The sequence below is a fragment of the Myzus persicae genome, unplaced genomic scaffold (assembly GCF_001856785.1).
Source record: "Myzus persicae strain clone G006 unplaced genomic scaffold, MPER_G0061.0, whole genome shotgun sequence".
NCBI classification, from domain to species: Eukaryota; Metazoa; Arthropoda; class Insecta; order Hemiptera; family Aphididae; genus Myzus; species Myzus persicae.
In genome coordinates this window covers 92,887-163,615 of record NW_019100947.1, presented here as the reverse complement: position 1 = coordinate 163,615, position 70,729 = coordinate 92,887, and the positions used below count along the sequence as shown (strand labels likewise).

General features: G+C 28.4%; 7 protein-coding genes across 7 annotated transcripts; 2 read left to right on the top strand and 5 right to left on the bottom strand.

The window, feature by feature from the left end:
* The first annotated feature begins 13,270 nt into the window (after positions 1 to 13,270).
* LOC111026978 (circadian clock-controlled protein-like) lies at positions 13,271 to 17,482 on the top strand. The gene is made up of 7 exons (XM_022305172.1): positions 13,271 to 13,464; positions 14,198 to 14,282; positions 14,499 to 14,591; positions 14,681 to 14,828; positions 16,385 to 16,518; positions 16,817 to 16,975; positions 17,142 to 17,482. Exons 2-7 carry the CDS (start codon positions 14,204 to 14,206, stop codon positions 17,300 to 17,302), a joined length of 774 nt encoding a protein of 257 aa, XP_022160864.1. The 5' UTR covers positions 13,271 to 13,464; positions 14,198 to 14,203; the 3' UTR covers positions 17,303 to 17,482.
* A 3,166-nt stretch (positions 17,483 to 20,648) lies between these two features.
* LOC111026975 (glucose dehydrogenase [FAD, quinone]-like) lies at positions 20,649 to 25,638 on the bottom strand. The gene is made up of 2 exons (XM_022305170.1): positions 25,324 to 25,638; positions 20,649 to 22,888 (listed from the first exon to the last, which is right to left on the bottom strand). Exons 1-2 carry the CDS (start codon positions 25,360 to 25,362, stop codon positions 21,104 to 21,106), a joined length of 1,824 nt encoding a protein of 607 aa, XP_022160862.1. The 5' UTR covers positions 25,363 to 25,638; the 3' UTR covers positions 20,649 to 21,103.
* A 582-nt stretch (positions 25,639 to 26,220) lies between these two features.
* LOC111026977 (glucose dehydrogenase [FAD, quinone]-like) lies at positions 26,221 to 30,272 on the bottom strand. The gene is made up of 2 exons (XM_022305171.1): positions 30,025 to 30,272; positions 26,221 to 28,025 (listed from the first exon to the last, which is right to left on the bottom strand). The coding sequence occupies exons 1-2, from the start codon at positions 30,061 to 30,063 to the stop codon at positions 26,241 to 26,243; spliced, it is 1,824 nt and encodes a 607-aa protein (XP_022160863.1). The 5' UTR covers positions 30,064 to 30,272; the 3' UTR covers positions 26,221 to 26,240.
* A 5,620-nt stretch (positions 30,273 to 35,892) lies between these two features.
* Positions 35,893 to 40,701, top strand: LOC111026985 (DNA replication licensing factor Mcm7). The gene is made up of 12 exons (XM_022305180.1): positions 35,893 to 36,208; positions 36,306 to 36,409; positions 36,476 to 36,616; positions 36,691 to 36,821; positions 36,886 to 37,066; positions 37,129 to 37,266; positions 37,344 to 37,526; positions 38,168 to 38,381; positions 38,916 to 39,211; positions 39,278 to 39,459; positions 39,530 to 39,892; positions 39,952 to 40,701. The coding sequence occupies exons 1-12, from the start codon at positions 36,169 to 36,171 to the stop codon at positions 40,151 to 40,153; spliced, it is 2,175 nt and encodes a 724-aa protein (XP_022160872.1). The 5' UTR covers positions 35,893 to 36,168; the 3' UTR covers positions 40,154 to 40,701.
* A 2,342-nt stretch (positions 40,702 to 43,043) lies between these two features.
* On the bottom strand, positions 43,044 to 44,530 carry LOC111026986 (alkylated DNA repair protein alkB homolog 8-like). Its single transcript, XM_022305181.1, has 3 exons — positions 44,255 to 44,530; positions 43,699 to 43,854; positions 43,044 to 43,631 (listed from the first exon to the last, which is right to left on the bottom strand). Exons 1-3 carry the CDS (start codon positions 44,306 to 44,308, stop codon positions 43,053 to 43,055), a joined length of 789 nt encoding a protein of 262 aa, XP_022160873.1. The 5' UTR covers positions 44,309 to 44,530; the 3' UTR covers positions 43,044 to 43,052.
* Positions 44,531 to 48,819: 4,289 nt separating this feature from the next.
* Positions 48,820 to 49,811, bottom strand: LOC111027005. The gene is made up of 3 exons (XM_022305205.1): positions 49,795 to 49,811; positions 49,272 to 49,709; positions 48,820 to 49,209 (listed from the first exon to the last, which is right to left on the bottom strand). The coding sequence occupies exons 2-3, from the start codon at positions 49,695 to 49,697 to the stop codon at positions 49,048 to 49,050; spliced, it is 588 nt and encodes a 195-aa protein (XP_022160897.1). The 5' UTR covers positions 49,698 to 49,709; positions 49,795 to 49,811; the 3' UTR covers positions 48,820 to 49,047.
* An 8,743-nt stretch (positions 49,812 to 58,554) lies between these two features.
* LOC111026999 (SET and MYND domain-containing protein 4-like) lies at positions 58,555 to 62,620 on the bottom strand. The gene is made up of 5 exons (XM_022305198.1): positions 61,753 to 62,620; positions 61,271 to 61,395; positions 60,241 to 60,879; positions 58,956 to 59,107; positions 58,555 to 58,875 (listed from the first exon to the last, which is right to left on the bottom strand). The coding sequence occupies exons 1-5, from the start codon at positions 62,504 to 62,506 to the stop codon at positions 58,653 to 58,655; spliced, it is 1,893 nt and encodes a 630-aa protein (XP_022160890.1). The 5' UTR covers positions 62,507 to 62,620; the 3' UTR covers positions 58,555 to 58,652.
* Positions 62,621 to 70,729: the final 8,109 nt, after the last annotated feature.

Here is a 70,729-nt window from a genome sequence, read left to right as displayed (position 1 = left end):
GAATGGAAAAATCGTAATACAAGTATGCAATCTATTCCGAAGTCATCTTTTCCAGCATTGGTAAGTAGTTGTCTTCAACGAATCAATGATGTTGGAAGCATATCGAACAATTTAAAATCTGCATTTCGTGCCACTGGAATTTTTCCATTAGATCGGAATGCTATCTTACAAAAATTACCAAAAGAAGATGACCCTAATATTAATGATATTGTTGTTAATTATTTAAAAGATAAACGATATGAAAAAACAGATAAAAACAGAAAAAGAAAAAAAATTAATATTGCTCCAGGGCAGAGTGTGACCTCTGCTATTTTAAATAATGCAGATAGTGATGATGATTCACCAAATGCAGTTATCCCATATATAGACACAGATTCTGAACATGAGCTAGAAAATGAAGATGAGGTTCCAGAATATCAAACACCAACGAAAGAGACTCTAAACATTGGTAATTTTGTGTTAGTAAACGTTCAGTTAGGAAAACGAAAAAAGACAATTTATGTATATGCAGCTGTTATCAAAAATATTGTGAATAATGTATATACACTCAATGGTCTTAAATCATTAGATGGCTTAAAAAAAATTTTTCAAATTCAAGATGGTGATGTATTTGATGTTGATATTAAACATATAATTGCAATTTTAAAAACACCACAACTGACAAAAGAAGCTAATTATATTTTTTCACAGCCACTCTCTGATGTCAGAGAGGCATTGTAATTGAAAAGTTTTATGACTGTACTGTTAAACTGTACGTTCAGTCTGTTACCTACCAATATATTATAAACTTAAGACTGCCTAGTAAGTTCCTAGCTAAGTCAATTTAAACATATTTAAATGGATGTACCATTTATATTTTATTTTGTTTTGTTTTGTTTTTTAACTTAAAAATTATTATGTTTAAACTGTTATGGTACTTGTTAAGACTAGTATTTATATATATTTAGTTTTGTTTTGTATTTTTATTTAAAAATTGTTATATTATCCTGTGTGTTCAGATAGTTTACAAATTATTGTACCTAACCTCAAGAGTCCTAGTAACTAGTTAAGCCAATATAAATATATTTGAATGAATTTATTTATATTTTTATATTTTAATATTTTGTTTTATTTTGTTTTTAATTTTGAAACTATTATTATATTTTTACTGTTTCACAAGATTGAATTGGTCAACTTAATAAATTATTATCCACTTAAATGCTATTTTATGTATTTTTTTATTTATACAAATTTAATATTCATGTCAATTTCACCCCATATCACATTTTATGTTATAACTCAAAAACTATTTGACCAAATTTAAAATAGTTTGAGATTTTTAACTTTCATACCATTACCAATAGTTTAACAATAAAAAAAATAGGGGTATCAAAGTCACCCCGAATTCCGTTTGACTTTGATAGCAACTTTTAAAAAAATATTTAAAAAAAACTATTCATTAGAAAAAAAAAAAAAAAAATTTAGGAATGTTGGTAAAATAGTACTTGATACGACGAAATTATTTTGAGATCTGTAGCATGAGTATTAAAAAAACTATACGAAAAAGAACAAAAAAAATCAACAAACTTTATCAATGTCGCCCCAATTTACGGTACTATAATAGTAGCTATAGTAGCCGTAGTAGGTATAATATGGATAACATGACTGATATGCATATGTACGCATGTATGTGTCATCGAACATTTTGGATTTCGAACAGTTTCTGTTAGTTGTTTGTTTTCTAGCATCCAACAGTTATTATTTAGGCCATTGCCCATTGGTAAAATAAGCATTTGGTTTATTAAAAATATTATGCATGGATATGCAACTAAAAACCCGAAAAAAATATGAGACTTCAGTACCATGACTGCGTGGTCACAAATATTAAAATAATTATGCTTTTCCGACGGTTTTACAAACTGTAGAAGTGAATTCTCGAGAACTTTTACACTGAAATACCTTTTTTGCAAAAAATTGCATTCAAAAATGTCGTAATGTGTATAAAATATAAAAATAAACCTATGATTTAAAAGTTTCAAGTACCCAAGAATTAAATTACAACAAAATAACTGTTTATATATTTTTTTATATTTATTGGATTTAGAATGTTCTAGGTACTCATACGGGACCTTGTTTTAAATGTTCAATCTTTAGTCATACAAATTGAACATTTTATAAATTTTTAACTACAAAATGCTCTTTAAAAATGTCATCTGAAGTCTAATAACAATCTTCAACAATAACAATTCTTAAATTGAACAATTTACATCAATTGTTTTTTTCTAGATTTTTTACTTTTTCCAGTCTTTCATTTGTACCATTTGGATCGTCTATTATACTTTTTAAATCACTTATGGTGAAAACTGACATTTTCTATAAATAAAAATAAGTAACTATATATTATAATGATTTCTTCTTTTCAGTTGTAAAACATTTGCTACCTTCTAAGTTCTAATATGCTACGGTTCCCCATTTTAGGCGGTTTGATAATTTATGTTTTTCTTTAACTATAAATTCTTTCAATTACCATCAATTGTATTGTTTCGCATCTGCCCAGTGATTACTTTTTTATTTCTATGAATTTCCTTATATTTGAAGAGTATTAACAATTTTGCTAACTTTTAATTCTATTAATTATTTTAAATTTTCGATGTTTCCAAGTAGTTTTTGTTAATAATATGTTCACTAACTTGTACAGTATACAAGTTAGGTTAGGTAAGGGTATTTTATTTGTCTACTACCTACGTCTTATGTAGATTTTATTTTATGTATTCGCGTAATTATTTCTAGGTTCAATGCCTATCAACAAAGAATTAAAACCATTGAAAAACAAACTTAAACTCATGCTATTTACAACAAATACATTTAAACTACAGTAGTTCAAATCATGTAAATTCTGTGTAGTGTTGAAATTCCTATAATGTAGTACTTATTGATAATGACCAATGATACATCTGAAGAAACTTAATTTATACATTAAAATAATAATTATTCATCCTACAAAGTTGCAGTCAGTTGTGGATTTCTTAGCTCAGATTTTGTAATTTTTAAGTGTTCAATTTTATAGTATCGATAAATGGGTGATAGAATACTATAATTAATAATATTAAAAAATGTATTGCTGGATTGCATGGACAATTTATTCATTTAATGGTCAATAAAATTTAATGGGCTGATCACCAACCACTAAATCATGTTTTACTGACCATCAGCTCACTATTTATTCGTTTAATAAAATTCCTAGTAACATATAGTTGTTTATTTGAGGTAATCTAGAAGAGTTCATATTGTACTACATCACTATAGCGAATCACTTTACTATCATAAAAGTTATTTTATCAATACTACCTACATTATTTTTGTCTGTCTATTATGGACATTAGGCGCCGGGAATTAATGCAAATACATAATTATTATTTGATAATGCTATTAATTGTATTCATAATTATTTAAGTTGTAATTTAACCCTAAATATTTTTTTTTACATTGTTACTTAGTAAAACTGTATAACTAAATAATACATTATATTTTACAATACTCTACTCTTTATTCTAGAGGACAGACATTTTTCACAAATTTTTACAAAATTGTTTAGGTTTGCTTAATTTAGGTTACGTAAGGTTCATATTGGTTTTACAACGTTGGGTGTTTTTTCTATCAATCATCCATTATTGGAGTATTTAGTAAAATTTTATTTTTATTTTATACTTCATCATCTTTTTGAATAGGAAAAAATATCAAGTTGGTGATTAGAATAGAGCTCAAAATTGAAAACTACTAGTACGCTTGTGTAAACCGTAGCGGAAAAAATTGTTTTGAAAAATTCGACTTCATTTTCTTGGTACACATAACTCAAAAACCAAAAGCCGGGGTATAGGTACTTTAAATTTTCACCAAATATAAATATAACCATGTTCCAAATAAAAAGAAATTTTCAAAATAAATTAATTGTCATTAGTTCTATAGCCGCTATTATTATTTATATTTAAATTAATTCGATAATGGCAGCGCTTTCTACTGTTGTCAAATCATATTATTATTATACGCATGCGCAAATAACTTCTGGCCCTTAGAGCTTCTAAATTCCTAGTTAGATAGCGCTGTCATATAGGTACGATTTACAATTATGAGGTCAATTTGGAAAAAGCTCAATCGAGCTACTTTTAATTATAATAATAATAATATGCAATAATAATTTAAAAAATGTATTAAGGAGCTTCAGCCCAGCCTCTTACCCATATTTTTTGAGGAGTTGCGCTACTAAATATGACGACGAATGGTCGGAACTAGGAACAATTTTTTGAATAACCAATAAAGTTTAATAATATATAATATTTTTAATACATTTGTATTATTATAAAATACTATTAGTTAATAATACATTATCATTTATAGGTATAATTGATTTTATAATATACTATATATTATAAAATCAATGATAGTTGATAGGTATAGAACATTCAAACAGAGCGGTTGCAGAGTTTCTTCGACATTTTTAAATGTTTAAATGATCAAATCAACAATATTGAATATATTAACAAACAATTTAACTATTTATCTTATGTTTCAGAGAAACGTTTTAAAAAATAAACATTTTCGAAGGTTGTTAAAAACATCGATACACGTAATATAAATTGCCTATGCTAATCTCCTTCTAAAGTTCTTAATCACAAATAATAATGAAACCTTTTTTTTGATTTTAATATTTTTAATACCTATTAATTTATGCACAATAGATTCATAAACAAGTTTTACTATAAAAACAAATTTAAATGTAAAAATTCATTATATCTACAGAATACTAACAATTTAATTATAATTTATTGTTTAACAATTTTCTTATGCTAATAGCTTTGTTTATAATTAATTTGTTGAGTCTATAATATGTTTAGTAATATATTGTAATATATTATAGCTACTAAATAATATGACATTGTTGAAAACCAATATACTTATATGCGATATGTAGAACAGCGTACACATAATAACTTTAATATTACATTCGAAATTTTACGACAATAAGAAAAAATGTAAAAGCATAATTTTTTAAGGTTGCATAATATTTCAATGAATTGTTTTGTTGATTTAATATGTTTTAGTTAAATTAGCACTATAGTACTACTAATCGACTGTTATTATGCTAGTATAATATTAAATCATATTGTGATATTGTGCTATTGTGCTTCTTCTTGAAAAAGTTCCTGGCGTGTTGAATGTAGCTGGTCAAACGGCCTGAATCTCGACTTGAATGCAACAAGGCGTCCATTAAAAAATAATATACAGACATACAGTGTAGAGGTAAATCAAAAAAACTGAAATAAAAAATTATTATTTGTCATCTATACATTATAGTTTTTACGATTGTCAGAGCTATTATTTTTGTTTTAAACGAATTTCTAAACTATATACTTGGGTAGTGCAGTATAGTGCAAATGAAAATGTATTATTATGAACACGGGTTGTGCATATTTCGTGATATTTCAATATAATAATATGTTAACCGTTCAAATGTACATGATGAAACCTTAAATCGATAAACAAACAACTAAAACGGGGTTTGGTCTATTACGGTATCAGACAACGAGTTAATAACAATGGGGTAATCAGCTATAGCAGTTTTATGAACATAACTCCGGATGGCGTAATACCGTATAGGCTAGGTACCCATTTGTCACGGGAAATGAAAGACAAATTTCTTTTTACCAAGAGAAACTATTTAATATGGACATCATAATAACACTTCGCTGTGTCGATATGTGTGTTGTACGATATCATATATTTTTTAGCTCATGAGTATGAACTATGAGGAGGAAAATGTTAGCGATTCCAGTATTGTTCCACTGTGATTACATATAATGACGTATGCATGAGATGTATTTGTCCACTGTCGTTTTACGGACGATAATAAATAATATTCCTTTAAAAAACTTCCATTACAATGCTCGTTTTGTCCTATATTAAATTTTCAAGTATTTTAACCCAGCAGAAAAATTGTTATAGTCAAGTATAGATGGAAAACTAAAAAAAAATTTTAATACCTCAAAAATTCTGAGCCTACAGTTATTAGTTTTTGAATAACAAAATAGGAAAATCATTAAAAATTTTGTAATTTACAGTTGAATATCCAATGTCTAACTTCAAACGTGCAGTGTATCAATTTATTTAGCTTTTCATCAAACATTTTTTTTTGTTAAATGTACGAAAACTTATGGGAAATCTTGAATTAGATTTTCACATCTTAGATATATATACAAAACTGTTTAATTTCTAACTCAAAATAATTATCAAATTTTGTCAAAATACTAACTTCTAGACCTTATAAAAAATGATTGTAGATAACTACCCAATATAAATTGACATTTTTAATGTTATTACGGAACATAACATAATATTATAAGCTACAAAGTTCAGCACATAGGAAATTAATTGATTTTATTAAATTGTTTAGCTATACTAATCTGGTAAGTGGTAACTCATTGCCTATTTTGTCCTAGAATTTAGAAATTCCTATTTATCTACAGTTACATGAAGTATAATATAATGGATATATTTTTAAGTTCAAAGAACAATTTTTTTACTTTTGAGCTTCTAATTTCACTATAATGTGTACGTATTTGTTAAAAAAAATATATTTTGAGGCTGTGAAAAAGCCCATTTTTACAAATAGTAAACAATTTTTTTAGTGACCTGATTACTGTTCAAAACTATTTTTGAATATTATTTATTGACTATTGTGAATGCGATGATTCATTGTTGCTTTCAAATTAAATATATTAGTACAATACTAACTTGTGCCGAGGTGAGCAAAGACAAAATCAACACCTAAAAACCCAATACCCAGTTACCGATCCTGTCCATACACTATATTTACTATATATATATTATTTATTTTTAATTATCTACACTTTTCAAACCAGTTAGTCGACATACGAATAATTTAATTCAAATGGTAAAAGTCTTTTTCAAGGTATATCATGTTAATGTTGTGTTTGCTAATAAAATGTAATATTTATCAAACATTTATTTGTTTATATTATTTTGTATTATAAACATAAACATAATATTAATATAAATAAATTGTAATATTGAAATAATTGTATGTTGTTTATTTATTTTTTCTTTATATACAATATTAACTATACCATGTTATAGATCTTAATAATTACTGACTACTGTTTAATTTGATACAACTCAATTCAATCACATTGACTGTTTCACAATATTTGTTTATAAATACAATGTTTCTATTGTCTATACGTTAAATACCTAGGTAGTAGGTATTAATAGGTACATTGCATTGTGATCGTTCATTAATTGTTTGGATTTTAATTTGTTATCATTTGACTTTTACTATTTAGTGAAATGATCATAGGTGTAATAAGTGTGGTTATAGAGACTACTGAAGTTCTGAGAATTTTAAATTAGAAATTGATGACCTCTCTTGATGTTTTATAGTTTTAGTAGCTGAGTATGAAAATGACAGTAGTTGCTGCAACGTGCAGTTACCACAACAGTACTCACTGTGACGTACTTGTTTTGAAAATCATCAAATCAGAACCTAGATAATAATATAATATGAAGTTATGGTTATTTTCATATTTAGAGAGTAGAGACTATACTTTTTTATATTAATTTAAAGAAATAAAGATAAATGAAAAAGCATTACCTACATGACTATACAATTTCTGTTATGAGGTCGTAAATGTATTATTACATAAATAGTAATTCAAAATACAAATAAATCGAAAGCATATATTGTGTTATTAGTATTCATCAATAATAATATATTCAATATTTTAAGTGAATACAAATGTATACGTATTAATTTGAGTAGGATTTAAAGAACCTTTTATTTGTGTCACATTAAAAATACCAATTAGAAAATATTTTATCTATTCATCTAAATATGTAATAAGAAACTCGGAAGTGTAACATTTTTATTCCCAATTGGTGTTTGTCGCAGGTAGGTGTCTTTATTGTCATTATAAACGAAAACCAATTCAGTAGGATTAGATATGAACGGTATTACCTCTGTACGGAAAAAAACACATAAATGTGTTAGAAATATTTTCATAGTAATTAAACATTGATGTATCTTATAAATACTAAGACAATAAACACTATTGTGTTCCACCTTGAGCTATTTCGTGCCAATAAAGTGAAGGCAATTTGTATTTATAATAAAATAAAAGCAAATTGAATACGCTGATGCACATTTTAAGACTAAGTACAATAATTAGTTTAAGCAATACAATTATTATTACACAACATGAACTTCCAAAAATGAATAAATATAATGAAACGATCTATCTAAGTACTTATTTTCTAAAACAACTAGGCTAAGGCTGATATAACGCGATTTTTCCGTATGGGAAAAACATTAATTTTTAAAAATAAAACAATTAAATTATCCAACTACTTATTTTATATGAATGGGTTAACAAAACAATGTACATACAAATAAATAACATGTGTTGTGTAGGTACAATGTTTTTTTAATATCTTATAAATACTATCATGTAGTTCCCTATACCTTATTTGAAGTGGATATAAATATTCATTATACTTGGGTATAAGCATTTATTTTAATTTATTTTAAAGTATATATGCGAACTAAAAAATCAATAGTATTGTCTTGTAGTCATTAGGTACCTATAATCACACACGTTTACAATGTACAATAACTATTGTATCACAATCAATATGCACTAAAATACAATTTATAGATTGTTAAATTAATATAAATCTTAAGATGTTATTATTAAAGAATAAACATCACAAAATACTTTAGTGTGACTATCGATTTATTATAAAATATATGAAATTCGGAAACTAATATGGGCTGAGGTAATAAAACAAAATTCAATTTTTTTACAATAATTTATAATGTCATATTATATTGGAAATGAAGCTTAAATGCTTATTTATACTCGAGGTTATCATAACAAGTTATTGACCCACTTGAAAAATGGGTTTGTTGTTATCATTATAATTATTTTTATTATTATTACACAATAATAGCGTATAACAGGATTTTGTTGAATATTTAATAAAAACACTCACTAACATAAAATTAAAATTATCATTTTTTTAAATCATTTTTTAAAAGAAGACAAGCAAAATTATAAGGTTAAATCGCCCTAAGACCAATACTCTGCTAACATAGTAACTCATATTATTATCCATTATAAAAACGAATTTAAATGATAGATTCGTCATTAGTCGTTCTTTCTCAAGTAACATAAATCCACAGTGATTATTCGGCAGTCGCAATATCACACTAATGTGATGCATCATGCGACGAAGTAAGCTATTATATCACGACAGACTCATGTTCATAATATTCGAAAATGCCATATGGCCGTTCGAGAATGGAATCAACAACCCATCAAACCCTCAAAAAGATTTCCCAAATTTCGTCCCTTGCCGTGTAACCCGTGAGCACCCTACATCTGACTACTGGTGTGTCGTGTGTAGGTACTATACACCATATACCAAGGTAAACGTTATATGTCCTGTAGACGTTCCGTGTTTTCTGCAGGAGTTGTGTTATTAATAATACACATTTTAACGATTTAATAGGTCGTGTCTGGCACCTGCAGCTGTATAGTTATTCAATCGGTCGTAGTAAACGATCGCGTGATCTCGTCCATATTTGTCGATGAGCGCGAGAACCTCAATCTGTAACCATTTTTAAACAATATTGTTTTGGACTGCACTTCTTGCCAACACCTTAAAAATAAAAATAGTTTTTTTGTGAAAAATAATTGTTGGTGCAAATTTAATTAATTTAATTATATCATATTATGTCAGATTTATGTTGTATTGACACCAATTTAATAATTATTACCTTCCTCACTTCCTCACTGTATAATACAAAGTCTTTCACATTTACTGAAATAATATCCATTGCTGTAGTTACCTAACTTATTATAGAGATAACTTTTTTAGTTACATGCACAACAATAAATATCTACGAGTTATAAACGCTTTACGATCTAAATATTTATTTTATCGAAAAACACTGTTTTAAAATTTTAAACAATAATCCTCATTGGATATCTACAGCAATTACTTACTTTCAGGTTTCAAGATTGTCGATACATCCGTCAACTAAGTAATACAATTAATAAAATATAAATAAAATATATAAGATAGCATTGCTCATCATAATTTGTCAAAGCTTTTTTTTTATAAATATATTTATTCAAAAATGTATGTTCAATGTTTCTACGAATTATTATTTAAACAAAAACACTTCGTCAAACTCCGCGTAAAAAAATTCTAAGCCAAAAAAAATAGTCATTTATAAAACTCCAGCATTATAAAAATGTGATATCATTAATAAATGCTAAGTAATTTAAATTTAAAATACATTTATTCTATCTCAATAATTTATTTACTTTGCGAAAATGTATTTTATTTACAAATTATAAATTAAGGCCTTTTACAAAACAAATCTAGTAACATTTGTAATGGATAATTGTTAAATAGTCCTGTTATGAGCGGACATATTTATTTGTCAAAATAAATTGTAGCAAAGTAAATAAATTATTGAGATAGAATAAATGTATTTTTAATTTAATTTACTTAGCATTTATTAATGATATCACATCTTTATAATGCTGAAGTTTTATAAATTACTATATTTTTTTGACTTATTAATTTTTTACATGGAGTTGGACGAAGTGTTTTTGTTGGAGATCAGTAGCTTTTTGAAACATATTTTTATGTATCGGCATTTGGCATGTAAAATGATTTGCAGGTTTTTCATGTTTTTATTTATTTATTATATTATTATGTTTGTTCATTCAATATAAATTCGATTTTTTTTTTTAATTATTATAATATACACACCTTTACCCTCTCAAGGTCATCGTTCAAAATGTATTGAAGTGTCATTACATCGTAGCCATTCATTTCTATGTAAAATAATACAAGTATAATGGGCTTATTCATTCATAAATGGACCACGGTAATTTCTGTTGATAGTTTAATACACTTTTGAAACCATTTTAAAAAAATGGAAACAAACTGTAAAATATCTGTTTAATATTCGTAGTTACAATTACAACAAATAACAAGTGGCTTATATATATATTACGGCTCGGGAGCAAAAACACGTGTCAACACTGAATGTCGCCAGAACGAATACGATATAAGTATTAGTATTTACTATTTAGTATATTACGATAAGCGAAGGCACAGGCAACTGCGGGAACCGTATGGATTGTCTTGGATGTTTAATTACTTGAATTAATTTCCGTCTTCGGATTTGGACAGAAGCCGGTTAAAGTGCTTGTTTGAGAAGATTGTGTTGCAAGTTTAGCTAGAAAGCAGATTTTGCTATCCCGTTTCGCCGACGTTTCATTTTTTCACTGTACCATTTCGCCGTTAAATTAAACCCATTTTGCTGTCAACCCATTTCGCAGCATAATTCTCCAATTATTTATGGTTTAAAACATGGTCGTGAATTTGTGATTTTGTAAAGCGATAAATAGACACAGTGAAATATTTATCATTTTAAACGATGTTAGTACTAAGCTATCTGAATTCTGAAGTTAATAATTGATGAATCCCTGATAATTATATAAAACGAAAAGAACACGCCAAAATTAAAGGTGACATGGAAAACAAGTTAAAAGAATTTATAGAAAATATGTTAAGCTTGTATAAAGAATTAATTTATAAGTTATAGTAAGTTACTCGAAAAATAAATTCGTTGAAGTATAACGGCGATAAAATAAATTCGTTGAAATGATATGGCGGTAAAATGAGAGCTGATTTCATGAGCATGAGGCTTTTGTGTGACAAATTCACAGTTGGTGAACCAACTCAGCCCAAGACCATAATATGTCTATTTTAGTATTTCTGTTCTTAACAGCTAATTATATGTTCCTTGAAGAAGTGATTTCTAGTATTTGGATGTAACCTGATCAAACTGAATACCAATTTTCGTTTTAGAGGCTTTATTGCGTAGATCTGGATACCAGTATTAAAACTAGGTATATGTTAATTCATTAAATAACTTTTTACTAATACAATTTTGTTCTTCCTTATTCGAGTGTTTTGTTAGTTAAGACGGTACTAGTGTTCAGCCCCTTTCGCAACCAGAAAATCCATGATTGCCAGGTAGCACGTTGTGCGACGCGATTAGATTTGATGAGTGTTGTAACTTTATAGGATTATATCTTATGCGCTTGTAGTTTAGGTATAAGCCTCAATACTCAAGCAATATTGTTTAGCGCAATTAATGTTGTTAACTTGAATATTAATCAACTAGCCGATTCGGTGATCGTAAAATTTTACCTTCAAAATATTTTCACTGATGTTGAGCTTTTTAAAGTCATATGAAATATTAGATTTTTTAAATTAATTTCAATTCAAAGATGTTTTTTTTATTTTCACAGTTATTACAACTGTAATATATAATGGTGTTGGAGCCAAAATGATTCCTTGAGTACGACTACTATTATAGCACTAGTAAGTAGGTACTGCCAGTAGGTATCGTCCATAACGACGCAAAGGGATATGTATTAAAAACAAAAAGCACATTTTTAACTACGTTTGTTAATAAGCTATAACAACAACCCTGTAAACGTGAGAAGAAAAATATGCTTTTGGGGAAACGCCATAACAATATTCAAATCGGGACTCCGGTTTTACCTTAAACCTTTTCAAACCGGCGGGACTCAGCTTGCCACAAAGAAAAGGGTATTCGACTCAATTCACCAAGCCCCGTGCAACGTCACCTAGATCATAATGTCCTCAGTTTCTGAACGGCATAACACGAGAAAATATTTACACCCCCCTCATCACCCACACCCATATACCGGACCGCCGGATGCGTAGTAGTTTAAATAATAGTGACTATACATATGACGGGCGCTCAGCAGCCTTGAATCGTAAAAAACGAATTTGCCCCAGTCGGACGTGTACACATTATTGTTGTGTCCCATATACATATATTATATCATATTTATATTGCGGACGACGGCTGTTTCGCAACTAGTGTTCGCTCCACGGAGTGCTCTCGGTCGTCGACGTGTGCGAAGGAAATGCAAGAGACCACGGACGATCTACAAGTGGATTCAAGGAGAAAGAAACGAACATAACAATATACACATATGTACACGCGGGTACGTTTACCTACGTGTTATGCGAACTGCGAAGAGAGGGCAGCAAGAAGTCACACACATTATTATTGTATATAGGCGTTATAATAATGTATTATTATGGTGTTGCTCAACAAGCTGCCTCCTCCGAGGTCCTCGATAATTTATATAACGCTGGCAAGTGAGACCGGCCGGTCACTGCACATATTATATTATACTTCGACCGTGCAGCAACGACGAAAGGATAATACCTATTTCTATTATCCACTTTGCGCAGGCGACATCGCAGGACAGCGCCGGACACGCAAAGCAGCTGCTGCACACATGACCATCGGTGTTATCGATTTCATCGTAAGACGTTTTAGAAAAAGTAAGTGCGACGCCGTTGTACCTACCGATATTTCAGCGTTGGACCTAAGCCTATAATTTTATTTTTCATAATTTGACAAACGTATACGCTTTGGCCGACTACCGTCATAATATAATATACCTATAGCCGACTACCGTCATAATATAATATATCTATAGCCTATAGGTAATTACAGGTGCTTTATAATGTTTGAAATGAATTGATTTTCAATTTTCCCTAATATCCTGCACCTATACCATATTATGTACACTACTGTCTATGTTATATTTTGATTGCTTTGCTTGTTTACAATCTCTAACTTTCTGTGAAGTTTTGTTCTGTCCTTACTCTTTTGGCTTTTGTCAACCACATATTTTGTTTTATTTCGTAACACTCGTCTCCTGTTACATCTACTTATTACCTACATTGTTTTTTTTATTTTCTTTAGTCATCCGCAGACTTCAAAATTTAAGAGTATCTTATAAAAGTAATACTATCTATATAATAATATAGTAAATAATAATTAACTCGATTTTAGAAATACAATCAAACGTTAAAGAAAATATATTTTTTCATAATTATTTCCTTTTTAATTTCAAAATAAATAGGATACATTTTGAATTGATAATGTTTAATTCCAGAAAGTCTTCAACAGAATTTCTTTTGAAATACCAATTAAGAATCTTGTGATTTAGTACCTATCGCTTACTTCATACACAAAAAAAATAACATTTCGAATGATTAATAATTTCAGTTAATAATGGGAGGGCAAATGTTCCTGTTAATAGCCATTGCGCTAATCGCTCAACAAACTCAACACACAACGGCAAAAAAGTTACGTGAGTAAATTTAATTTATATTCTATAAATAAACATTCAATAACAACAGAGAATAATCAACATACGAGACCTTATGATGTCAATTTTAAATTAATAAAAACGTATTAATAAATTAATACTAATTGCATGAACTCATATAGATATTATAATTTATAATTAAGTATGTTTTGAATATAATCATACATTTTAACTGATAATAGTACTTAAATTTTTCAGCCAACTTCGTGCACGTGTGTAAAAGAAGCGATCCTCAGATAGAAAAATGTTTGCTGCAAACTATCGAATCCCTAAGACCCGAGTTACCTAATGGTAATTTATATGTATTTATGAGATAAGATTTCTATATATTTATTTAAAATTTCAATAATTAGTTTTAAATTAAATTCATCTTTACATAGGGATACCCAAAATGCAAATCCCGGCTCTGGAACCAATGGTCATACCCATGTTGGTAGTAAATAGAAATGAGGATGCTCTTAAAGTTAAAGCTACTATTAAAGATGTACAGGCATGGGGTGGATCTAAATTTGTGATCAACAATCTCAAGTAAGTATTTAAATTATAATTGTATTTAACAGAACCTATATTGATAAGTAGGTATCTATTTATTTTTAACTACTTATATGTAGGTACGGTGAAAAAGGTCCAAAGCGCTAACAAACGAGTATTCATTATTTATACCACATTATAATATAATTTAATCACATCAATAGTTTTTAATAAGAAATACCTATCCCACAGGTAGTACATTTTTACAATGGTGTTAAAAAATAATACTTATGCACCTATACAATGAACAATATAAAAAGATTTGTTCATCAAAAAAATGTGTTTTCCTATTTAACAAGAGTGTTATGTTTACTGGAAATTAATTTAATTGTTAGTATTGATAGTTGATTTAAAAGTGATAGGTATGCTGAATATTTCAATTATTTCTTATTATTTATTTAATATGCAAATATGTGTACATTATTTCATATATATGACATATTCACAGTATGACATAATATTTGCAATACAGAGTCATTACAGTTTAATATTTATGTCATCTCTTTTAATATTGTCAAATTAAAAAAAAATTCTAATACAACTTTAATACTTAATCCGTATCCGTCTAAACACAATATTATTACTCATTATTTTATAACATGTTGGTTGACCTGTAGAAATATATGTAGTTAAATTATTTTATTTCTACAGTTCTAAGATATAATGTGTTATTCTCAGCACAGTTATTTTCTCAATTTAAAAGTCTATTAAAGTATTGAATTGTCAGTGGTTTTGAAAACGATTATAGTTATAAGTTAACAGAAAATAATAAGATGAAAATAATAAGAATAATATATGAATATCTATGAATGGAAATTAAAATTTTTAGTAAACTGAATCTAACTTAGGTTAGATTGAAATTAAATCAAACTAATTGAAATTAATTGCAATTTAAAATGTATAGGTAATCTAAAGGTTTAGTGTGTATGATTCATAATTATTATAATAAATGGCTTTAAATGCTTAATAATATTATGTAATTCAAATTTATATTTATTTTTATTCTTCATTTCAAAGTACACCCATAATTGAATAGAACATTATAATTTTATTTTTAATATAATATACGTACAGTAAAAATATATTATATATATAGTTACACAATGTAGGTATATTATACACACGTGTTACAAATAATCGCTGAAAAAAGTAAAAACACGTGATTAGGTGAAAGTGTAAACACAATTATTATTTAGTATTCACAGTGTGTCGATGTTTAACAATGTAAACAGTTTACCAATTTACCATAACAATAACGCCTCGCAAATGAATTATTTGTCGAAAAAAATCAATTCATAATCTATAGGTTTTGTAAAAAAAATATCCTTCATCTTGATCATTTCTTTCTTATTATAATTGCTCAACACAAAATTGCGCTGGTGCAAAAACTGGACTGAATAACAACTCATAACTAACACTATTATCATTACGCAATAGCTTTAATTACATATTACTGGAGGTAGACGCTTTTTATTTTCACAGAACTTGACACCAATGACAACACGAGACCGAGCATAATTTTTATACAGATATTTGACTTCGAATTGTTTCAGGATAAATTTTGAAAAGTTGAACGGCGAAGGAACTGTTCTTCTCCCGAATCTATTCGTTAACTGTACGTACGACATCGACGGTCGTCTAATGGTTGTTCCACTTCAAGGTCAAGGAATATTTAGAGGGAACATAAGTAAGTCGCAAAAGACATGAAGTCGTTGAAGTTTGTGTATTGACGTATTGTCAACTTAGCAAATGACAATGCAGTATAACATGTTTCTGAATTTTGTATCGTGCCGTGAAACTGAAAGACTTACATACAATTATACCTAGCTTATTAATAATTGTTAAAACGAGTACCTTTGTCGGACGGTGTAAATAATTAATGATTCAATAAAACAAAACTCTTTTGTTTGAACCACAACTTATTTAGGAAACATAATATTATTATCATATAGGAATTCATAAATTAATTATCGTTTTATTCACAGCTAACACAAAAGCTGACGTTAAAGCTAGTCTTGAAGTATTAAAGGACAAAAAAAATCGTGAATATTTCCAAGTAAAGGACATTCGAATCAAACTCAAAGTTGGAGATGCTAATGGAAAAATAATACCACAAAACATCAACAAAAATAACGACGTCTTAAGTATGCTCTATACCTACTAGCCCATACGATTCATTTTTATTCGATGATTTAAATTAATTGTTTTTTTTATTTTCATTAATTGAATAATAATTTTAATGCTTAAACCAATAATTGTACATCAATGAAATCATAAATACATTATGTGTACGTATTTAAATGTTTTTAGCGGAAACTGCATCAGCGTTCTACCACCAAAACCGTCGAGTTGTTTTGGATATTATCACTCCAATCGCAGAAGAGATTGCTGTCGAGTTTGCACTACAAATTGCCAATACTATATTGAAAACTATACTTTACGATGAAATTCTACCCAAAGAACTGCCTTGATTAACTGCATGTATAATGTAACTTTCAAATTTAATTTTTAGATTTAATATTTTTCGCACCTAATTAATGTTTAAAACAATTAATCATTAATGATTTTCTTATACATCAGTGTACCATACTCATTAGTCATCTATCATTAAATACACAACCTATGATCACAAGCATTTGTTAACTTTTTCATATTATAACTTGTTTTTTTTTAGTTGGAAAATGTCATTTGATACTCACAAGTAACTTCTATACCTATACATAACCAATTTATAAAATTATGATATACCAAATTGCGTATAGATAAAATCATAGTAAATAGTTAATTAGATGTCAAGTCTTATGGTTCATTAGAGATTCACCCAAACGTATTGAAATGTAAAATGTACAAAAGATGATAACGAGTAATGAAAAATAGTAAAATCTGTAATGGGTACTATAAGTTACTAGTTGGTAATGTGGTATGTGTTTAGTTAGTGTGGCCAGTTACATACAAAAGTGACTTAATCTTTTATAGTTAAAACTGTAACAGTAAAATAAGAATAGAAAAAAACCTCCTTATTATGAGTCATAAAGTATTTCAATTTTTGATATTACACTCTACTATTACTATAGTGATATGCTAATATTATAAATTATAAGGTTTCAATTTGGAACGATTATAAAACGTATTTATGATACAAATAAATTCTATAAGACATTTTTTAGTTATATTATGTGATGAGTTTCAACAATTTCTTTATACAATAATCAGTTAATTTCTATTACAATGATGGTTTTATGTTTAATTCGAAATATTTATATAGGTATCCACTCATAATCACGAAACAAAGGCGTTTGGGCCATTGTAAGATACTCTATTATTATTTAAATTTTTTTTGGTCAATCGCCATAAAATGTTAAGACTCTTTTATAGTACTATGAAATATTTAAGTGCAGTGAGTTATAAATTATAATGCGTAATGCACTCTGTGATTCGTAATCACATTCAACAGTATTTGGTTTAAATTTATACACAAAGTTTATTATATTCTTTCATACATAACTAATAGTTATTTCATATTTCAACAAGTGTTTTATACTTTTATATAGTTTTCAAATAAGATATTACGACTGTAGGTATTTGTATATGATACAGAATACATTTTGGTTTATGATTATTCAATACGCATGATTTTTATTGTATAAATTGTTTTAGGAACAGTCAACAAAAAATAAACTTTAAATATTGTATATACAATAGGGATATATATTTAACTCGTTAAGACCTGAAATTTAAATGCAAAATGTGAAATACTGTGGATACTAGAAATAATCCTCAAATGTATCATTTATTCGTGGAAAATAATTTAACTAGGTAGATATTTACTATGGTGTTAACACTAGTAGTCAAGTATAAATAATAACAGACTTTAGTACAATATTATGAACATTTTTGTGTAAACTATATTTTGCATTAGGTATATACAAGTATGCAACTTTCAATCATGATTGACGTGATTTAAATACAATTATTTACCTACTTTAAGTAAATAATGATTGTTCTACATCTACCTATGTTAGGCAACTAAATCAACTATACAATTTAATTTTGTTTTTAATGTTGTCTCTTCAAGTCCAGGAATAACTAAGGAACAAACTTCAAAGATTTGCCTGATTTTAGCATGTACATAGAGCAGCATTTATCAATACGAGTAATACGCTTGTTTCCATGCCTTCATCGGTCCATAATAATTTTAAAGAGTAATTACATCAATGAATTGACTAATAGTTTCATTATTTGTTTTATTCAATTGTTCATATGCCAAAATATAAGGGTGCCCTGCAAAATCCTTATTTAGGACACCCTCAAGTAAACCAGCGATGTATAAACCCCTTCCATCAGTGGTCTCATCAACTACAACGTAAATAAAATTGTTCCGAATGTTTTCTTTTTTTCGTTTATATTCTTTTGATAACAAATTCATTTTTCCATTATATGCTTTCAAGTGGATTAGATTGGTAGGTTAGAAGAAAATTCAAAATGATTTTTTTTTTAAATTTACATAAAGGTTTATCAGATGAAACCATGACAAAACATAAATCTTTAAAGAACGATATGGTTAACTAGTAAAATTTAATTGTTATTTTTGAAATTTATTTTAATTGCAGACACATCCACAACCGTAATAAATAAAGTTTTCTAAGAACAATATCTGTGTATTACGCTTGTGCATAATTAAATTAAGAAAATCTGTAATCTGTTGATCGAACTGTGATTTTCTTCCATAAATTAGGTATACGTTTTCCACATGGATTATAAAATATTATTTCTCCGTCTGAGGAAAAAAATCTTCTGAGTTTTTGTTTACACAGGAAATCTACTCACGTATTTTAGAAACTCAGAAATAAAAGAACTAATTTTTGGCATTTTTTTTAAAATTAGAACCTATATTAATTGCGTTAGTACGATTTTATTTGTAAAACTAAACGATGTCAGTGCCAATATCCAGCATGATGGTTGTAACTAAAGTATAGTCTACTAATTTTTTATTTCATAACCTCTATACTGTATATAGGTATTATACAATTTAATTTATTACATCGATAACGGCGATATCTATTTTATTACGACCGGGGTGAGCTTTCTCGTTTAAAACTATGGGATTATCTCGACCATTTCTAAATTTTAATGTATATAAGTTACATATAAATATAAATTTATAATACGTATTTTAAATTAAGACTTAAGATAACTAGAACTTTGTCGCTACTTAGGTGTTGACCAGCCAAATGTTTTCGAGACAGCGTGAACATTGAAATATGAAATATTTTAAATAGATATTATGTATAATGTATATAATATGTTTTATTATTTATTTAAAAATCCAATAAATAGATATGAATTTACAGTCAAATATAAAAAATATGCAAAAAGTGTTTTTTATGTGTCGATGAACATTATTAAATTGTACATTATTTAGATTCAAATTTGATCTCTAAAAACCAACTTCAAATGGCGATTGTCATTATAGACCAAACGTTTTTAATAATCGGCGAACTTCTACAATTTGTGTGTAATTTAATTACTTTTTTTTTAGATTCAATATATTTTTATCTGAAGGTCTAAATAAGATTTCAGTTAGAGCATTTTTGTTCATCTACACTCTCTTCTAATAACAAATAAAAATTCTATAAAAGTTTTTTATTTAAAGTTTTATTTATATTAAGTTATATGTATATTTAAGTTGTATTCAAATATTAGATTCAGATTCTCTTTAATTTTAATCAGCATTTGAAAAAATTTTATTTTCGTCACTAATAATTGTTTCAACTGTCATTCAAAAAAAAATGTTATATTTTAATAGCTTATTAATTTATATATGAAGGATGATTCTTTAAAATATTCTAGAAAAAATTAATAATTAGTTGAAAGCAAGCATGCCATAATATATTCTTCAAAACCGATAACAATTCTAAAAAAAATAACAAAAACAGTTCTATTTTTAATAATGCCAAATATTGTCTAAATATTCTATGTTTTCTAATCTAAACATTGTCATACTTATATATAACTAAAATGTTTTTAGCTTACATTTTACTGTTTTGGTTTTTTATATAAAGTCAAAACCCATAAGTAGGTTGCAAGATCAATGAAGAAAATGAGTTTAGTCATTAATACGAAATTTTATTTTCGTCATTTGATAATAATTTATAGACAAATAAATATTTTAAATATTTTTTTATAAATTATATTCAATAATTGTGGTTATTTCTATTATCAACTAAATTAAATTACAATTATTATGAATTATTAAATTAATGTTTTATTCATCAAAGCTTTCCATAACATCCTTTTATTATATCACTTCCTTTTTCACCAATCATTATTGAAGCTGCGTTTGTGTTTACAGATACAACTTTTGGCATAATTGAACTATCTATCACACGCAATCCAATTATCCCTTTCACTCTTAATTTAGTGTCAACAACAGAATAATTATCATCTTCTGAACCCATTTTACAAGTACCAACGATATGATAAAAAGGAGCTGCCAAGTTCTGGATGACACACATCCAATAATCTCGAGTGTCCCAAATATAATCAGCACAATTTGATAGTTTCAACTCCTCTAAAACAAGCCCAGCATCAATCATACTTTTTGTTTTAGATAAGTTTATAACAAATTCAATACCCTTTAATAAGGTTTCTATTTCTTTGTTACAAGATAAATAGTTTAAAAATATTTTTGGATTGTCTAGTGGATCATTTGAGTTCAACATAACTCGACCAGTACTTGATGGTTGTAACATAATGGGTGTCATAACTATTAAGTCACTCAACAAGTTTAATTCGTCATATAAATCTGTTACTTCCTTAGCATATCCAAACATGTTTGTAAATACATTAATTTTATTTGGAAAAGTATTTGTTGAGTTGAAGGGAATCCTAAATTTTAATATTTGTATATCCGGATACTCTAAATCATCATTTGATTTATAGAATGTCATAAGCTTACTAAGGCCAAGTGATGATATATTTTCTGAAAAAAAAGCTAATTCTTTTTTCAAAGAATCATTACTCTCATTTATTATGTCTTCAGTTGGCCTACATTTTCGATCTGTAAATACTAAAACTGGAAGTGACATATGATCCTGTATGCTGAAACCTACTGGTAAATCTTTAATGATGGGAATACCGTGATCATTTAAATGTTCTTTAGGCCCGATTCCGGAAAGCATAAGAAGCTGTGGACTTTTTATAGGTCCAGCACACATTATCACTTCTTTTGTACAAAAAACTGATTTAATTTCTCCTGATGAACATTTGAAGTTCACTCCCACTGCTAAGTCGTTCTTAATTAAAATTTTAGTAACAATTGTATTTTTTGCTACATAGAGGTTTGGACGATTACTTGCTGGCATTAAAAACGCTTTTAGTGTACTACATCGACTTCCATTAATGGTAGTGGAATAAACATTACCATAACCGACAACTGGTTCTCTCCTGTTTAAATCAGTCACCTTAGTTAAATTTATTGACTCCTCTGATTCAGAGATAACCTTATAAGCTGGATCGAATGTTTCTAACGGTGTCACGCTCAATGGTCCTCCAAGTGAATGAATTCCCGAATCATATCTACAAATATCTACAAAGTCTTCTGACTTTTTAAAATACGGTAAAACATCTTCATAGTCCCATCCATGACAACCATACTTATTTTTCCAATGTCTGAAATCATCTACAGTACCACGCAAGTATACCATTCCATTTATCGAAGATGATCCACCTAGTGCTAGACCTCTAGATATGATACAACTTTCTTGTTCCATTCCTTTAAAGAGAAAAGGGTTTTTTTCTGAAAAAAATGACCAATCACATTTTGTCCTTATATGTTGTTTCCATAGAAGAGGATTTTCAGTTGATTCTGGTGGATCGCCTCCAGCTTCTAATAGTAAGACGTTCCATTCGGGTATTTCACTTAAACGTGCTGCTACAGTTGCGCCAGCACTTCCGCCTCCGACCACTATAAAATCGAATGTTACTTTTATGGGATATTCGTATAACATAGGCGCATAATCGAATGGATAAATAAGTGCATGATATCCATTGAGTACCTAGATAAATTAAATTTCCTTTTAGCTTAAAAAATATTATATTATAATCTTTTTATTAAAGAGAAATTAAACTACTATAAGGTTTCAAGTTTCAACACTTACCTCTCTCTCCCTCTCTATGATCTAACCTATATTATGCAAAATGGTACCTACTTATGAAATATAGTGTTCATAGCTACATTTTCACAATTGTTTGTACTTTATGTTTCATATAATTTAAAATTTACAACTGTCAACGACAACACAAACGTTTAGATACGTAACATTAAGTTTTATATGTTTTTTAAAAAAATCTTTGAGTGCATTTTACATGATTTATAATAGAAAAATGTTTTAATCTTTACCTTTGAATGGGAATTCTGATTGCATTTTGGGTTCGGTATCATACATATTATATCAAATTGCTATTTCAGTGTCACACAACTGTTAGATTGCCTACATGGCAACATAATAATAAAAAAATACTACCATTGCAATTGCTTGTATTGTAATTAACACAAATTTACTTATAGAATAGAAATATTTATTGAATACGTCTGATATTTATATATATTTTTATTATCTGCTTCCTTAAACAATGACAGTAAATGTATAAAAAGTTATAACAATCCAAAGTTTTAAATATAGCATATATTATGCACATATTGTTATAATATTAGACAAAAAATGAAAGTGTACAAACGTTGTATAAATATCAATATTCAAAATTGGTAAGTACTTATATTAATTATGTTAATTATTTATCATATGTAGTACATTAGTATTTAACTGATAGTGAAATGCTATTATCAAAAAATGTAAATTTAATATTATAGTATTCAATGTCATTCTATAGCTCTATGCTAATCAAGAATTATTAATTTACAATTATTTTTCAAGTAAAGATTTTTTTTACATAAAAATTATAGATAAGTAACCGTTTTAAAATATAGTAATTATCACAGTAGGTACCTACCTAGTTAATATGAAATATTATACGGTAATGATAGACTGTCTATTTATATAAATAAAAATGAAATGCTGTTCATTGACCGTTGGTAATCGTATCGCTTAAGAAGTTTTGGACCGCAGGCGAATTGTCCATCTTGGTCGAATCAGTTCAAAAAGCTAGGTATACCGGTTTGCCAGTGGACTGATTTACACTAACACCAAGGCACAATATTGTGTAGTGCTATATTTTATATTTTTTCTCGCTTGATTTATATACAGTTAAAAATGGATGTTAGTTTATCCGAAGTTCTTGGGCTCATAAACTACTAAACCGTTTTCAATAAAAATGATATCAATATATTAAATGATTGCCATTGACTATAATATATTATAATTCTATTATAATAAATTAGTAGGTATATTGAATGTAAAAATTACACGAATTGGATAGTTATAGGTTAAAGGTTAATATAACCTATCACTATATGAACAAAATGTGTACCTAAAACAATTAATGTAATACCTACACTACAAATTAACCAAAAAAGGTAAAAGGTTTAATCAAAAGTTCAAAATTAGAGAAAAATATTTAAAAATTGTGTGTGCAATTTTATTTTAGAAATCTTAGACATAGGTTTATGTTGACTTTATTAAATTCAAATTGCGTGTGTGTGTTTTTTTTATGTTGTACCTATCATGTATTATAGTATATACAGATAAACACTGTTAATATTAAAACTACTAACTAGGTTCAGTAAACATGTATGTAATGTGTCAGTGTGTCACGGAATTTAGCATTAATTTAGTCAGTAAGTTTTAGGAGATGTAGCAAAATATAAACTATTTTAAGTGATAGAGGTAGACAAATGTGAGTCCTTCAGTGGTGATCGTTAGATGTGGTCACTTTTGGACAAAATTGTAATAAAGTGTTAAATTTGAATAGTATGTGAGTTGTATAGTGTACTTCAGAAACTACAATTAAGATGTACAACAAAGTGTTTGTCATCACCTTTTAGGGCAAAAAATATAGATTTAAAATTTAATGCAAGGTAACTCATAAGTTGTTATAACAGCACCTCGAAAATACAGACAATTATTCGTGTGTAGGTACTTAAAACTTTTAAAGTATATTATTATATTTTATATACACAATCACATTTTTAAATGCAATGTTTTTGGCAATAAATAATCACTCTAAATTAAGCAATAAAAACATAAAATATACATAGTAATATGCCTGATCGCCTTCGCTGAGAATCTTATTCCAACATAATGATTATATCATTCCACTTACCCACCTTTTTTAAAATTGAAAATATTTTTATGCAATTACGTCTTTTACGTGGTTTAAAAAGTAATAATTTATACTTTATAGTGACAATTACTAGTAGAAGAACAGTCTCAGTTAAGTAAATATAGGCACCTACACTTTTACACAATTTACGAAGATATTTATTTCTTTTACAAAGAATTAACAGTTTATATATGTATATATAAGTACATACCATGTAGAGCATAGTGGTTGTTATTGTTTTAACATCCATAATCACAAATTTAAAAAGATATTTTAATTAAATGTTCTACAAATGAAATAAATAAACTGTATTTTCAAAATCGTATTTAGATTCTCAACGATGAATGTATACATTTTATAATGATGTGTTCCGGACGAATGAAATTTAACCATGATATATGATAATCGAATGATTTAAAGTTTCTATTATTGCATCATAATTTATTACTTGATGGTTATTAGTAGTTAGTACCTACATACTCTTGACATGTCAACATGTGTTAAAAAGTTGTCAAATAGGAGTTTACATTCCTAATGATTATTTACAATTCTATTTTTCTATATAGAACGTCACAAAGTGGTTCGTGTAATTAATATTTTGTATTGTTATTTTGAAAGTTTTTATTTTTTGGATAGGTACTCTCTTACATAATACATATTACATATATTATTGTAAGAGTATAAAAATGAGTTACATATTATTCAGAAACATTTCTAGTAAAGGTGATATAGTTGGGGGATATTTTATACTAAAATAAGGTAGTAAATAAAAATAATTTGTTCATGATACATTGATACAATTAATAAACATTAAAATTTTAAAATTTAATATTATTTGAATTACAAAGTCCATATTTGAAATATTTGCACTAATTATAGCTACAATGATTTAAAATAATAACTACCAAGTTTTTGTTTAAAATTAATTTAGAGAATTCAATGAACAATAAGAATCGAATAAAAACTGAAATATAATTGTATTTTAATTAATTATGTTACATTTAAATAATCAACAATAGAACAAATGTAAATAAAAAATTGTAAATAAGATTAACAAAGAATAGTTATTTCTATTATCTAGTAAATTAGATTACAATTTTGTAAGCTTTTAAATTGATGTTTTATTCGTCAAAGCTTTCCATAACATCCTTTTATTATATCACTTCCTTTTTCACCAATCATTATTGAAGCTGCGTTTGTGTTTACAGATACAACTTTTGGCATAATTGAACTATCTATCACACGCAATCCAATTATCCCTTTCACTCTTAATTTAGTGTCAACAACAGAATCAATTGCATTCTCTGAACCCATATTACAGCCACCAACTATATGATAAAAAGGAGCTGCCAAGTTCTGAATGACACACATCCAATAATCTCGGGTGTCCCAAATATAATCAGCACAATTTGATAGTTTCAACTCTTCTAAAACAAGCCCAGCATCAATCATACTTTTTGTTTTAGATAAGTTTACAACAAATTCAATACCCTTTAATAAGGTTTCTATTTCTTTGTTACAAGATAAATAGTTTAAAAATATTTTTGGATTGTCTAGTGGATCATTTGAGTTCAACATAACTCGACCAGTACTTGATGGTTGTAACATAATGGGTGTCATAACTATTAAGTCACTCAACAAGTTTAATTCGTCATATAAATCTGTTACTTCCTTAGCATATCCAAACATGTTTGTAAATACATTAATTTTATTTGGAAAAGTATTTGTTGAGTTGAAGGGAATCCTAAATTTTAATATTTGTATATCCGGATACTCTAAATCATCATTTGATTTATAGAATGTCATAAGCTTACTAAGGCCAAGTGATGATATATTTTCTGAAAAAAAAGCTAATTCTTTTTTCAAAGAATCATTACTCTCATTTATTATGTCTTCAGTTGGCCTACATTTTCGATCTGTAAATACTAAAACTGGAAGTGACATATGATCCTGTATGCTGAAACCTACTGGTAAATCTTTAATGATGGGAATACCGTGATCATTTAAATGTTCTTTAGGCCCGATTCCGGAAAGCATAAGAAGCTGTGGACTTTTTATAGGTCCAGCACACATTATCACTTCTTTTGTACAAAAAACTGATTTAATTTCTCCTGATGAACATTTGAAGTTCACTCCCACTGCTAAGTCGTTCTTAATTAAAATTTTAGTAACAATTGTATTTTTTGCTACATAGAGGTTTGGACGATTACTTGCTGGCATTAAAAACGCTTTTAGTGTACTACATCGACGACCATTACGAGTGGTTGAATCAAAATCACCATAGCCGATAACTGGTTCTTTTCTGTTTAGATCATTTACCTTAAATAAATTTAGTGACTCTTCTGATTCAGCGATAATCTTATAAGCCTGATCGCATGTTTCTAATGGTGTTACTGTCAATGGTCCTCCTTGTGAATGAATTTCTGAATCATATCTACAAGTATCTACAAAATCTTCTGATTTTTTAAAATAGGGTAAAACATCTTCATAGTCCCATCCATGACAACCATACTTATTTTTCCATTGACTAAAATCTTCTACAGTACCACGTAAGTATATCATTGCATTGATTGAAGACGATCCACCTAACATACAACCTCTAGATATAAGGCACCTTTCTTGTTCCATTCCTTTAAAAAGTAAATGATTTTTTTCTGCAAAAAATAACCAATCACATTTTGTCCTAAGATGTTGGTTCCATAAAAGAGGATTTTCGGTTGTTTCGGGTGGATCACCTCCAGCTTCTAATAATAAAACATTCCATTCGGGTATTTCACTTAAACGTGCAGCAACAGTTGCACCAGCACTTCCACCTCCGACCACTATAAAATCGAATTGTACTTTTGTAGGGCATTCGCATAACATAGGCGCATAATCGGATGGATAAATAAGTGCGTGATATCCATTTAGTACCTAAATAAATTAAATTCCCTTTTAGATTGAAAAATAGTTATGGTCTTTGTTACTATAAACACAAACTAAATTAAATGTGTTTGAATATGTATTTACTCCTTTACATTGTGTAGACTTAATACTGTCGCAAAATGTAATTAAACATATTTTATGTATACATATTATTTTATACATTTATTATACTATATTTCGTCGTATTAATAACAATAATAAATAATCAATAATCATGGTAGTGAGATATTTTATGCTATGCTTTTAAATATGAAATGTAGTCTATACTATCATATTGTTGTAATATTTTTAAAATGTCTTTATCTATATCAGCACATTTTTTTAATTTTTGAGTATTTATTGTTTTGATTATAAAAAAAATCATGGCCAGATTGGACTTTTTTTTAAAAAATAATAAAATCCCAGATTGACTGATGGCATACTCCCATTTAAACATTAAATCGTCTATTCTCAGCTTTTGAGTGGTGATTAATCCTATATTGGGAATTTAAAAATCCATTATAAAGGTTCCAAATATCAGGTGAAAAACTTGCATGGCATCTACCTTTACCATTTCTATCTCTCCTCCCAATATAGTTGTTTCCGAACCATTCAAGTAAATTATGAAACTCTTCATCAAGGTACTCGGCCAACGCGTCAACAGCAGCATAATTTTCTAATTTAACAAACGCTAATGCAACAATTATTTTTACAGAAACTACAGAGTCGGAAATATTGTTATACTGAGAAATAAGATGTAGTTTGCTGATTTTTTTTCTAATTTTTTTTTCGTCAAATGAATTAAACAATAAAAACTAAAAAATTTAATGGCCATAGGGTGAATTTTTCGACCATGGCGCAATGTCCCGACGGGAAACGGATCATTTCGAATTATTACTGTTTATAAAATTTAATCATTTCGTTAATTTTAAATGCTTAATGATTATAACCTAACCTAATTTATCAAGTATTTAAATCTATGGTTTTTGATTATCACTGTTCGTATAAATATTTAATCAATCATTTATCTGAGTTTTTTTAATAAATTTAAAATAGATTCATACATAATAGATTTTAATTAAAACTAGTTTAACTTAATAATATTACATAGGTACATAAATATAATATTCATTTTAATCTATATAAATAAAAATGGATGTCACTTTTTTCCACACTTGTAATCTTCAAAACTACTCTTCTGATTCGCTTGAAATCCAACATAGATATTGAGCAAGAACAGGGGAAGGTCAGTATAAAAATCACAAAATATACCTCGGTATACAGTGTATACAGCCGGGGCGCAGACCGGGTAAAACCCCAGCTAGTCTTTAATAAATATTCAAAGGAAATAATTTTTTTTTTGCCTAACAATATTAAAATTTCATATTTAATTTTCATTGTTTTTCCTTTGAAGTTTCTGAGAAATGTTTAGAAAACATTTTTTTTTTAATTTAATATTTTGGCGTGAGTCTTCCTATGATCTATCCCAAATTATAATAAAATAATAGGTACTAAGGTGATTAATGTTGTGATAATTTAAATATTTTTATAATTTTCCATACTTAAATGCATTATCGTAACTATACTGAGTTTAACACATTTCATCAAAATGTTGTTATTAGGTAAAAAATTCAAGTTTCACCCTGATATTAGTTTAGTTAAATTTAAAATTAAGTTAAAAATAACTGTTTTAGTACAATTATTCACTTTTAAGTTTTTGGTAAGTACAGTTAATAATGATGTAGGTAGCACATCAGGCTTGATGAGAGGGTAAAGATAAATTCTTCCCCCTCCCAACCACTAACAGTTTTTTTTTTTTGAAAAATTTAAATTATATTAATTAATTTTAGACACTGGTTTGTATAATTCAATATTATTATTGAAATATTTTTATGCAAGTGACTACTACGTAACGTAAAAAGTAATACAATTATAGTGAATAAAGTTAGTAGTAAAAATAATAGTTTACTTTTTTAAAATAAACGTTTACGTAATTTTAGACACATACCATGTAAAACACAGTGACTGCAATCATTTGAACATTCATGGTAAGAATTTTCAAAGAAAATTTTGAAATTGAAATCTTATACAGTTGTGAGAGTTGAAAAGTGCTATTATATATAAGTTATATTTTTCAAAAACTTATTTTTAATTTGAAAGAAATATATATTGTCATACACACGTCCTGTAGAATATATCCTAAAATGATTAACGTTGGAATTGTGGCTTTAACACAGTTTGAACTATTACTTAATAACTATTACTGGTTTAACTTATTATATATCTATATATAGTATGTAAGTTTCCAATATTCAATCATTATTTATTACTGATAGATATTTCACATGTTGACATGTGTTTAATAGTAGTTGTCAAATAAGATTTTATGTTTGTATTTGTTTATTTTACAGAAAAAAAGTTTGGTTTATTCCATGCATGATTTTTCAGTTAATTTTTTTTCGTGACTGTAAACACAAAAGGGGACGTAGGTAATCGCTCTGCTGTACAATAGGAGTCAAGTGTGCATCATCATCATTGAATAGGATACTGTATAATTGTGTTATATTTGAATTCAATGATAAATCATTGCATAAGAAAAACGATTCTAAGAGGAGACGGTTTAACGTCAGCCTATTATCATACAAATAATATATTGCCGTTATTAATTATTATTTATTTTACTATCTATACAGTAAAAAACAATAAAATGTAAACAAGCAATACCAAAAACATTAATTTTTACTTTTATATTTTATATAGTCATAGAGTTAGGGTATTATTCAAAAACAATATTACGTCATACCAAACAGTATAGAAGAATGTACATCGTACTCAAAATATGTGAACAGCAATTTTATCATTAAATAAAGAGTTACATGTAGATGTATACCTTCAAGTCGGTCATCAATAGCTTTAAACTTATTTTCATCAGACTTACCTGTAGACATTTTGTGGGAACGCTAAACAGTTTACCACGAAAATATAAAATGTGTGTTTGGCACTCGTAAAGGCATAATTACCTTACGAGTTACCACTTTACGAGTAGGTATGAACTGATAGTTGGATTAAGCTACATGAAGACTGTATGTAGAAAAGTAGAACAATTTTAGATGCCAAACACTAGATGAACACGTCTCATTTGTAACCAAAAATCGATGGTTTATTAATTGTTGGCCTATGTTTTTGAAAATGTTCTAGATATACCTACTTGTTTAACTGCCTTGGACCCGGCTTGGCCCCTCTTGAATTCTATTACATAAATTACCGGGTTTAACTTTGGTTATATGGTGGAATATTTGCCAATGAAACTAGTATTACTCGTGAACCATGGACATGATAATATACCACATATTATTGTCTATGGATTGGAAAAAAATATTTCAAAACTTTTTTTTCACAAAAAATGTAGGATTATTATTTTATAGATTTATGTATATGGTAGATTATGAAGGGTGCGTGTGCGGTATGCGAAGTCGAGTAATATGAAAATATTTCAGGTTACGACCCTGTAAAACCCAAATATCATAGTTGTCAGTATAATATATATGTATATATATATTATATATACATATATTTGTATACCTATTCTTAAGACAGTGTGAATATTTTTATTATTTTATTAATTTTATTTTCAGGTAATATTTTTTATAGATGTACAATGTCCTAGTGCATAACATAATAACATAATTATGTAGTATTGAAGTAGAGAGAACCAACAGTTGAGGGGTTACATGATTTGGACCAGTTATCCTCCATCGGAATATCGGATGGATATATTAATATATCGTATCTACAAAAACATGACAAAGATAATGATGAATGATCTACCTTTTCTAGTTTCTAATTCCATCAGGTTTTAAGGTTAAAAAATTAATTTAAACTTTAGAACCAAAAAAAAATTATATCATACATAACTGTGACTTACAGCTATCGTATGAAAAGTAAAAAGTAATAAAGTATAAAAATTATAAAAATATATTTTATACATTTAAACTTAATATTATATTCTAAGTGAAGCGATGATTGAATTCAATTTTTCAATGGTGTGTATGGGTTTTTTTTATTTATGTATACGCCATAAATTGTTGAAATAATGCTTTGATTTCCAATTTATAGGGTGGTTATCAGATAATAAATTTGATGTAGTTGATACTTTTGAGAAGTCAATACTAAAAATTTTCAATGTCATCTTTTCAGAAGCGTCTGTGAAAACAAAAATAAAATCAAGGAAAAAGTGGAACCCATGTACATATTACATTATTTAGCTTAAGTTAGGACATAATATTATATAATATCATATGCTTGTAAATGTTGATTCACGATGACACAGAAAAAAAAACATGTGCACATCACGCGAATACAACATTTATATATATAATATGTACTTAAGTATTTAACTGATTGTTCAATATAAATGTAATTTGTATAGAATACAGATAGAAAAAAATATTTTTATTTGTTAATTTGTATGACTCCTATCTAAACAAAAAAATGTATAATATCATATTGCCATCATCACATCGGTTCTACAGTGTCGTATTAACACGTTGATGCACACATTAAGCTAAAGCATACTTTATTTTATGTTTTAGTCAATCGACAGCTGTCAGCTGTAGCATTAATCCTTACTAATATTTACAAATGCCAAGCCAAGCATTAAAATCATACATTTTGTGATGTATTCAGTGCATTATATATCGTAATTTTGTATAATTGAAATGGTTTGATTTTATTTTTCTATACAGACACTAATACACTATGTATTACATAGCCACCACGCCATGTAAAAAGAAATTGTCTAAATATCCGAAATTTAATAAATAGGCGACTCCAATTCATAATTTATTTTTTTTGGGGGGGGGGGCGACTGACGTCACTTTTAGACACATCAGAAGTTGAGACATTTCGCAAATTATGTTGTACTTACCCAGGTTAAAAATGTATAACATTTTTAATTTTAACACCTAAATACATATTACTCGTGAATTTTCATAAATGAAAGTTTAAAATAAGTTTGGCATAAAGCCGTGCAATTTGAACGTCGTTGGATATTTAAACGTATAATAACTATTTTTCCTTTGATAATTTTGGTCATTTTGTGATTATTCAAAAAATATCAATTGCTGAAATTTGAAACAATTACTAATAGATACTTGTATAATAATTTTCCAAACACAATGACATTTTTAAAAGATGTAGCTTAAATATTAAATATTTATACGGCATACGCACATACATATTTTATATTACCTATACTATTAATAGTGTAATACAGGAACCTATTACATCCATGTTTGGAAAAATTTTAAACAGTTAAACTGATTAGCGAAATTGCTTAATATTGCTAAATAAGATTGCAAATATAGAGAATTCCAATAACATAAATTTAACTTATAAAATACCTATTATGAAGCTGAAATAAAAAAACCAATTAAATTATTTGATTAAACTATTTTTCTAAATTCATTAATTTTATAATGCGGCATATTCTTAGTATACTAAAATTATGGACCTAACCCTTGTTTTCAAATACTCCGTTCTTTTTTCTTTTTTCATTTCAAAATATAATTTTATTGCGAAAAAATTATTTCTTAAAATCGGTCCAAACTTGCATACACTGAAACTTGTCACCGAAAAAGTTACAACGGATATATATAAATGAAGGAGATTCGTAGACCTAATGACTTATATTTATATACTATTTGCTTCTTATATAAAATAGGTAATTATCGGCTATTATTAAATTTTACATTTAATCGTAATTGTAATGTATTATCATTGATTTTAAAATCTACCTATATTTAGTAATATATAGTATATTTTAAAATCAATGGTATTCTGTAATGTATCGTACTTGTAATAGCACCTAATATGCTGAAACATTTAAAAAATAATAAACGAAAAAAAAATTTTACATTTATCTGAAACAAAGAAATTTGCTCAATGATTGCTGCTGGTATTTAGCTAGTGGTGTTGTGAGGTCTTATGATTTTAAATAATAGTAGGTATGCTATGTAGTGTGTTGTAATATATTCGATTTATATTTTTATTATGAATAAATTGCATACTTTATTTTAAATCTGAGACCATAAGTCGATTCCGCGCACTGGTCATAAAATATTTTAAATGATTTATTTATACTTATTTTTTTTTATTTAATAAGAAAATATACAACTATACAATTAAGCTCAACAAGTAATAATGATGAAGAGGATTACATAACATGAAAATGGCACGATGTAGGAGGGCTCCCAATGGACCTACCTACTTGGGCATTTAATATTTATTAATGGAGGAGGTATCTAACCCATTTTCGTTTGTCTTCGTGGGGGGTTGTCAGGGATGTGTTGAGAAGCAAGATAACTAATGTTAGGGTTACTATGGGAGCTAAATTTTTTGTGGAGTTTTTGGTAAGCAGTTTTAGTGACTTGGTTTACGTAATTTATTCTCAGGTCTGAGTATAGGGTTTTGTTACTTACATATAGCAGGGGCATTTTGAAATAGTGCGAAGGCAGATGGATTGGAATGATTGTATTTTTTGTATGTTACTTGGGGCAGCATTACTCCAAATTTGAATACCATAATTCCACAAAGGAAAGATCAACATTTTGTAGATAAGGAATTTGAGTTTAAAGTTTAAATTTGATAGTAAGAGAGGACGTAGTAAATGTAATCTAGAGTTTAGTTTCTTTCTTTTGTCAAATATGTGGTCTTTCCAAGTTAATCGTTTGTCGAAAATGAGCCCTAAGTATTTAACTTGGTTGGTTTGAGGTAATAATTGGTTACAAAGTTTGACTGGTGGACAATTGTTTAGGCGAAGGGAGAAAGTAATGTGGCTAGATTTCTTTGTATTAATCTTTATTTTCCATAGTGTGAACCAATTTTCGAGTTAATTGCAGAGGTGGTGTTGGAGTTAGAAGCTTGTTATTGTGGGATTAGAATCGGAGGCTAAGATACAAGTGTCGTCGGCAAAAGTATTGAGAATGGTGAAAGAGGATGTAGGTATATCTGCAGTGTAGATTAGATATAAAAGAGGAGAAAGGTCACTTGCCTTGGGGTACACCAGCGTTAATCATATATTGGTTTGAAATTGAGTTGTTTAGATTTACTTGGAAAGAACGATGAGTGAGATAAGATTTGAGTATTAAATAATATGGGGTTGGAAAGTTTGTTTATAGTTTATGGAGTAGTCCGTTGTGCCATACTTTGTCAAATGCTTGAGCGACATCGAGGAAGACACCCGAGCAGTATTTTTTTTGTTCAAGAGAAGATGAGATGGCATCAGTGAGACGATGTAGAGGGTGAATAGTAGAATGGTTAGCTCGGAAGCCATACTGTGAGTTAGGAATGATTTTATTTATTTCGGAAATATATTGAAGGTGTTTTAATAGAAGTTTTTCAAATAATTTTCCCAGGGATGGGAGGAAGCTGATACCTATAGTATAATTTACAGCAATATGTAGGATGTCTTTACGGAAAAACACAATACTCTTTACATTATCCATAATATATATTACCGAATAATCATTGCTTAAATATATTTAAACCATGTATAGAACAATTATGTATTACTCGGCTACCACTCACTTCCATGCGACCATGAGTTCGAGAAATCGAGTAAACAAAAAGCAGCTATGTTGTAGTGGTTACTTGTTATGCTTTCCATGTGATTGCTTGTGTATTATAGTTGGAGTATATTCTGTGTATATTATAATATCTATGGCGCGAATTTTGAATAAAACAGTGTTGCAAACTTAATTTGACCAAAAACAGTTTTAGTTAATATCGTTATCACACCGGTCGCTGGTGCGGCGCGGTCTGAATCGGCCGCGGAAAATTTCCCGCCAATTTTGTGTTTACCACAAAGCAATTGGATCCGCGGCTGCTGTGCCACTTCGAATTTCCACTCTACCACAGCCAATTACCGTGAGTGTTTTATCCGTTATCTGACTCTGGTTAGTGGTTATCCGACTTCCGAGTTCCGACACAGCACTACTGCAATCAACGAGTGGCAACTCGTTTGCCTCCTATTTTGTTTTGCCATTCACAAGTCACTACAAAATAAGACAGTAACACTGTAACTATCAATCTTTTGCAAATCTAACGGTCAATTGTATTACAAATTTTATAATTCATCCTAACACACGCGATCATGGCTAAAGCTGGCTTCAGGGACTACGAAGCCGATAAAGGTAAAAAAATATCTATTCGTTTTTCTATTTTTTAGGATAATTTTTTCTTACCTACTCCTGCTTCCAATATACCTAAAATAACCTGTCTTATTTACAGCGAAACTCACAGAATTTCTGCAAAACTACCAGGCGTTGGACACAGATAACCAGAAGCATGCAAAGTATGCCGTACAGTTAGCCAAACTCGCACATCGCGAACAGGTAAGTGAACAACTGAGAAGCGTCCCAACATTTTGTGTAATCTTAATGTTCATGTTTATTTTACAGGTATCTCTGTTCATAGAGCTTGATGATTTAGACCATTTCGACAACTTGTTGGCCGACGCTGTGTCTGCTAATTGTCGTCGGTATTCTTCCATGATTGCTGATATTGTGCAAGATCTATTGCCAAATTACAAAGATCATGAAGTAAGTAATTAAACTACTGAATTATGCATTATTTCCTAAGGAATCTGTTACTCATCTATTTCTTCTGATTCAAGCCGGAAAACAAAGATGCTTTGGATGTTTATATTGAACACAGAATATTGGCTCAGCAAAGACAAAGAATGAGACAAGCTGATGAGAATATTGCTCCTACAAATAGATATCCTCCAGAATTAATGCGGAGATTGTAAGAAAATGATGTTACTATTATCGAAAGTATTATTTTATCTTTTTGTTTTGTTATGTTATAGTGAAATATACTTTAAAGATCTAAGCACTAAGAAAGAATTACCTATACGTGATGTGAAAGCTGATAGCATTGGTAGACTAATATCGGTGCGTGGAATTGTTATGAGAAGTACAGAAGTAAAACCTATGGTTGTAGTTGCTACTTACTCTTGTGATCTTTGTGGTGGGGAAACATATCAACCGGTATGTATTTACATTTTCGCTAGATTTACTACAAAAGATATTTATTTTATCACGTTTAATAGGTTAATTCACTGACTTTCAAACCTTTAGAATTCTGTCCAAGTTCAGAATGTTCAACAAATAAACCAGGTAGTCGTTTGTACTTACAAACTAGAGGATCTAAATTCATTAAATTTCAAGAACTCAAAATTCAAGAACTAGTAAATTATTGTTTATTGAAATTTAGATGTAATATTATATATTAAATGAGTTAAATATATCTTGTGGTTTTATTTAGAGTGATCAAGTTCCAGTAGGCAATATTCCACGTTCACTAACTGTGTTATGTAGAGGTGAAGCTACACGGCAAGCAGTACCAGGGGACCATATATCAGTAACCGGTATATTTTTACCTATGATTCGATCTGGATTCCGACAAATTCAGCAAGGTTTATTATCTGATACTTTTCTTGAAGCCCATGTAAGTAACCTTGATTATAAATCTTAACAATATTAATAAAATAATCTTAATCTTGTAAAGTGTATTATAATTTTTAATCTCTAAGAGTAATATTTAAAAAAAATAAATTGTGATCTCAAAATTCAAAATTTTTATTTTTTAAATAAGCAATTTATAAATTATTGTCAGTTATCAACATTTCTTAGTTAATACTATTACCTATTAATTATTATAAACTCTACTTTTTAGTTTAAATCAATTGACAAATTTATTTTATTGAAATGTTTACTGCATAGTAGGGTTTTTATAAAATTGCATAACTGTTTATCTGTATGTGGTTATACCTTAAATTATTAGCATACTGTTTATTTGTTTTTATTATTATAAAGAGTAAATTAAGAACAATTCTTAAAACTATTATTGAACAATCGGTAGTAAAAACAATATAATAAAATTACAATAAAATGTAATGTTTATTTACAACCATATACCAACCTTTTATTACTTCAACTTTGCCATTAGATTTTTTAAATATTAAATGCCTAGTATTATAAATAAAAATATATTTATGTTTATAATGAAATTGAACATTATTATTGAATGTTATAATTATGTAATAACTAGGTATTAATTAAATCAACTGTTATAATTATGAATTTTAGCATGTTGAATGTTTAAATAAACTAAATGAAGAAAAACTTGGAGAAGGCGAACTATCTGAAGAAGAAGTTTTGGAGTTGGCCGGTGATGACTTTTATACAAAATTAGCTGCAAGTTTGGCACCAGAAATATATGGTCACGAAGACGTCAAAAAAGCGTTGTTATTACTTTTAGTTGGTGGTGTAGACAGAGCACCTGATGGAATGAAAATTAGAGGTAAAAATTAGTTGTGTTCATTTAACATATATATTCCTTTTACTAAAGTGAATCAATTGAATAATTAATTACCTATAAGTAGTCTTTAGTGCAAAAAATACTTGGTAGTCTTTCCCCCCTCTCTATCCTGATTGTCTTACCGTGCCCTTCCGGACCCACTCCACTGAGAGTGATGTCCAAACATGTGAAAATTCTCTTGTTAGAGAAGGGAGTAGCAGTGTGCTAAATATACTCTTCTCTTCCCAAGTGAAAAGTCATTGATTGAGACCAATATGCTTCGTGTCAATGAATTATTCCAAAAAAAAAAAAAAATTCAGCCAAAACTAACCTTATATTAATCTTATTAAGTTTTTAATTTTTTTTTTTTGAAGGGAGGCTGCAAAAATTTTTTGAGCAACCCGTATTGGGCTAAAATATTTTAAATCAAATAAATAAAAATAATTCATAAAGTGTATATATAATGACAATCTATTAATTAAAAAAAAAATGCATTATTATTATATTATATTGTTAATTAATTGTTATTCTTATTAGGAAGCATCAATATTTGTTTAATGGGAGACCCTGGTGTAGCAAAATCTCAATTGCTTTCCTATATTGAACGTCTTGCTCGTCGTAGCCAGTACACTACTGGTCGAGGTTCTTCTGGTGTAGGTCTCACTGCCGCTGTGATGAAGGATCCTTTAACCAACGAAATGGTTTTAGAAGGTGGTGCTCTTGTATTAGCTGACCAAGGTGTATGTTGCATTGATGAGTTTGATAAAATGGCAGAGTCTGATAGAACTGCTATTCATGAAGTGATGGAACAACAAACCATCTCAATTGCAAAAGTATATTTTTAAATAGTTTCAAAAAATCAATTGGTTTATTAATATCATTAATTTTATTTTATACAGGCTGGAATAATGACACGTTTGAATGCTCGTGTCAGTATATTGGCTGCAGCCAATCCTGCTTATGGAAGATATGATCCTAAACGTTCGATTGAAGCCAATATCCAACTTCCAGCAGCTTTGCTTTCTCGTTTTGATTTATTATGGTTAATTCAAGACAAACCCAATCGTGAAAATGATCTTAAGTAATATTGTTTAAATCTATAAAATTAAAATAAATTAGTAAATTACATTAATAATTTGTGCTTTAATTAGGTTGGCTAAACATATAACATATGTTCATAAGCATAGTTGTCAACCACCAACTGAAGTACAAGCATTAGATATGAGCTTAATGCGTCGCTATATTGATTTGTGTAAGAAGAAGACTCCTACTGTTCCTGTAGAGCTTACAGAATTTCTTGTCAATTCATACGTCGACTTGCGTAAGGATTCACGTAACAACGGCGATACAACATTTACCTCAGCTAGAAATCTTTTGGCTATACTTAGAATATCTACAGCATTGGCTAAGCTTAGATTATCAGATTTGGTGGAACGTGAGGATGTAGTTGAAGCTATGAGACTTTTAGAAATGTCTAAGATGTCTTTAATCCAAACTGATGAAAAAACTGGAAGGTATATTATATAAACAATTTATCCTGCAGTTTTGATTAAATAACAAATTTTTTTTTTAGACCTCAAAGTGTTGTGGACCGTATATTCAATGTAATAAGAGAATTAGCTGGAGGACGAACGGTTGTCAAAATGTCTGACATTAGAGAATATTGTACTAGTAAAGGATTCAATACATCACAAGTTGATGATTGCATTGAAGAATATGAAATGCTTAATGTGTGGCAGGTGAATCAAGCTAAAACTACAATTACTTTTATTTAAGTATTTTTTTTAACTTATTTAAATTAAAATTTTTCATCTCATTTTACGTAACCGTGTAATACAATAATTAAATGACCATAATCAATCAATATGAAAGTTATGTTATGATTTATATTTAATTTTTTCGTTTTAAAAACCAAGTACAACCTCTTAGTTTATGTAATAACTTTAATTTTTATTTTGTATTTTTAATAAATTTGTATAACTAATTAAGTAATAAATAATATACAAGACTTGGTTTTAACATAAATAGTTATGACTTTAACACATTTGATAATTTTACACCAAGAGGACTTAATTGTAGAATAGTCATAGTCAAGGAATTTATGCATACTTAAAATAAATTATATTTTTAATAAATTACTTAATCAGATTGTTGCTGTATAAAATAGGTTGGATCTTTAAAGATCTGCATTCCTTGTAATATGCATACATACATAATATTAAAGATTACTAGATATGGTTACATATTATGTAAATTAATATTATAAATATTCGGATGCTTAAGATATTGTAATTGTGCAGTGGAAATACATTCTCCCTAAAAAGTGGTGATCCTTAAGTCATTGTGTTGCGATGTACTGCTGGGATTAAATGATTAAAATTATTAGTTTTTAACTAATAGTACAATAATCGCAAAGCCCTCCCCTGATATTCAATCCGTCACTATTATTTTCATATAACAATAAATTATAAGTAATTGGGTATTCTATAACACAATGGTTAAGTCAGTATTTTCATGGTATTCAAAGTTAGTGTCATATTCACACATCTGCAATGTTGCTAATTCACTAGTTATTAATAGATATGGAGTTTATTATTATATTAGCTATTAATATTTTTATTGAAACAACATAACCTGAAACACGCAAGACAAATTGTTACCTTATTTTTTTAACAGTTTAATCTAATTTAGGTAGTCAAAAACAATTGAATGCCAGAAAAAATTACCAAAATTACTCCTACTCGAATAGAACATAAATAATATTATATTGTAATTATATTAGTTAGTTCATTTATTTTTATTTAACAATTTGGGTTAATTCATACAAAAATTATTTTTAATACTTGTCGGCAAGTAATCACAAATTATGTAGGTACTCTAAAGACGTGTTTTGTCTACTCTTAAAATAGATAACAAAATGGCCCTCGTCATCCTATTATAACTTATTTATCTATCAAGAGAGCGCTAGATATGTATAATGGAACTGGGATACTGGGTAAATGTATTGCTTATGATTTATGAATTATGATATTTATTTATAGAATATCAAGCTGACCGTAACTGTGTTGTAACTTGTAATCTTATATTCAGTTTTCAAAATTGAATTCCCCAGAATATCAAGGCAGTTGAAGCTTTTTAACAATTTTGAACTCTTCTATATGGCAGTTTTCTAGGATGAATTAAATGGTTGGAATCTCTTTTCCAAATCATTTTTTTACTGAACCTATTTCTAAGATTTTCAACAATCAAAAACATAATTTATACATATTTTAGAAACCTATATTAATCTATACATACTAAAAAATAAAAATGATGTGCATCTACAATATACTATGAAATGGTCATAAAAATGCTCTACGTATTATGAGGAATATATTGTGAATAATGAATACCTAATTTCATTGATAGCAATTAATCGCTTAGTCACAGTCAGAATCGCTGTCATTTATCCTAATTTATTTAGGTACTTCAATCATTTTTAAATGTGGTTTAACACTTTATTAACTGAAGCAAAATTTAATGTTTATTGTTTAATATACTTACTAAAAGAATAAAATATATATATTTTTTAAGATTAAGGAAAAATGTTCTGTAGCCTACAATTATATATTCATATATATAAACGGTTATTCTTATATCAGCGAACACTTATTATTTCAATAAGAATAAATGTTTGTAAAAATACATTTTTTACACAGAGTCTAATTTTTCAAGTTTTTACTTTTTTGATTTACAACATACAATTTCAATTTCATCCTTGAAAGTAGAATAATTTTCTGAGTATTTCGATACATAAAAATTGAATAGGGAGTTTGGGTAGTTTTATTAGTTTATGAGATAAGTATTTGAAGTTTAGATGAGCGGAGTAGTGGACCAACATTTTGAGGTATACCACTCCACTCCGTTCATCTAAAATTTAAATTATTATGTCTCGTAAACTACTGGTACTAAATTCATTTTTTAAGTATCGAAATACTTAGAAAATAATTCTACTTTGGAATATGAAATCAAAACTATGTTGTAATTCAAAAAATTAAAAAAAAATCTATGTACAGAATGTCCTGCAAGGATTTACCCCATCGCAATATCTTCTGAGATAAGAAATATATTATAAATCTTTTTTTTTTCATTACTCACAGAGAACCACATTTATTTTATTTTTTAATCTAATTCAACTTTTTGAAAAAAAAAGAGTATATTTTCATTTTTTATTTTTCCGGAAATTTCAACATTTTATTTACATTAATTTCATGATTTTTAATAATTTTTTTAGTTTGTAGGTAAAATGGCAAAATCTGGTTTTTGTCCGGACAGGGAGTCCTTCTCTACAGCTAATGGGTATACCCTCATGTATATATTTTTTTTAATGCTGTCTTTAACTAGGCTAAACTATGCAAAATGTTATTTTTCAAAAATACTTTTACTTTTTGAAATAATGAGTGTTAAATGATAAAAGAATTACTCAGTGTACTGAATACCTTATGTAGGAATTTAAAAACACTTAAATAAGTGTATTTCAAATTTTAATCACGTTATCTATTTTATTATTAATATACCTACTTGTATTCTTATTGTTATTTAAAAACATATATTATAAGTTAACTAAGTATTAATAATTTTGTCAATAAATGTGGTAAATGAATGGTAATAGAAATAATAACAATATACAAGTACTTAAATTGCAATCTTTTCAAATATTACACACCAGTTACCCTGATCATAATAATAATCAATCACTTTACAGTTATAAATTTGTTCACATAATAATTTCAATTCAGATTCTTCAAATACATGATAATATCTTAGATGTGTTTTAGATTCACTTTCTTGTTCTTTCTTTTGATTCAACTTCCATGGAACTAGCAAGTCATTATGTACAAAATTGGAACGGTTTGTATGTATTGGTAGATTAACGTCAATTGATTCCACACAAAATTCTTTAGTTAGTTCAGGTGTTGACTCCGCCTTATTAGTTTTACTCTGTTTTAAATAAGTAGAAAGGTTTTGATTTCTGCACTGTTCTTTAGCCCACACATATATAAGTGCTTGGCCTCCAACTGCTAGTACTCGGTTAATTTCCTTTAAAGCTTTTAAACGTCGATCACTTGTGGCCAAATGATGAAGAACTGCTATACTAATACACAGATCCACACAATTTGATCGTATTGGTAATTGAAGACAATCACAATTAAATACTTGATGGTTACGATTTTTACATATTTGAGCTAATTGAGTACTTCGATCACAACCTAACTAAAAATAATTATACTTGAGGTAAATAATAGAATAATTTAAAAATATTATTATGCATACAATATACCTGGAAAATATCAGAAGTATTAGTAAAATATTTAGCATTTCCGCAACCAACATCTAAAACAATTGCACCGGGTTTAGATTTGTTTAAAAACTTAACGACATTTGGCCAAGGTTTCTGTCGTGTTTCACTAAAATGTGATGCTATGTTTTCATAAACCTATAAAAACAAAAAGATCAAAAATTAATTTACCTCCAAGCAGTAGGTATAGCTCCCATGGGTAAATATTTCTTTTTTGTCCAATTTTATAATTTGGGACTCAATATCAGCAAAAAATCCCTATCAATAATTTAACACTTATGCCGAACTGCATGAAAAATCTAAACATTTAACAAATTAAAAGAGAGCTATTGTTCCCTTAAACGTAATTCAGTTATATTTAACTTAATTTATTTTATTTTATTTTATTGAACGGTTATATTAATATTTTTTTCATCAAACACCCCGGTAATTTTAAATTAAAATTGATGTTTAAATTAAATTATCATTAATAATTAATTGTACTTTAAATAAAATAATTAATATTAAATATTGAATATATGTATTAAAATGTACACACATCATGAACATGTTGAAATTCAAGTTCTGAAGCATTTTTTTCATTCAAAGACATAATAGCATTGGTAATCAGCAAGCGTAGTACTTTAAATCACTATAATGGTATGGAAAGTTTCTGTATAATAGAATAATTTAAAAATGTGTTGCTTGAATCACTAATTTACAGTAAATTAATCAAACACAAAATATTTATAGGTAAAGCAATTAAAAATAAAAAAAATTAAAAAAAAAAAAATTTAACTTTTTGAAAAGGAACTGTTGCAGAACAACCACAGAATAGATTAAAATATTTTTATGTAATCTGTTGTTCCAACTGTGATAACGAAAACAGTGTGGCCGAAAAGCTCAGCGAAAATAATATTTTGTATGTACCTATAATGTAATATTATGTACCATATTATTTATTATTTAATGAATTATTTAGGCAAAATTTACAAACATAGAAATACAAAGTAGATTAGACCAAGGTCAAGGAAAAATATGTATTATGATCAAAACGGGACAGGATTCTATCGTTATATGAACGCCTGGAAATGATCCACATTGTAGACGGGATAGTCAGTAGATAAGTTTTGGGTTTTTTTATCTTTTGTCATGAATAAACATTTTGTTTTTGTTTATCCCGATAATTTTTAAGCTCGTGAAAATGTTCAATTGTGACCTTTTAAAAGTACTAATTAGATTCAGTTCCCACCAGAAAAGATTCTGAAGTTGAAAGTCGAAGCATATTCTTGTATTTGACTGTGTTCACAAATTCACAATATCGGATACTTGGAAACATATTGGATTAATGGATTATACCTACACTCGAAGAGGTAAAATTATGGAACGTATTTTTGCAATGTAAAAATGTACCTATTTTGCCTATGTAATGCTCCGGAAAACGCTATGTTTTCTTGAACGTGGAGTATTGTTCGCAGGATTTGGACTTTAAGCAAGTTTAAAGCATTTGCGTATTTCTCATAAAATGCTCAAGAAGTAGCACTGTAGCAGAGTAGACTTTTAGTTCATTTTATGATTCAGAGAACTGATATTAAAAATTTAATTTTACACATTTTGTGAATTTTTTTAGATTATATTGTTATACCTGGGCATTTTTAAGATAGTTTTCTGTCTATTTTTTTTAAATAGAAATTTGTCATGGTTTAAGAAATAACATTTCAATAAACGTGTTTTTGACGACTATAAGTATATATTGCGACCGACGAATGTAATAATTTAATTAAGTTAAGAGAATAGAAAAATAAAAGATGTTTTTTGATATTTTAAAACTTATCCAAGTACAAACATATTACATTAAAATTAATACAGTATTCAGAAGGAAAATATCACACCGAACAGTACAAATATAAAAACCAAAAAACCAACGTTGTAGATAATATTTCAACATTTAAACTATGAAAACGGAACTAGTTTAATGTATAATAAAAAACCAATTTGTGGAGTGAGTAATTTACCATAACAAACGATAACAGTTGAGTAATGAACTAGAACGTATTCAATTTTTTTCAAGATTAATTCTCAATAGTTTATTTTAAATACGATAACTATTTATAGAGGTTTTACATATTTTGAACATGCCATAATATTATTCTAATCAAATATAAAAATTTACATTATTTATATTTTTTGTACAATTTAGTTAATTTTTAACTTAGACACATTTTATATTTAATTGATATATCTAAACAATTAAAGTGAAAACTTTCATTCAGGGTCGAACCTAATGGAGGGGGGGTAGGGTGGTCATAATACCCCCCCAATAATTTTGTTTTTAACTTTTCAGTTGGCCATTTTACATTTATGAAAAACTCAATAACTGTACATAATGGCCAACAGAATCAATACTTTTATTGAGCATGCATGTGATTCTAGTTTAATAATATCTGATTTATTTTCAATTGTTCGAGAATTATATGTTTTCTTTTCATCAAGTACTAAACGATATGGACCTCTATTGAACAAACTCAATGAAATTGAAAATTCTCTTAAATCGAGAAATTTATCACAAACAAGGTGGACAGCACGCGCTGAAGCATTAAAATCATTATGGACATCATATCCAATTATTATTGATGCATTGGATAATATTGTTGAAGAAAAGAAAATTGATAAAAATACTAAAAATACAGCTTTCTCCTTGTCAAAAAAATTATTTTCTTTTGATTTTGTTGTGAGCCTAATGTTTATGAAGAATATTATGTACAAACTAAAACTGTTAACTGAATGTCTTAAATCGGCTGAATTAAACATAACAGATGCTACTTTATTTATTTCAAGTACTCTTAAATCATTAGACATTATAAATTCTGATTCAGAAAATATGAACAACCTGATCCAAAGTGCTGTAGTTTTTTTGAAAAAATATAATGTTGATGCTGAAAAAGAATTTTCTGTACGACACCGCCGTAGAATTGCACCAAAAAAATTGGACATTAATAGAAGTAATGCTTTTGAATTTTCCTTCCACTCTTTTTATAGGAAAGAGTTTAAAATGGTCTTAGATAAACTGAATGATTTAATAAAAGATCATCTTGAGAAATCCATTAATGATATTAAGCCATTATACAGTATGTTTAAACCGCCATTTTCAAAGGAATTGTTGACGGACACTCTTATTCAAGATGCAATACAATTTTTACCGAATAATATTGAAATTATTGATACATTAACTTTGCAGTGTGAACTGGAAGTGCTCTACGAGCAATGTCAAAATAAATGCACTATGATTGACCTAGCAATAGTTTCCCATGAATTAAAAACTGCTTTGCCATTGGCCAATCTATTATGCCGCTAATCATGTACAGCACCTGTAACCGTTGCTGGCAATGAAAGGTCATTCAGCAAATTGAAAATAGTCAAAAACTATTTAAGAACAACCCAAGAAGACTGTAGATTAAATAATCTGATGTTGCTTTCTTCTGAAAAAGATTTGGTGGATAAAATGTCTTTAAATGAAATGGCTCAAAAATGGGCAACTCTAAAAAAAAGAAGAATACTGATAAATGATAATCAATAATGAAAAATATTTATAAGAAAGTTAATAATTTTTATAACAATAATAATAATATATTATACTTTGTTTTTTTTTTTTTAACATTATTTATTATTTTATTGCAAATGTGGTACTTGCCTAATGTAATAATTGTAATGGATATCTTATATAGGTATTATAAACAATTTTCATATCTATTAGTATTTTAACTGTTTAACGATGAAATGGCTACGACAAAATAACAAAAACAAGTTGTCCCGGATCAATTATTAGAGTTGGCCAAACTACCAACTTTGGCCCTCCAATAAAAACCTTCTCGGTACGCCCCTGCTTTCATTATAATATTTTTCTGGCGCGATCCATTTTCCTATCATCTTGTGCGGCAGTGAATCTATCAACAATTCAATGGATGGACGAATAACGGACTAGTGGCACGGACCAAAGCTATCGGTGGATGTGGCCAGTTGAAACTCGGTCGAGGCTGAAACCCGATGGTATGATATACTGGTTCTGGTGACTGCGACCAGGTAGAATCTCACAGTATACAATTCATTTAAACATCAGTAGTTGAACAAACCTAACCAACAATTGAATACAAACATTCGTTTCATAAAATGGATATTTATAACCAGTGGCGGCTCGTGGCTTGGACGACGGGACGATCGCACCTCCTACTAAAATTAGTAAAAATAAGAAAATTTATTGTATAATCTTAATTCTGATTTTTAAAAGTTATTTTTATTTAAACTGGAATTTTTAAATATAATATTATTATAGTTATAACTTATAAAGGTATAATACATTTGTCGTGTGCGAACATTACATTATTTTGTTTTTCTCTGATACCAGAAGCTTATCGCATAATATGGATACGCATCGTATTTGGACGACCTGCAGCGTCGTCGTCCGTCGTGGCGTATGGACGTATGGTTCGTATGTATAAGCGAGGCGCGGAATGATGTGCTTGCGGTTACGTTTATTGTACGATGTTATTATACGGGGTTTGGACGACCGATAGCGTCGTCCATACAGTAATATATTACTATATATTATATATATTGGGTAATTTATTTTTAAAATTAACAGCGCTGCTGTCGGTTGCTTATCGCTATTAATTATTATTACTTTAATTTCTATTTTGTACTGCGACCTGCACCTAGTAGCATGTATATTGTTGTCGTACACTGCAAATACGTAATGTAAGTACCTATACAATAATCGTCATTCCGATGACATCGTCGGAAGCTGAACGCGGATTTTCGACGTTAAAAAGAATTAAAACTTGTTTGCGAAGTACCATGGGAGAAGACAGACTTAACGCTTTATCTATTCTTAGTATTGAAAGTGAAATGATTTCAGAAGATATGGAATTCAATAAAAAGGTCATCGAACATTTTTCATCAACAAAAAACAGGCGGATGGATTTTATTCATAAAATAACTCCATAAAATAATTATTTTCAAATTATGTACTAAATCATATAATGTTATAATAATAATATAATAATAATATACTATGATAATTATATGAATAAAATATTAAGCTTTAAAATAATAATATGTGTATTGTGTTTCATTTTATTATATTTAATTTGATAATTTGTTAAACCTATGATTAGTGGTATTTTATATTTTAAAGTCGTACCCCCATTATCAGCACCCACGAGCCGCCACTGTTTATAACAATCGGCGTACTAAATTTCTTTGGGTCATTGGTTATTTGTTACCATTATTGTATATATATATATGTAATAAAATAAAACTATTAGACAATTATTTTATAATAATTGTCTAATAGTTTTATGTAATTATATGTATAAAATAATGGTTAAATATAACCAATGACCCAAAGAAATTTAGTACGCCGAATGTTATAAAGATCCATTTCCTGAAATGAATGTTTGAAGCCAGTCGTAGATTAAGTTTGTTCAAATCTGTATACTGATGTCTAGATTCAGAAATCTGAAATCATTAGGTACTTGTTTTTATTGTTGTTTATTAGAAGATAGAAATGTATAGTTTACTTTGCGCTGTAATGTGATTAAATAGTTCGATCGCTCTTCATCAGGTAATGTTCTCGACAACATATAACATCGATTTATTACGTCAAATGGTAGATCATAGCTATTTTTTGGCCTGGTGAAACCTTGGTCCACGGCTTTTGCTGGCTCTGACCCGGTGTTACGGACTTCTGGTTCTGGGGGTTGCGACGCGGTAGAACCACGGTTAACGGGAATGGGTGGCTGCGACGAGGTCGGATGGTCTAACAACCCGGTATATTTTTCCAAGACGTCCGTCACATTATTCTCGCTGGCTGCGATCCGTGCTTTTAAGAAGAGTACAACTTTATCAATCTCCCTTATTAATTCATCAAATTGTTCGTCTTCTGTTAATCCTCTTCCGGAACTTACCAATATTGTTATTAAACTAATAATCAATAGAAACTTCATGCTTTTAGAAATCTAGAAAGGAAAAAATAGAAAAATGTTTAATTGGTCAGTGTTTGAACATCATATAATAATTATAACTATCATACTAGGTGCTTACCGTTCAAAGGACTTTCACAAACTGAAGACATTTCTAAAAAATCAATATGCGATAATATTCTAATAATCTTTTGAATTCCATGGTAACATATAACAATTCAATATTGTAAAATCATTACGGAATGAATGATAAGTTTATAGCCAACATATATTTTTAAAGATCGTATGTGTATCGAAAAAGTCTAATTTATATATTTTCAATAAAATATTTATTTCGCAGTTTATAGGTATCACAGTAACGATATGATTTATTTTTCTAATTATGTTTCTATACTTACGGTTTTGAAAATATTAAATTGTAGAATACAGTATGTACTTCAAGATTTCAATGGAATGAAAATCGTACTTCATCACCATAGTAAACTTTGTAGAAATTTAAAATGTCCATAGACAACAATTACAGTCTCACACAATCATATTAATTTCATGTCCCTTCGTGATAACATTATTTTATCTCTTTTCGTAAGCTTCCAATACAAAGAATATTAGTAAACTATTCAATAATTATGTATTTATATATAATATATTAATATACATATTACATATATAGCACTTTTAGATAGAATAATATAGTTTTCGGCAAACGTCATCAATCTTCACAATATTCATTGTGTAAGATAGCTAATATCTGGGTGGTACTAGAGATGAATATTTTTTTTTTTGAACATTTTTATACTTTTAACTGATAATACATGACATATTTTGTATTTTACTCCATTGAAAATATAAAATAGTTTGCTGGACGACTTTAGTAGCTTACCAATAGTTTGGTTAAAAGGTCTAAAAAAAATCCAAAAACCAATATTTGTGTTCAATTCTCCATAGTTCCCCCAACTTGTGTTGAACATCACGATTATAGTGTTTTCCTATAAAACAAAAAAAAAAATCACGTCATACATTCAAGAAACAACTCCTCTGCTTCGCTTCGAGAAATCTATAGCGGGATACAAATCTATAAACAGTTATAACTTATAAATGTATAATATAGTTCAAACTTCGAATACATAATACATAATTCGATATTGAATATTACAATTTGAGGCGATTCCAAGTGATTGATGTTCAAAAGAGTTAATAAAATACAATGACTTTGTCGCAATTATTATTCACTTTTGTGACAAATGTAAAATAATTTTGCAATTGTACCTATGCAACATCATCGTTAAATTTAAAAAAACATAGTACGTTAAAATTGGTTTGCAACTTTTATTTACTGTATTTTACAATTTTTCAAGAAATTACAAAAGAATTCAAAAACTTTCTATTACAAATAATAGTACATCACTAGTATTGCATAACATTTTTCGTACTTTTTTATAAAGTTGAATTTATATTGCATATTCGCTATACATTTATAGCTATACTTTTATATAATATAGTATACTGCCCTACATTAATAAAATATATTTTATAAATCAAATTTTACAAATTCTAATGTAGAGGTGGGTCGTAGGTACAATATTACTTTTAGTACCTAAATAATATAAAATACAGTGGTAAAAGTAGCCTCTAAAACAGTACCTACGAAATGTATTGAATAATTAAAAATATCATATCAAGCAAAAAAACATAAGTAAATTAATTATTTGAATGTGCAACATATTTTAATTTTTGATTTTGAAGAAAATTGGTTGGCACGCCTATAATGTCATACAAATGATATAACATGTGTAGCTTAATTTGCCTATGTAATTATTTTTAAGGAGTTTATTGTCTTATTTGTAATTTTCTTACTTACTAGTCAAATAATACAGACAATATTATGATATAATTTATATGAGTAATAATTAGTTATAGATAAATATTTTAATGAATGACTTTGTTTTTAACGTGTTAGTCAAGCGTGGTAATACCAATAAAAAACAGTATAAATTAATATAACATGAATACAATATTGACATATTGCACATACGTATTATCTACCATACCTCAATACTTCATACTATCATAATATAGAAGACATTGATAACGCTAGCAGATATATTTTGTGAAAGTAAAAAGTTTTCACTATTGCCATTATACAGGATGAGGTCGAGGTGGTTCGTTCATTGATATTAAACATATGGATACGGCCATATGGTATTCTTATGTTCACTAAACATACATACGATTTTTGGCCAACATTACAGAGAGAGAAACGATAGTTCTCAGTCCCACAGAAGCTTCTGAGTGCTGAGTCATGAAGACACTAACGTTTAAACAAGAGTGAATAGATATCCAATGATGTTACGGTTAAAGTTAACATTGGTATCAATTGTGTGAGCTAATATTTGGTACATTTGCATTTAATGCTGCGTTCATAAGTATAATATTAATTAATTATAATATAACCATTAATTATACATCATATATGACTACAAGCCGTAGGGATAATGGAAACCATGGTTTTTAAGAACGAATGAAACCTGAACATTTTTTGGTTTTAGCAAACTACGGACGAATTTTTTTGAACATCCTAAGTTTGGTTCGTTTCAAAAATCGAATATATGTCAGTCCTAGGCGCAAGAAAATTGTAAATTTAGTTCATCATAATTTTTTTAAAATCTCTATTTGTATTTAAAGGAAAATTACTTTAGTAATAATTAACGCAGAGCCGAAACTATTTGAGTTATCAAATTGAAATGTTGAGGATGGATTAATATTATAATTTCAAGTTTCACTAATAAAGGATTTTTCAAAATTTTGATTTTAAAGGGTTGAAATCGTCAAAAATAAATTGTTTATGTACAACTTGTGTATCTATATACATATTTTACAACACGGTGACAAAGGGTTTTTTATATACGAGTAGCTATATTATAATACACGGGCAACGCCGTGATGGGACAGCTAGTTAAATGTATGTAATTATAATTTATAAATTCATTGGGCCCAATAATTGTTTCTACTTTTAAGAACTATTTAATATTATCCAGAACCCGGAGGACATCATCACGATTATTCCAACTTCCGACAATCTTCTAAAAAGGTTTTACTCTTTAATTTTAATTTCGTTAAACGATTAATGAAAATTCGTAATTTCATACCTATCTTCTATATATGCAGATGTATTATTTGAAAATAATAATTTTGTAAAAATGAAAATTTTAAAAATATTCAAATTGTATAAAACACAAGTCGTATTTATTCTATTTACGTGTAACCACGTAAGTATAATGTATATTCATACATTTATACTTAGCAATTTTTATTTTTAAATTAGTTTTATTGTCAAGGAACTTTTCTTAAGACTTAACGATAAGATAAATAATTTTTACTGGCAGATTTAAACGGTCCGTGTTATGACAACATTTTACTATTGAGGCTAAAATTAAAACCACCTTTTATTTTACTTGCAATTGCTGGGCGTCTGGACAAAGTTTACAACGATAAAACTCAAATAAGTCTAATATCCCAACTCCTTGGTAGAAACTGGACTTCTATAGAGTGCATTTGCCTACATACGTTTCACCGTTGGTTTATTCACTGTGATGCGTTGAGATGACACATACCACAGACAAAACAGTTGTAGTATAGGTATAGTAGTAGTATTATAGTACAAAATATGTGTGTTAATGAAGATTTATTGACTTATGACATTGCCATTTAGAAAAAATTGAGTAGGTAGGAATGTTGAAATTATTATTGCTTTTTAATGGACATGCAATGGCTATGTAAACATATTTTATAGATTATTATTATTTTTATTAGCGTTAGGAAAAATATTTAAAAAGACGCCCGCATGTGTTGTCTTACAAACGTATAACATATATTACGTTATCAATAATCCATTTTACTGTTATTGACCCATGATAAAATTTAGAATTTATTAAGATTATTATCTAGGGCATCTCTGAGAGTTTTGTTGATTTTATTATTTTTTCAAAGGTATATGATAATTTTAAAATGTTCAGTTTAAAAATAGTCATAACTTGCTTCTTAATAAAAATATCAATGAAATCTTTTGTAATACCCAAGATAATAATCTTGCAATTAAATTGAATAAGAGGTCAGTTCACTATAATTTTAGAAATTACTGAGTAAAATGTATTATTGTGAACGTCCAATTTGCCATGTTGTACGTTTGTAAGACGGAGACAACATCCACATATGTGTTAAATTTAATAACGAATTGTTTTGTTTTTCTAACTGAATAAATGTATTAATTTATTAAGAAAATATTTATAGGCATGTTATATATATTGTATATTACATATTGTGTAATAGCTAGGTAGGTATATGTTATGAACGATACTTGGGATAAAATTACAGAAATATAAATTCTCTTACATGATATATATTTAAATTTTGAAAAAATTATCCATGGGCTTAACCCCCCCCCCCCCCAACAACATTTGCATCACTGTTTACTTACTGACATTCACTTTTATGCGCATGACTTCAAATGCAAAGGAATTTTTAGCAACTGCGTATTTTCTCTCACCCTTGCACCGCCACTTGTAGCTAGCAGGCGGTATTAATTTGCAATCGATGGCGCCATTCAGCAAATATTGTATGAGCAAACATGAATGTTGCAGACATAATGTTCATTTTTAAAAAATTAAAAAATTAAAATAAACAATCATTAAAATTCGCTGGCCGATGAAAACGTATGTATTATGTATGTAATTAATAATATTTGTTCCATTACGACTAAAAATTATAAATATTCGTACATTTTTGATTTCTCCCTTTATATGTGATAACTATTATGCACTAATTGTTTTCAGTTAAATATATTTGCAGCAATACAGCGTTACATATTTTGACACTTGTACCTTAATAAACGACGGTGATTTGTTTATTAGCTGTATCAATACGTCAACTAAAAGAAAAAAATACTATAATTACTAAATATATAATTACAAAAATATTGTCATATTGACGTACAATCGCAATAAAATTCAACTACGCAGCAATTTTTCAAAAATTATTTTTCGCATAGGTACCATATTATATAATATGTATGTATAACTAGCATTCTAGATTTATTACGGACTGCGCAACTACGCAAAATATGTATAATATTGTGCTTTAAAAAAACGCCAACCAAATACTGAAAAATATAACCATATTATATAAAATAATAATATATACCTATTATACATTGCTATTCGCAAGTGTATGGGTCGTAGTTCCACGAGATTTTATTCAAAACTACGGGGATATTATTATGCATTACTTATACACCTCTATAGATAAACGCTATTTTAAATGTCTAATTTTTAAAAATTGTATGAGCTTTTCAACAATTAAACTGATTAATTTGTTGCCCACTTAATCAATTAAAGATATTAAAAAAGATTTTATGAATTATATGAGTGCTCAAAATTATATAAATAATGAAAAGCATGAAATGGTTGATCATTATAACTCAGACACGTGTACGTCAACCGAAAACTCACATATTTAAGTATAACATTATTTATTTCTTGTTGTTCCGTATAATATAACTGAATATCAAGAATGATCTAAAATAAATGTGTTGAAAACGTGTTTAATCGTGATCTACTAAAATTATACATTTGTCTGCCTAGTTAATTAATATAATTAGGGCAAGTGTACAGTATAAAATAGTCGACAATTATTAGTATAATTCGTTGTTATTTTTCTTAAAAATTAAAAATATTATATAATTATCTAACCAGATGAAGTAATATTAATATATTATCTGTTATTGAAAAATTCTATACATATAACTTATAACTTATAATCCATGAGCTATCTGCATTCTGCAATGACCTCTGTGAAAAACGGAATTACTAATTTGGCAGTTATCCGCTAAAATTTTGTATTGTGCTACAGATTCCAACAAATCCTTTGATAAATGTCAAATTCATTACTATTATAGAGATCCAGCAAGTACCATTGATTATAAAATAATAGAAGTAACTAGTTATGACCAATGTTAATACTATTCCACAATATAGCTAACTGCTAAATATCTTGAAAACTAAATGTACAAAACAATATTCAAAAACTCTAGATTATTTGTCTGCTCATTATCTAGTTTGTTAGAACTAAATTGAAACACTCAATTCTATCGTCTAAGAATAAAATAAAATATATTATTTACAATTTAAAGCGTTCAATCAAATATTGTATTACGATGGTATTTAAATAATTTAATCAATAAATCTGTAAATCATTATTTGTGATGAAATAAATATTTAATTTGTCGTCTACATAGTTTTTTTTTTTTAATATATTAAAAGATGTGGTAATTATGACTATGGATTTAAAAAACTAAAAACACATCAAATATGCGTAAAAAGAATATGTTTAGTAGATAAACTTAGTATATATTAGTTCACAATTACATATTAAATGAGCTAAAAGGTGCCAATAAACAGTATGTTAAAGATATAAAAATTGGGCATAGAAAATGTAGGCATAGGTATTATTGTAGAATACAAATAGATTATTGAGATGTACAAAAAATAATATTTTTTGAAAGAATTTATGAAAAATTAACTTTTTATATTAAATACAAATATTATCGAATTTATCAAAATTTTTCCTCCAAATAAGGAATTAACCATAGATAAAAAAGTTAGATGCATATTGTATGCACTAATGTCGAAAGTATGCAAAAATAGGTGTAATTTTGTATTTATAGAACAGTTGGAATCACACATGCTGTTGTTTTTTTGCTATGCCTTTTTCGCTCTCAAATCTTAATGATATCCTAAGTATTAAAATATCTTATTTAATTGTGTCATTATATATTTTACGTAGCATTGAGCCGACGACATCGTCAACAATGTGGTAAGGATGAGATTTTTTGCATTGTAGTAGGTCAAATAAGTCATACTCAATTCGTATTTCATGGACGTGATGATCCTTTTTGAATTCAAAAATCTCTAAATCTATTTCGTTTTGTTTCTAAATATATATAGTTACATAAAAGGTACATTTCACTAGTTGAATACAAAATGGATATAACTATACAATTAGTCAAATAATAATTTAAATAATTGCATAGGTACATTGCCTCTATATATTCTGTTCATTTTAACAGCCCCCACCAAATGTAAATAGTGAAATTTTTTTACCATCCACACTTTTAACATCACATTTGCTTATTGATTTACTAGATTTAACAGATGGTAAAATTTTAAATTTAAATCTATATATATAAGTTATAATATTCTGGAATGCTTCTCGTAGGTGTTAAAAAATAAAATAATGTATTTATTCATACCTACATGATGCAAAATAGTAGGTACTGTTTGCACACGTTAAGTGGTATTTAACGATAACCGTTTTACTATGTAAGGAGATAATAAGTTTACTGCAGACATACAATTACATAAAGCTGTACATATATTGTAGATACATTTAAAACAAAATTAAGTTATTTTTTTATTTTGTTCATTTTAAAAACTAAAAAATCACATTAATTTAATACGTAATTTCAAAAGTCCAAAAGAATTAGCAAAATATTTAGACATTTGAATATTTAATAGACAAAAAAATATTAAAAAAATTAAATTAATAATAAACATAATATACATTGATTATTAAAATATTGTCCAGCATTGCAAGTTAGCCTTCATACATAGTGAATGGCATGGCAACTTATGCGCCTTTTATTTTTATCAAAACTATACAAAAAGAAAAAATGGGAATATTCCAAGAATTTTTTTCCTACTAACTCAGATGTCTGCAGAATTGAACGAATCGTCCACATTTTTACTATAACCAGACAGCATATAGACTCAGTAACGATATGCTAAATCATATAAATCCGGTCTTTAGTTATTAATATAATAATCATCAGTCGTATTTAATTGTTTAGTATTAAATGTTTTTTGATAAACCTATATAGGTAATAATTATACTTTTATATTTTAGGTATATAAATATTTATAATGTTTTATTGTTATGGACAGATCAAGAACTAATGCACTAACAAATCATCAAATGTACATTTAAAAATATGCGGTTATGTATCAAAATATCAAAAATGTGGTTGAATAAAAATTACCTTCCCACTTAACACTAAAAAATTACATTTTTTCTTTAAATATTTTATTAATATAATATTATTATTTATTATGTTAGTAAATTTTCCCCAAAAATGTCAAAATACGCAAAAAATATGCACTAAAAACTTTGAGTAGTTATTTAATCACATTGATATTTCATCATTTCATCAAGCTATTTCCATAATGTCATTTAATTTTACATGCTACAACAAAGAGTTAGCTTAGATACTATTATATTATACATTCCACAGAATAAGTATAATATGTAGGTATTATTTAAGTACATTGGTTATCGATATTAAATAAAGCCACCCTATCCCATTAAAAATTGGCCAAGTGAAGTTCATGGATGTCAACACACTATTTATTTTCCTACTGACCACTCACAACATTCCGAATTTTACTTGTCAATACTGAGAATGTTCTGAACATTAAATTTCGTAATAGGTCAATCACTCTAATACTAAAGCTACCTAATACAATGTTAGTTTTGCTTTGATATGAATGGTAGAAATCCAAGCTGTAAGCCTGTAATAACACGCATGTTATGACTTAAGTGTAGGTCTTCCTCAAATTTGTTGTTGTAGTAGTTGAAAAAAAATTTAAACATGTATCAAGTCGATAAAAATATAATAATATAAGGTTAATAATCAAAAAAAAAAAAATTATCTTCTCAATATTATAATGTAGCATAATTAATGAATATGATATAAATAAAAAAAAACCCAATTTAACTCATTTAAATCATAACAAATAACTTATAAAAATAGTTGAACACAAATTCCTACTTTTGATATAACTAAAAAATATTTAATGACAAAAATGTATTAATAAACCAATTATAAAAATAAGATATCAATCGATATTCATAATGGATGGTCACAAAATCTTATTGTATTGGTCTAGTAGAGCTATGGGCATTACTTATCATTTCAAGACAAACCTCATACAATGAAAATGGTCGTTTCACATTAGTATATAAAAGCTTAATAAATGAATATAAATAATTTAAATGCTGACAATGATCTTTTGGTTCCACTGACTTTGTAAATTCTGCAAACTTTTTGCACTCAAATGTCACAGTATCTGCCATACTAGAGTTCAGAATATTTCTATAAACAATAAACAAACAATAAATCATGATATTTATACATAAATCACAATTATAAAATTTAAATAATATGTAACATACGATGTAGAAAGGCGATTTGATAAACACTGAAACGTTGGCCAATTCTTTGTGCATGGCTGGCAGTAGCACTTAAAGTTGAAACGATCGTGGACATTTTTTTGCCTCGATTCTTTATCTGATCCTTTAAACGTTATTCCATAAGTGCAGCACAACTAGAACAAAATCATAAGGAATTAAATCAACAATAAAATACATTTTCTAACTAAATAAAAATATAATAGATCATGTTATAATCAAAAATAATGTGTTCTTGTCTGCGGAAACATATGCAATACCTGTAGCTTGTACAAGACATTGGCATGTGAGTACTGCTCTGCTATACTTTAATTGTCAAGTGGATCACCATAATATATGTGTTAGATTTTAGTTAAATTATGAATTATAAGAAAATAAGAAAATCATTAACTCATGGCTGATTATCCTATGTCAACAAAAAACTCGAAACACTCATACAAAAATTAATTTGATTCTTCGGTAAACTTTTTTTTATTGATTAAGTTAAAAAACTATCGAGGAATCTTGTTTTAAATTTTAAAATCTTTAAAATATCTAACTCAAAATAATTTGCGAATTTCAGTGATTTTGACGAATTTTGTCAAAATTACAACTTTAGACGCTAATTAAATATTATTGTGGGTTTACTTACTCTCAATTCCCACAAACAAAAAAGTATGAGAAACTTTGTATTTCATTTTCAAGTATTTTGACTCAGCGAAAATATTTTATCAACAATAGTTAAATAAAAACCAAAATTTTCTTATGCTCATAAATTGTTCAAAAAGAGTCTAAATATTTTGAAAATGTATGGTTATGGAAAATGCTAATATAATAATCCGGTGAAAATTTAATGTATTTACAGTTATTATTATTTTTAACATTATACCACAAACCTTAATTGATTTTGTCTAGAATTTGTTTCACGTAAAAATTCCCGTATATTCTTAATTTTTTTGTTTTTAGTTTTTCCACGCACTTTTGAAAACTATTTGAATTATTTTACTTTTGACCCTCCAATGTACTAACTTACTAACTAGATTCATTTTCCGATCAAACAAGATGGTGTAGTAGAAAGCCTTAGAGGGAGATGGCGACGAACACGGTGCATATCACTTTACTGCAGCCCTTATTCATTATTATTATTTCATGAGTTTTTTGGTACTATTAGGTTATGAATATTCTTTTCTATTACAAATACCAATTATAATATTTTTATTGTCATGGCTTTAAAGTGACGTATGACCAACAGTAAAACATAAAATAATATTATAATTATCTATATAATCACCTGAGTTCCTTTGGGAATTGGTTGAACTGCTTTCATAACTCTTATTCTATCAGTTGTTTCTCCACTCCGCTTAATATTTGCATCACAAGAATGGTTAAACAAGGAAATGGTTGGATACAAAGCTAATGCTATTGTAAGAGTAAGTTTGAGATAACTTTGAAAAGATAAAGAAGGGGCATGGACGTTTAACTTTCTGCAATTTGAATCTAAAACAGTTAGAATACGCACCAGGGAAGCACCCACAGTATCTATATAACAGTCTGGAATTTTGAAGCCACTTAATGTTAAATAATGCAACATATCAACAGCGATACAATTAAAAAAAAACAAAACGTCAACTGACATTTTATTTTCATTACTATCCAAAGAATAAGCCGTTAAAAAATTATCTGACTTATATTGACCAATCTCATCGAAACCCCTTGTTATAGGATCAATTTTAGATTCAGAAAAGTTATCAACGATCGAACAATATTTTTTTAAACCCATCTTTAAATAGGCTTTTAAAAACCACTTCATAGCAAGATCATTCATGCTTGTTATTCCTGGTGTTTTACTGATAAAATGCATAATTGGACATTCCAAATGATGTCCATCTTTGTTGTCTTTATCCATACAGTCTTTATTGCAGTAATAAACCTGATAAAATATATTAACAAATTAACTTATTTTTATTCATTCTCATATAATATTGAAGTCTAGCGTATCATAGTAGGTATACATAGAAGAAATGTAAATTTTAATTTTAAATTTAACATATTATGTACCTACGTTGGCAGATAAATCAATAAAATCGTCAAGTAATTTATAGAGAAATATTATGTACGTATATTCAGATGGTTAAAATTTAGCCTTAGATTAAATTTGTTCTAAAAATATTAAATAACCAAACAGAAATGTATGTATTTTACTTTTCTAATGCATACCTATTACCACTGATAATAAATACTAGTATGGTATTTATAATCAATGCTGTTACAGTGTTACCTAATATTTTTACTTGTATTATATATATATAAAAAAAACATACCAAAAAACATTTTGGACAGCGCAAAAGGGCCAAGTCCAACTTCAAGCAACCATTATAACGACAAACTTCTGTATTATTTAAAAAAGGCCCACAAATGTAAGGTTCGTCTATAGCCACAACATCACCTAAACATGAATAGATACACAACATAATTTAATTTTAGGAAGATATTGTTCATTAAAAAAACTTATTTTTTATTTAATAAATGTAATTATTCACTGGTACCTAACACGGTTGCAATTACCCAGAAAAACTCATTAGTAAATATTTATTTTTTAACCATATACCACTGGTAGGGTAAAAACAGTTTTTTCTTGTTTTCTAGGAATTACCATTTATGGACTCACGCCGTATCTCAAATAGGTGGTTCATATAATAATAAAAAATGTCTATTCTCGAAATTTCCGAACCCTCGACTTTTTTACCGTTTATTACTACCGAAAATATCTTAGGTTAGGTTACCTACCCATAATGTGACTTACCGGGGTTGATGTCGTGGGTGGCATAAACACCTCGTCCCATATCCTCTGACATTTTCAATTTCACAAAGGCTGATAGTGCAGGAATATTTTCGTTTTTTCCACCGACCAGCTTCTCGGCGCAAGGTGCAGTTTTCATCGTCCTCTTCTGCTCGGTCAGCAGTTTCTCACACTCGTTCGCGGCCATTTCGACCGACGCCCTGAACTTGAGCTTGTTCTCCGCAGACATGTCCGCCTCGTCCAGTCGTGTCAGACACAAGGCGTACGTCTCCACGGCCCGTTCGACGAATCCCAACTTGCGTGCTGCGTGCCCTGCCCGCTCGTGCAGCTTGTACGCGAGTTTCGGCGGGTAATTGGACCCCAAAGCACAACGCACGCCCTTCAGGCAATGTTCGTACCGGCCCATGTGGAAGTGAGCGGCCGATCGGTTGGCCATCGCTAGCGCGTAGCACTCGGTGCTCATGTGGCTGCCCATCAAACTCTTGGTGTACATTTCGGCGGCCTCCGCGTACAACTTAACCTTGAAGAACACGTTGCCATTTTGTCGGAGCCTCGTCGACGTGATGGGGTCGTCGTACTCAATGTCGGTGTCCAACGTCGTGGCCAGCATTTTGTGTTTGCGAAGCAGGGCGCGCGTGAACATGAACCGGTTTTTGGCGGACTTCAGTTTGGACAGTTCCGCGTAGACGTCGCCCAACACGTTGGCCATCAGCAGCCTAGTGGAGTAGTGAAAGAAGTTGTCGTATTCCAGCTCCATGTCTGCCGCTTTGTTCGAAATGCTTAGATCTTGATTCAAAACACTGAAAATTCATCTTGCAGAATACAAAAAACAAATTACAATATTGTAGGATTGTCTATTTTCGAACAACGGCAATACGAGATTGCCAACGTAAATCGCGAATCACAAACGATCGAACGATAAAATCTTTTTTTTCTACGGTCAAAGAATGTAATAAATTTAATCGTTGGCAGTCCCGTATTTCAAACGCCGCTCCGTTTCTAGGGTAGGCCTTATACTACTAGACAAGAATTTATTGTGTATAACACTATCATTACGAACCGAGTAATCGAGTAATTATAAAGAGCCCTTTATGTTGTTACGCTTTCCATACACTCATTTCTTGTCTAGTAGTATGAGGTCTTTGGTGGTTTCAGCTGCCATCACAACAGGTGCGATTTTTATATGTATGATTTTAACGAGATTGTAGTCTCCTCCGCCCACTCTCAGCGAGTCTCGAGGACCCCCGAATTTCACGACAGCGAGTTTCCAATTGTATAGCTAGTAAATATAATAATATAATATAGTCAAAAGGCGTAAAGCACAATTATTCACTGTTTATCGTTTCTTTAAACGGACGAGATTCGAGAGAATCGCCTATTCGGTGGTTGGTAAGTCGACGTTATTTTTTACCAATACGGTCAGAACAACTAGTATATAGATTAAAAATAATTATAGTATATTCGAAGTGTATTTCTATACACAGTATACACTGTAGGTACACATTCTTACCAATGGTACCAATAATAGCTCTACTCTCCACCACCACGAATCAAGATATCTGTATATTTATACATCTTAATTCGTGGTCTATATGCCGCAACAAACTGGACAACTGACAACTCGGAATCGTGGTTTTATTAAAACTATAACATTTTTAGTTTTTACTAATTATGGCATATTTTGTGTATAATATTTCATTTAAATTATGAGCATTATATTTTAATATTAAAAACTTACATACAGATCTATCTATAGATTATATTGCACGTTGAGGGACTTGGCTGAAATTCTTCTGCTACTATAATGTCGTCCTCCTCGTCGTTTTGGTCGTATTGGTTGTCGTCGTCGTTTTCGTCTTAGACCTTAGACTCAATTGTAGGTTGGTGGACAATTGATATTAAATGTCCTGCTATCCGCTGTATTTAAGCGATTGGAAGTGCCCTTCCACGATGATAACTTAAACATACATAAGATGGGTGTGGGGTCTACGGCACTTTCCGTCATTAGAATAGTAAACGACATTTTCGCATTAAGACAATAAGGCGTGATATGATCAAACACGGCACACATACTTACATAATTGTCTTACCCAATTTACTACTAACGAGCTGTGTTAACGACATTTCAGATGATAACAATATAGATTATGTAATAAAGTGATTATACCTTAAAATTCAAATTAACTCACACTTAAAAATTCATTTAATACAGTTATTATGACTATATTACAAGATACATTACTAAATAGCTCGGGTGAAATCGATTTTAGATTTCATAAATTACTATCTGATTTTTCTTTTCCTTTTACATTATTTTTAAAACATTTTCAAATGCATACATTGATTTGATGACATACCCACTAGATACTCATAATGTATAGTTCAGCGGGCAATTATTACTCATCGAAATGAAATGATGTTACCTGTCTATAAAATGTAGTATAGTTATTAATATGAATATCGAATATACAAATATACAATCACTCATCTAGATCGATGGTGTTGCATGTTTATAATACACATTATTATGCCACAAAACTTCATTAGGAACTTAATATCATAACGATAGCATTAAAAATGTCACTCTTAAACTCAATAAAATAACTGTACCATGTACCATACAATATTAATTGAAATTATCTATAACACCTAATATTGTAGTATTTATATTTTGTAATTAATATAGCAAAATGTGCAATAACAATAACAAATTGTGTACCTATGTACCTTCTACATAAACAACAACAAATACGAAAGGCCAATGATATACGTAGGACTCAGTTTTTATACAACGACTGTCTGCTCTCAACAGCCTGATCTGTTCATAGTCGACTCAAGTGTTTATAGTTTATAGCTATACTAGCTCTAACTTTATTGCATTAGCTATTTCTACGTTTGCAAGAATTCTTATTGTTAATTTATTTAAAAAGTGATGTAACATTCGTTACTCCTTAGTCCTTACACCCTACACACTCTATAGCACTAAAACTAATAATAGGGCAATAGATAGTTATAAACCGTCAGTCATGTAGATTCGATCGGCACATCCCAAACAACTCCCGTCCGTTGTTTGTATATTCCCTGACGGCTAACGTCGAAAAGAATTTTACGAACTAACCTAACCCAAATTAAGATCTTTAAGTATAGGGGCAGTAGAGCCAGCTATGGACCAATTGCGCCTAAAACTAAATTTATATTTTACGGTCAATATACCGTTGCGCTTGCATTCAAATTTGCCTGATATTTATTGGGCTGCATACGAACTGAGTCCCAGTATAACCTTTTATGACGAATTGAGTCCCGGGTTGTTTTAGGGTATAAAACTATAAACCAATTGAGTCCAGTGAAATTGTAGGTATAATACTAATTGAGTCCATGTTTTAATACTAACTGAGTCCCGTTAAAATATTATAATACAAAATAATTATTATATTAATTAATATATATAACCAATATATATTTTTTCGTTTGATACAATATATATTGACGGGACTTTTAAAAGCTGCCCAATACAGTTTACTCAACTGTTTACTATCCACGGAATGAAAAATAATAACTTCATATACCATTAGTATTTTGTTTACTTTTGGACAAAGCTTCAATAATATAATATGTATATATAGCCATATAGGTATATCCGTGTGGAGCGGCTTTTGACGCGTGGCATAATTTTCGCTGTGTCTGGATGGTTATTTTATATTTTACCCAAAATAATCCTCCGACTCGATTCGTATTCAATTAGTTTCCTAACCCCGGACTCAATTAGTATATGTCTCGTTTCACGATTATACCCGGGACTCGATTAGTATATTATTTTTTTCCCCGTTCAGGTATAGGGACTCAATTAGTATACAGCGATTTATTGATCAATTGATTACTAGCTAAAGTGACTGGTTTTAATATATTTTATAACAGTATCATATTTGACATTAAACGATGTTCATTCTATACGATGAAACGTTTATCGTGCTCGTAGAAAAACGCTACCACCATTACCGAAAAATGTAACGGAAGTGCATACAGCATTAAATAATTTGGATACGAATACATACAAGGATGAGAATTTATTGCTTATAAATGAAAATATGTTGAATATAATATGTTTTTCTACAAAATCAAATTTAGAATTTTTATGCAGTTGTGACAAAATATTCGTCGATGGAACATTTGAATTTTGTTCTAAATTTGTTTATCAAATTTTTACGATACATGATGGTATGCAAAATTGTCACTATATTCCACTTATATTTTCTTTACTGCCAAACAAGTTGTCAACCACATACGAATATTTATTTCGAGCTTTGATTAGTAAATGTGCAACATTCAATCTCGATTTTAATCCAAAAACAGTCGTTGCCGATTTCGAACTAGCTATACATTTTGCATCTAAACAAATCTGGTCTTCAATTCTTCTAGTGGGATGTAGATTTCATTTATCTCAAGCTTGGTGGAGGAATATTCAAAGTTGTGGACTACAAACAAAACATAAAAACCCTAATTCTGAAGTAGGAAAATGGCTGCATTTAATTTTTGGTCTGTCGCTTTTTCCACACGAAGAAGTAGAAGATGTGTTTGTAGAAGAAGTAATGACGATTCAACCATTTAATTCAAATCTAACCAAATTTACTAATTATATTGTTGAAAACTATATATTATCATCTAATTCTACTTTCCCCCGATACTATGGGCGTCTAATTCAATAAGTTCTGAACGTACAACTAATGCATGTGAAGCTTTCCACGCTTCATTTTCTAAAAACTTTTATTCTCCTCATCCAAATATTTTTGTATTTTTAAAAGGTTATAATTGAAATTCAGACTAGCGCGTATATTGCAATAAATAGTACAGAACATGATAAATATATTTCAAATAGAGCATATTTAACAAAAAAATTAACAATCAATTCTTATATCGAGAAATACAAATCTGGCGAAATAAGCAGAAAAGAATTTTTTTAAATTGTGTGTTATTATTATGGTAAAAATTGACGATCAAAATTGTTACTGATTATTAGTGTACCTATTCATTTATTTGTATATTATTTATATTTATAATTACATTTTTTTGACGTTCTAACTTGTGACCGGTTAGTATATTTACTAATTTATTTGTATTATATATTTTTTTAAATTAGCATTTTATTATTATACCTCGTGGTGACTAAATTAATTATTTTAATATTTAATGTAATTGCCCTGTTATACTTATGATTATATTCTCCTTTCCTCGCAGTGAAAAAATTTATTATTGAACAAATATATTATTCTGTAAACTAACCAAATTATATTATTCTAAATTGTAATGCCATGTTCAAATTATTATTTAAAAAAATATTATTATTAATAAAGCTCGATAATCATTTTCAATAACTAATGAAAATCGAAATTTGTGTTGATCTATAAATAGATTAACACGAGGCCAAATATACTTTGAAAATTTAATAGGGTAAAGAAAATATTTATATTAATATTCAGTGAAAATGTTATGTGTATACAGCTTTAGAGTTATACCAAAAACCAAAATCGATTTTGTTAAAAACCGATTTTGCTCAAAAACCAATATTTTATCTTAATTTTTTTTCACGCTTTTGAAAATTATTTGAAATTTTAAGTTTTGACCTTCTGAACACATCAACTAGATTCTCTTTCCCATCAGCTAGCATATTGAAGTTGAAAATTGAAGCATAATTTCGACTTATTATAGTGTACACTCTACACAGACACAAATAATACAAAAATATAAAAAATGAATAAAAAAAAAAACACATATCATTGTAAAGTCAATCAATACATTAAAAACAAAATATAATATAATAAATATATAGGTAAATAAATTATATAATATTACTTGCACACATGGGTTGAGATTTTGAGAAGCGTTACAGCTACTTACAGTTAATATATTAATATGAATTACCATAAATAATCTTTATTATAATAATCCTGAATGCTTCTCGTAGGAGTTGAAAAATAAAAATAAATTATTTATTTATACCTATACGTGATGCTAATTATGTAGGTAATGTTGCACGCGGTGTGTGGAATTTAACGATATCCGTTTTACTATGTATGGAGTTAAGTTAACAGACTGTTAAAATACTTAGGAATGAAATTGCACATAAATTGGACATACATTTTTTTTTGAAAACATGAAGCTTAATAGATACCTTTAACCTATTTCCTTTGTTTTTGTATGTAGTTATACAAAAATTATCATAAAAAACTTTAAATGTCGTATTAGCATGACGTTACTTATTTATTTTGTTCGTCTAGTTGTAACGTTCTGACACAATTCTATAATTTAGATAATAATAGTTATAACTAATAAGTTATAGTTTGTTTGAATACACTTGGTATTTGTTTGTTCTTGCTCTCTAAGTATTTTCTTTTCTTAGACTTGGTTATCAAGGACAATAGGACATGTATATTGAACTAATGATTCGATTCTAATTGTTAATAAAGTGTATACAATTATTCAAAAATCAAATTAGTGCAACTAGTGCAAGTGACTATGTGATCAATATTAAAAATAAAGTAATTAAGAAACATTTATTATCATACCATGTAAGTAACTTACGCACCAATTGTCAGTGGCGGTCAAATTATTTTGTCATGGAGGGGATATGGCTGATTTTTTAACATGCACTATTTAACTATTAAAACTATCATATATGGTTATCAGGTATAAAATATTGACAAAATGTCATGGATGGTTTATACCTCTCATCCCTCCATTGTGCCACAACTGCCAATAGTTCTAGTCGTTCTAGAAGTTCGATTGACAATCCGTTTTCCCATACTAAGCATACCAAATATATTATACTTAAAATAGATAATTCGATTAAAAAATGAATAAAATGAGGGTATAAAGTGTAAGTATACGTATGGTTTACATTCTTAATGAACAAATAAAATGTAAACAATTTGAAGACTACACTTGAAGACCATACTTTCGTGTCCTTGAGATTGTTCGTGCCATTTAAGAATGATCTTTCTTGTGGCCAGGCCCTGATTTAGTGAAATAGGGGCCCTTTGCACTATAAACTTTGGGGGCCTTTTTTAACAAAAAATGTAAAAAATATTACTGATATAACTATCGATGGCTTATTAGTGATTAGTGTAAACCGTATGAAAACTACGCATGCTGCGGCGGCCTCCTTAAATAGGTTATAGTTACTACTTACTAAATCTTATTAAAAATATCTTTTATTTATGGTAGCAAAGTATAGAATAGGAAGGCCGGAGGGGCCCTTCAAATTTGGGGGCCCTGTGCTAGTGCACCGCCTGCACATGCGTCAATCAGGGCCTGCTTGTGGCAGTACAAATTTTCGTTTTTCAAATACCAATCCCTTTTTTACTTTTAATCATTAAGCAGATACACCTATATAGTGTTAAGCGTATATATACTATATAGACTATAGTCTATACTATATAGCAATAATCTCATACATCTAACGGAACCCTTGACATTGTCCCACGGAACCCTAAGGTTCCGCGGAACACACTTTGGGAAACGCTGGTCTATAGAATTTGTCACAAAAAAAAACTGTATACGGGCGAGCCGGAATATTCAGCTAGTACTTATTAATATAAATGTGTTATATTGTCATAGACTAATATTGCATTTCAAAATCGAAATAAACAAAAAATACTCGTTCGTACATATATTATATCTTTTGTATTTTTTATTGATAATGATAAATGATAATGCCTGATACATATTGTGGTATAAGTATATGGTATAAGTAATAAGTATATCATGATGTGTCTAGATGTCTAGAAGCTTATAGATATTTCAAGTCCATAAAACGATTTTGAATATTTTGATCTATAAACGAAGTGTGCATATGAGATTACGTAATATTTGTGATACGGGTGATTGTTGGGAAGTATACACAATAAAATAATCATTATTGCTACACAAAGAGATGAGCAGTGACCGCAAGGATGAAATAATTGCCTAAACACAACTCCTTAAACAAAATTGTTTAGGGGGCCTTAATCTTAATAATATAAACACTTAAACAACTACCTTTAATATACCTAATATATTATATTATGATACAGTATGATACTGTCTAGGTTAACGTAAGTGTGTATGTTTTATGTACATTTTATTTTTAAGCAAGTTAATTAGGTATGATAGTTTTACAATTCGTAATGTAAAATAAATAAATACAATTATTACACGATTTTTTTATTAGGTACTTACATTAATTTTTAATTATGAGATTTTTGAACCTGACTCGAAAAAACTCGAAAAATACAACCGTATAAATACCCTCACGAAATTTATACCGAAGCTTTTTATTATAATTTATAATCGTCTGTTCCTATACCATCAAGATTTCAAAATATTTTGACTCTTTGAAGTTTGAGTTATTACTTATTAGTTATTTGTAGGCATCATAAGAATATTTCAATTTCAATTGGAAAGTCAGATTAATGATTCAAAAGTCTTATGAGCTTTTGAAGTTAAAATTTGTTTAACATTGGATATTCGCTTGATGAATTCAAAAACAAATAACTGCAGATACTTGACATTTTCACCAAATGCTTATTTTATCATTTAAAATTTTTAAAATATTATGACTAGTTTTGAGCTTTTTTTAGACATTTGAATATTTGAAATTTGAAATTGTTATAAGTTTTTTTTCTGTAAATGTCAATACATTTTTATTAATGGTGTCAAAAGGCTTAAAAATTGAATACAGAGTTCCCCGTACGTTGTTATAATATCAGTTGAATAGATATTATAGGCACAATTTTTTTTTATAAGTTTTTAAAGTTCAAATTTTGACATATTCATCGAAGTATTAAAATTTGAAAATTATTTTTAGTTATAAATTATAAACTGTTCATTTTTTATGGCTAAGGCCACCCTTATGTTCCACTTTTAAAAATCGGGACGGGGGGTCGGACCCCCACTGCCCAGTACGTCCTTGCCCAGGTAACATTAGTGCTGTCCATATAGTGTAGTT

Bases quoted from the DNA above. Each gene is read 5' to 3' on its own strand.
- LOC111026978 (XM_022305172.1), top strand. From the start codon at position 14,204: ATGGGAGGGCAAATGTTCCTGTTAATAGCCATTGCGCTAATCGCTCAA. The intron at 14,592-14,680 runs GTAATTTATATG...ATCTTTACATAG, and splicing joins AAGACCCGAGTTACCTAATG to GGATACCCAAAATGCAAATC. The intron at 16,976-17,141 runs GTATGCTCTATA...AAATGTTTTTAG, and splicing joins CAAAAATAACGACGTCTTAA to CGGAAACTGCATCAGCGTTC.
- LOC111026975 (XM_022305170.1), bottom strand. From the start codon at position 25,362: ATGGATGTTAAAACAATAACAACCACTATGCTCTACATG. The intron at 22,889-25,323 runs GTATGTACTTAT...TAATTTATCTAG, and splicing joins CAACCACTATGCTCTACATG to GTACTCAATGGATATCATGC.
- LOC111026977 (XM_022305171.1), bottom strand. From the start codon at position 30,063: ATGAATGTTCAAATGATTGCAGTCACTGTGTTTTACATG. The intron at 28,026-30,024 runs GTATGTGTCTAA...TAATTTATTTAG, and splicing joins CAGTCACTGTGTTTTACATG to GTACTAAATGGATATCACGC.
- LOC111026985 (XM_022305180.1), top strand. From the start codon at position 36,169: ATGGCTAAAGCTGGCTTCAGGGACTACGAAGCCGATAAAG. The intron at 38,382-38,915 runs GTAAAAATTAGT...TATTCTTATTAG, and splicing joins TGATGGAATGAAAATTAGAG to GAAGCATCAATATTTGTTTA. The intron at 39,893-39,951 runs GTATATTATATA...TTTTTTTTTTAG, and splicing joins ACTGATGAAAAAACTGGAAG to ACCTCAAAGTGTTGTGGACC.
- LOC111026986 (XM_022305181.1), bottom strand. From the start codon at position 44,308: ATGTCTTTGAATGAAAAAAATGCTTCAGAACTTGAATTTCAACATGTT. The intron at 43,855-44,254 runs GTGTGTACATTT...TTGTTTTTATAG, and splicing joins AATTTCAACATGTTCATGAT to GTTTATGAAAACATAGCATC. The intron at 43,632-43,698 runs GTATATTGTATG...AATTATTTTTAG, and splicing joins ATACTTCTGATATTTTCCAG to TTAGGTTGTGATCGAAGTAC.
- LOC111027005 (XM_022305205.1), bottom strand. From the start codon at position 49,697: ATGAAGTTTCTATTGATTATTAGTTTAATAACAATATTGGTAAGTTCC. The intron at 49,210-49,271 runs GTAAACTATACA...TAATGATTTCAG, and splicing joins TAATCACATTACAGCGCAAA to ATTTCTGAATCTAGACATCA.
- LOC111026999 (XM_022305198.1), bottom strand. From the start codon at position 62,506: ATGGAGCTGGAATACGACAACTTCTTTCACTACTCCACTAGGCTGCTG. The intron at 59,108-60,240 runs GTGATTATATAG...ATTTTGTTCTAG, and splicing joins CAATTCCCAAAGGAACTCAG to TTGTGCTGCACTTATGGAAT. The intron at 58,876-58,955 runs GTATGTTACATA...TATTGTTTATAG, and splicing joins TCAAATCGCCTTTCTACATC to AAATATTCTGAACTCTAGTA.